The sequence below is a fragment of the Coptis chinensis genome, chromosome 3 (genome assembly GCF_015680905.1).
Source record: "Coptis chinensis isolate HL-2020 chromosome 3, ASM1568090v1, whole genome shotgun sequence".
Classification (NCBI taxonomy): domain Eukaryota; kingdom Viridiplantae; phylum Streptophyta; class Magnoliopsida; order Ranunculales; family Ranunculaceae; genus Coptis; species Coptis chinensis.
Genome location: NC_141458.1, coordinates 6,400,486 through 6,472,574, shown reverse-complemented (window position 1 = coordinate 6,472,574; position 72,089 = coordinate 6,400,486). Strand labels below are relative to the sequence as shown.

The 72,089-nt window shown below is 37.6% G+C and overlaps 1 protein-coding gene and 1 pseudogene across 14 annotated transcripts; both read left to right on the top strand.

The window, feature by feature from the left end:
* The first annotated feature begins 14,155 nt into the window (after window positions 1–14,155).
* Window positions 14,156–40,858, top strand: LOC147507564 (uncharacterized). 14 transcript variants are annotated; one of them, XM_086600272.1, is made up of 15 exons: window positions 14,156–14,342; window positions 14,437–14,599; window positions 15,356–15,407; window positions 15,713–15,854; window positions 16,800–16,861; window positions 17,546–17,638; window positions 17,734–17,840; window positions 17,950–18,103; window positions 19,845–19,913; window positions 24,334–24,520; window positions 24,770–25,054; window positions 26,033–26,099; window positions 26,612–26,690; window positions 27,619–27,759; window positions 40,435–40,858. In XM_086600272.1, the coding sequence occupies exons 3-6, from the start codon at window positions 15,360–15,362 to the stop codon at window positions 17,603–17,605; spliced, it is 312 nt and encodes a 103-aa protein (XP_086456398.1). In that variant the 5' UTR covers window positions 14,156–14,342; window positions 14,437–14,599; window positions 15,356–15,359; the 3' UTR covers window positions 17,606–17,638; window positions 17,734–17,840; window positions 17,950–18,103; window positions 19,845–19,913; window positions 24,334–24,520; window positions 24,770–25,054; window positions 26,033–26,099; window positions 26,612–26,690; window positions 27,619–27,759; window positions 40,435–40,858. The 14 variants fall into 14 exon arrangements, with proteins under 14 accessions (XP_086456398.1, XP_086456397.1, XP_086456396.1 ...); XM_086600271.1 differs by having other exon boundaries at window positions 24,770–25,288; XM_086600270.1 differs by having other exon boundaries at window positions 24,770–25,910.
* Window positions 40,859–49,435: 8,577 nt separating this feature from the next.
* On the top strand, window positions 49,436–50,068 carry LOC147507563 (UMP-CMP kinase 3 pseudogene; annotated as a pseudogene).
* The last annotated feature ends 22,021 nt before the right edge of the window (window positions 50,069–72,089 follow it).

The following is a 72,089-nucleotide window of genomic DNA, read 5'->3' as shown; positions in this document are numbered from 1 at the left end:
ACCAATATTCCTAAGTGTATAGCGTAAACTTTTTATTTTTATTTTTTTGATTTTTTTGATTTTTGAATTTTTAACTAGAAAATAAGTGCATATTATACATATCTATATCCTAACAGATGCCTTAATTACACGTGTTTCTATGCTCCCCCCCAAACAAGAAGCATGCTTTGTCCTCAAAGTATTTTAAATAAAGAGGGTAGGAAAATACTATTGAAACGTGTGAAATTCTGGAACATCTGCAAAACATAGTTAGGGTGTTTTATATTTTAGTTCTAGTTGGACTCATGTGAGTCAGATACCTTAATTACACGTGTTTCTATGCCCCCCCCCCAAACAAGAAGCATGCTTTGTCCTCAAAGTATTTTAAATAAAGAGGGTAGAAAAATACCATTGAAACGCGTGAAATTCTGGAACATCTGCAAAACATAGTTAGGGTGTTTTATATTTTAGTTCTAGTTGGACTCATGTGAGTCGAACCCGCTCTCGTCTTGGTTTATTAGACGGTTGAATATTTGGATCGAGCTCTTTTATCCAAATATTCAATTGTCTGAAAAATTCGGGGCGTTACAAGCAGATGATGGGAAACAAATTGTCGCAAGAACCAAGTCTGAAGCAACTAATAATTATGAAATGTTAGTATCTTTACTAGATGCTTAGGATACATGGGTAATTTATCATATTTTGAGCTTGGTCCTCAAGTGAGAGATTACCTCCCTAGAAATCTATAACAGGCTAACAACTGACTTTCTTTCATTTGTATTACACGAGACACAATGCGAGTAGATGAACGTTGTGGCTTAGCTGGTGCATCTTGTGACTTAATGCCATGAGAAATAGACATGTTTCTTTTACTTCATTCACTCTTTTTCCATTTTGATTTTCTTTGTTAGGGATTGTCTGTGTGGTGCAAACTCCTATATGGATTAATAATGTATTTGAATAATAATAATGAAGAAGAAGAAGAAGGTGTTTATCATCATATGACTGGTGGAGGAGGAGTTGTTGATAGAAACAAATGGCGTAGTCGCTGAAATCTTTTGTGTATCGACTATGTGAAATATGGTCTCATCGGTTATAAGTCTATCTTGGTTTGTAAAGTTTCAACGGAATAAGTGTTTTTGAATACTATTTTGAAATTTAATGGATTATGTTTGTTTAGAAAAAAAATTTATATGTGCAGGTCTAATTCAATGTGGAATGCAGGTTTTGCTTCACGTGTATTCACTATTTGTTTTTTGAAAAAAAAAAGGTATATTTATCACAGTTTTAAGCAAACCGTCATGACTAGCTGTCCTTTATGTGACAGTTCCAAGTTAATTACATTACTATTTTGTCAAAAGCGTCACAAATGATTTGATTTTTTGTGATGGTTTTTAAGTTTTTGTTACTGTTTTATGTAGTGGATACATGCTAGTCTGGAACAAATATTTGTGACGGTTTTGGGAAAAAAATAAATGCCCACTCCGTCACGGTTTTGGAAAAAAAAACCAGTGACAAAAGACTTTTTGTCACTGTTTTTAACAGTGATATAAAACCTTTTTTCTTGTAGTGTGCTTAGAAAAATCTTCAAACTATAAAGACTCGCACCTCCAATTATTTTAGCAAATTTCCACTATCGCACCCCCAAAATTTTCACAACTATAGTAAGAATATAATCAACAAAAAAAAAATAGTATGAAAAATAAACTAATAAAAAACATTCCAATAAACCAACGTTTTTTTTTACTTATCTTTTTGCCCTTACAAAATTATCATTTATTTTGAGTTCAAAACCATTAAAAAGGGACAAATGTGTCGTTGAATGTTTGATGGGTTAATGAGACTAAAACAAATAGCCAAGGCTCAAAGCCCAACCGGTCAGTTTGTATAATTCTAATCACCCATAACAAACCCGTAAGCTCTCCCTCATTTCTTTCACTCTTAAACGTCAGATCTCAACCCAAAAACAAAAAAAACAAAAAACAAAAAACAAATTCATAAAGGATTTGCGGCGCAGCTTGTTGCACGTTTGTCCTAATTATTTGTAAAACTAGTTATCATTATCAATAAAATTTCCACTTTAAAAAAAAACAAAAAAAAACAAAGTTATTTTTTACTTTCAATATTAATCTTTTATAGTTTCTCCACATGATAGTAGGGTTATATAGTCTTATGACATTAAAGGATGTTAACAATTTGTTGAATTGTTGTAGACTTGTAGACTAGATTATGTATATATATAGACATAGTAGTATCAATTAATGGTTTAAGTGCTTAAGTAGTTAACTTCATCCGTCTATATTAAATTCTTAGTAGTTAATGCACTCTAGTTTTGTGAATTAAAATAAATGCATAATTTTGTTGATTTTTATTGTGTAGACCTTATGAAGAAAAAAAATGCATATATATATATATATATATATATATATATATATATATATTTTTTTTTTGGTGTGCACATAATCTCGCACCCCTGGTTTTGAATCCTGGCTCCGTCCCTGTGCGTAGAGGTTCTCCAGCTGCTAAAGAAGACCAAGAACGAGACAAAAACCAGTTAGTGGTGCTGGAAGAAGACAAAGCGTAATAGTAGCCAACATTTTACCCCTTCTTCTTTGTTTTTTACTTTCTTTCTCTGGTCACCTTTCCCTACACTTTCTACTTAATATGATTGTACACATTCATTTACTTGTTTAAATGGTATTATTAGGCAATTAGTGGTAATGCCAGTATGATTTACATTGGATTAAAGGTTTCAGACGGCCGGCGAGCCTAGCTAGGAAATTTGAATATATGATAGATATTCGAATCAGCATGAACTTTTCTTATGTCTTCACAAATACTAATTTTGTTATACAAACGCTATAACCGATTTTACTATAATAATCTAATATTGATAGGTACTTTTAGTCGGTTCCTTTCCAAGTAGTCAAACATGCCCGAATTGTTGGAGCCAAAACGGAGAAGGTTACGTATCATGTCTTCACTAATTACCTTGTGGACTCTTGCCTCAACAAAATCAACTCATTGGCATTTCATCACCTTGACAAAGTCCCAATTAACAAGTGTTCAAAATCCATACATTATACGAAAAAACAAGCCACGCTGAGCATATACCAAACGAGAAGCGTAATTTCTAAACATTAAACAGCATAGACTTTATGCAATTATGCACTTGGTGCCATTTCTACTCCTCAAGGCGCCAGCTTGTTATTTGGCGAGTTAGGGCTACCGCCTAAGGCCACATATTTGGGAAGGCCTCCAGTAAGAGTGGAATTCGAACTAATCAAGTCGAGCTTCACTATGCTTAAGCTCGGCTCGTTTATTAGGCGGGCTTTGAAATGAGTTCATCAAGCTTGGTTCATATATTATATGAACGAGCCTGGGTTGAGCGCAAGTAGCTCGGTTATTTTACACTACGAAATTGCTATTTGAGCTTATCGAGCCGAGCTTCATCAAACACGTTTGTTACACGAGCTATAATATAGGCTCAAGTTTGGCTCATTTAACTAATTGAACGTGCTCGAGCCGAGCTTAAACAAGCTGAGCCCAAGCCACTCGGCTCAAATTCCTCCCTTACCCTCCAAGTCTCTAAATTAGCCTTATAGTTGTCCACTAATTTCTATTTTCGAAGTGTTAATATAATATATATATATATATATATATATATATATGGAAGGGATCCGTTTACCATGGTTTTTTATACCATGGTTTATACCACGCCCTTTTACAAGATGAGTTAAAAGCTAATATTTTGTGGATATGATCAAGAAACTATGGATAGATTTTCCACAAAAATTCGGCTCATTTGGAAACCTCTAACCTATTTAAAAATTGTTGACAACTTTAAATTTTTTTTAACGGCCCAGATTTTTTGATTTTGCAATCATTTTTTGACATTGTTAAACACTATCAAATGAGCTGAAATTTTGTAGAGGTGATCTTCATGGTTTGTTTAACATATCCACAAAATATGCTATATGGGTGAAGTTGCAGGCCATGGTATAAACCATGGTATATTGATCCCTCCTCTCTCTATATATATATATAATATATACATATAATAAGAAACCAAGGATATAAATGTCATTTCCTGGTAACTTCCTTTCACAGTGTCACTCCGTGCACTCTAAAGTTCCCAATTAATTAGGGAAGGCGGTTTATTTATCCTTTTATTTTCTCCATTTAAGGCCACAAATTTGTTTTCGCCTGCCCCACTTTGCCTTGGGCGGCATACACCAAAACTATATAGATGAAGTAGCAAGCAAAACCTTTATTCTTTGTGGAACCTCTTATAAAGGAACAGAGCAGACGAAATGAGTGAAGCCACAATCACAAATATTATTTAGGATTGAGCATTTGAGCCCGAACCTATCTTGCTGATGTTAAGCGAAAAAAAATAAACATCTTGCTGACAGTATAAGGTTGCTAATCAGGATCTTCAAAAACTTCTCCATCATCCGACAACATATCCAATGACCACATATCAAGCTGGTAGCGATAAAAAAAAAAAAAAACATTTCAAGCTGGTAGCGAAGGATACCACCTATGCCACCCAAACGTACTTCTGCAAAACTGAGACCCTTCTTGGGACTTTTTGGTAACAAACTCAAGACTGCAACCAAATTTCACAGTCCTGTTTGCATTGGCACGCAGCAACTGGATTCTAACTTCAACCCTTCTCTCATAAGCTTGTCATTAGTATCTATCTGGGTGCCCATAGGTTTCTCACTCTGCATTTGTTCCACTTTCCAACCAACAGCTGCTACTCTAGGATGGATTATAGCATTAGTGACAAGTATGACAATCCGCTCTCGCTCTTTCTAATACTTTGTGCTCAGACGGCATTCTGCTATAATATTCAACTAAACCTTGAAATATCCCATATTTCTTGAACTTCCACAAGTGATCAAGCATGCGCATCAAACTGTTAAAACTTTCTCTTCTTATTTTTATACAATATGGACCAATTAATAGCGTTGTTACATGATTCTTAGAACAAAAACTACTATAGCTAATGTCTAATCAAATCTGTAGTATGTCCGGAATGGACTTTCTATAGCTGGGACAAACAGTGGCCTAGTAGTTCAATTCTCCAAAGACAGTCTCCTAAGTTCAAGAGAGCACCCTTTTTAGCAGCATCTGCCCCAAAGTTAGCTTCTCGCAATGTGTGAGTGTTCCACCATTATATCATAAGTAGTCAATCCATAAAAATAATGCATCTCAACTTCGTATAAGCTAATACATGGACAAATGGCAAAGTCTCTTTGTTCTCTTCGTTTATATTAAAACCTTACAAAATATGCATTTAGATCCTTTGTTCACTAGATAGTAAGGGTCCATTGAAATTTTTAAGATTTTCGTCGTTAAGGCCTGTAGGTGGTTTCAGTCATTCGGCTGCACCAGTTCTTTTAAAGAGGTGCCACAACCAAATCGATTATTTCACAAGGCATTTTATCAGACAGCTTGGATCAACATCAAATGATCAAAACACAAAACCGGCTATAAAATAGAAGCCCCACTTTTTCTTTGTTCAAAATCAACGAGCAACATGCACAAAATCAAGGTGCTGAACAAGAGTACCTTGCACTTTTTCTGTCTTTTTTTCCCTGGCATTGCCGCGTAGTTTTAGCGAATATGGAGGTCCATATACTTGTCAACTGGGCCTTCAAGTTTAAGGCCCATTATGCGTCCACCCAGTACGGGGTAAGTAGAATAGCCTAGTACTCATCATCATCATAATTCTAATTCTATTCTAAGGAATCGGAATCGGAATCGGAATAAACTTTTATATAGGAATTTATTTCCTAAATAGACTCTGCTTAGGAATTCATTAGCAACTTGTACGTTATACACGTTTTCAATCAGACCATATATATCAAAGACCATTAATACTGAGTAGTTGAGAATGCTCTCAGTGAAACACGTCAGCCCCCTTTTTACTCTAATGGAGACACGTCACCCTCCGCAGAAAAAAAAAAAGCAAATCCATGCCCTTTTCAATTGTTCGTAAAAAAAACCAAAAAATAGAAAGTACAAAAGAAAAACCTCTCTCTTCCTCTTATCTCCATTCTTAAACAAAAAAAAACCTGAAAAGTAAGAGCTCTCCAAAGTAGTAACTCAGGAACCCTACCTTACTGCAAGGATAGAATATGCAAAGTTTTTTTTATATCAATTGATTTATTGATTTTTTTGCTTTGGGATATTCATTTTGCCCATCGAGGGGGAATGTTGGTTGACTACTATTTGAGGAAGAAGATTATGGATGAACCCGATTGATTGTTGCCTTATCGAGGAAGTCCACAATGTCTCATCATACATTCTCGGGATCTTGCGGGTTTTTTTTTTTTTTTTTTCTTATAAACACTTCGTTTTTGTAGCGATCCTATATTTATGTTTGGGATATGGAATATCCGTGATATGGAATATCCTAAGTTCAATAGTTCTATTTTTCTTACAAACACATTTTATTTTTTGCATAAGGAATATCCCAAGTTCAATATTTCTTTACCAACACCCTTTTGAACTTCAATCCACTTGATGTTAAGGGGCGTTGGATTGTTTGGTGTCAAGGAAGACATTGTATTTAAGGATGTCAAAGTTGCTGTTCTCTTCCAGAGAATCCCAAGGTAATACATTCTTTTACTTTCCAGTTTTGTTCGTGTATTCACTTAATTTTGAATTGTGTGTAGAATGGTCTCTGGTTTATTTGTAAGCTGAACATGGATGGGATTTCTGTGGATGAGCTTAATTAAGTGAACTTCATGTTGCAACTTGCCCGTTTCATACACAATGTAAGTTTCTATATTATACATATGCATAGACTACTTTGGTTAAAATCTTACCTGATAAAAATTGAATAAAGACCATATTTTGTTTAATGATTAAACATACATGCCTGGTCTTTTAATGAGAACAAGGCATATTTACTAAGTTAGCGGAAAGCGTATCCCAAACCAAAACTAATCTCAATCAACAATACTCTGACCCTTGCATTCCACATCATCTACTATTTATCACAAACCAAAACTAAACCCCAAGAGTCCACATCAAAGACCATTAATACTGAGTAGTTGAGAATGCTCTCAGTGAAACACGTCAGCCCCCTTTTTATTCTAATAGAGACACGTCACCCTCCGCAGAAAAAAAAAAAAGCAAATCCACGCCCTTTTCAATTGTTCGTAAAAAAACACCAAAAAATAGAAAGCACAAAAGAAAAACCTCTCTCTTCCTCTTATCTCCATTCTTAAACCAAACAAAATTAAACCTGAAAAGTGAGAGCTCTCCAAAGTAGTAACTCAGGAACCCTACCTTATTGCAAGGATAGAATATGCAAAGTTTTTTTTATATCAATTGATTTATTGATTTTTTGGGCTGGGATATTCATTTTGTCCATCAGAGAGAATGTTGGTTGACTACTATTTGAGGAATAAGATTATGGATGAACTGATTGATTATTGCCTTATCGAGGAAGTCCACAATGTCTACGCCATACATTCTCAGGATCTTGCAGGTTTCTTTTTTTTTTCTTATAAACACTTCTGTTTTTGTAGCGATCCTATATTTATGTTTGGGATATGGAATATCCCAAGTTCAATAGTTCTATTTTTTCTTACAAACACATTTTATTTTTTTGCATAAGGAATATCACAAGTTCAATATTTCTTTACCAGTCACCCTTTTGAACTTCAATCCACCGATGTTAAGGGACGTTGGATTGCTGGTGTCAAGGAAGACATTGTATTTAAGGATGTCAAAGTTGTTGTTCTCTTCCAGAGAATCCCAAGGTAATACATTCTTTTACTTTCCAGTTTTGTTCGTGTATTCACTTAATTTTGAATTGTGTGCAGAATGGTCTCTGGTTTATTTGTAAGCTGAACATGGATGGGATTTCCGTGGATGAGGTTAATTAAGTGAACTTCATGTTGTAACTTGCCCGTTTCATACAAAATGTAAGTTTCTATGTTATACATATGCATAGACTACTTTGGTTAAAATCTTACTTGATAAAAATTGAATAAAGACCATATTTTGTTTAATGATTAAACATACATGCCTGGTCTTTTAATGAGAACAAGGCATATTTACTAAGTTAGCAGAAAGCGTATCCCAAACCAAAACTAATCTCAATCAGCAATACTCTGACCTTGCATTCCACATCACCTACTATTTATCACAAACCAAAAACTAAACCCCAGGAGTCCACATCAAAGACCATTAATACTGAGTACTTGAGAATGCTCTTAGTGAAACACGTCAGCGCCCCCTTTTTACTTTAATAGAGACACGTCACCCTCTGCAGGAAAAAAAAGCAAATCCACGCCCTTTTCAATTGTTCGTAAAAAAAAACCAAAAAATAGAAAGCACAAAAGAAAAACCTCTCTCTTCCTTTTATCTCCATTCTTAAACCAAACAAAACCTGAAAAGCGAGAGCTCTCCAAAGTAGTAACTCAGGAACCCTACCTTACTGCAAGGATAGAATATGCAAAGTTTTTTTTTATATCAATTTATTTATTGATTTTTTGGGCTGGGATATTCATTTTGCCCATCAGAGGGAATGTTGGTTGACTACTATGTGAGGAAGAAGATTATGGATGAACTGATTGCTTATTGCCTTATCGAGGAAGTCCACAATGTCTACGCCATACATTCTCAGGATCTTGCAGGTTTCTTTTTTTTTTCTTATAAGCACTTCTGTTTTTGTAGCGATCCTATATTTATGTTTGGGATATGGAATATCCCAAGTTCAATAGTTCTATTTTTTCTTACAACCACATTTTATTTTTTTGCATAAAGAATATCCCAAGTTCAATATTTCTTTACCAGTCACCCTTTGGAACTTCAATCCACCGATGTTAAGGGACGTTGGATTGCTGGTGTCAAGGAAGACATTGTATTTAAAGATGTCAAAGTTGTTGTTCTCTTCCAGAGAATCCCAAGGTAATACATTCTTTTACTTTCCAGTTTTGTTCGTGTATTCACTTAATTTTGAATTGTGTGCAGAATGGTCTCTGGTTTATTTGTAAGCTGAACATGGATGGGATTTCCGTGGATGAGCTTAATTAAGTGAACTTCATGTTGCAACTTGCCCGTTTCATACACAATGTAAGTTTCTATGTTATACATATGCATAGACTACTTTGGTTAAAATCTTACCTGATAAAAATTGAATAAAGACCATATTTTGTTTAATGATTAAACATACACGCTTGGTCTTTTAATGAGAACAAGGCATATTTACTAAGTTAGCGGAAAACGTATCCCAAACCAAAACTAATCTCAATCAGCAATACTTTGACCCTTGCATTCCACATCATCTACTATTTATCACAAACCAAAACTAAACCCCAGGAGTCCACATCAAAGACCATTAATATTGAGTAGTTGAGAATACTCTCAGTGAAACACGTTAGCCCCCTTTTTACTCTAATAGAGACACGTCACCCTCCGCAGAAAAAAATAGCAAATCCACGCCCTTTTCAATTGTTTGTAAAAAAAAACCAAAAAATAGAAAGCACAAAAGAAAAACCTCTCTCTTCCTCTTATCTCCATTCTTAAACCAAAAAAAACTTGAAAAGTGAGAGCTCTCCAAAGTAGTAACTCAGGAACCCTACTTTACTGCAAGGATAGAATATGCAAAGTTTTTTTTTATATCAATTGATTTATTGATTTTTTGGGCTAGGATATTCATTTTGCCCATCAGAGGGAATGTTGGTTGACTACTATTTGAGGAAGAAGATTATGGATGAACTGATTGATTATTGCCTTATCGAGGAAGTCCACAATGTCTACGCCATACATTCTCAGGATCTTGCAGGTTTCTTGTTTTTTTCTTATAACACTTCTGTTTTTGTAGCGATCCTATATTTATGTTTAGGATATGGAATATCCCAAGTTCAATAGTTCTATTTTTTCTTACAAACACATTTTATTTTTTTGCATAAGGAATATCCCAAGTTCAATATTTCTTTACAAGTCACCCTTTTGAACTTCAATCCACCGATGTTAAGGGACGTTGGATTGCTGGTGTCAAGGAAGACATTGTATTTAAGGATGTCAAAGTTGTTGTTCTTTTCCAGAGAATCCCAAGGTAATACATTCTTTTACTTTCCAGTTTTGTTCGTGTATTCACTTAATTTTGAATTGTGTGCAGAATGGTCTCTGGTTTATTTGTAAGCTGAACATGGATGGGATTTCCGTGGATGAGCTTAATTAAGTGAACTTCATGTTGCAACTTGCCCGTTTCATACACAATGTACGTTTCTATGTTATACATATGCATAAACTACTTTGGTTAAAATCTTACCTGATAAAAATTGAATAAAGACCATATTTTATTTAATGATTAAACATACATGCCTGGTCTTTTAATGAGAACAAGGCATATTTACTAAGTTAGCGGAAAGCGTATCCCAAACCAAAACTAATCTCAATCAGCAATACTCTGACCCTTGCATTCCACATCATCTAAGATTTATCACAAACCAAAACTAAACCTCAGGAGTCCACATGAATGACATGATTAGGCCATGGAGTCATGGTTTTTATGTATTTCCTTATGACTCCGCTGATTCATTGAATTTTAATTGGAGTATCTGCAGGTTATTTGTGTTTGTGTTTATGGGCTAATTGGAATGCCATTTTCTTTGTTGGTAGTTTCTGTGCACTCCCTCTATTAAATGTCATGTTGTTTTATGCGCTAAGATGTTTGATAGAAGAGAAACTCATAGGTTGAGCAAATCTCAACAATGAGAAGTGCCAACAAAACCCTTCCTTAAAACTCCAGATTGCTTCTTTCATCAGAAGTAGTATCTATCTGTCATCGTCGTTGGTCTCCGGGGCAATTTAATGGATCTAGATCTATGGATTTCAAAGGTTAAAGAGGGCCCGCATCTAATGGAAGACGAGCTCCGGTTTCTCTGTGATAAATAACTCCAAAACGCCCCCACACTGACCAAACTTATCGATTCACCAAATAACACAAAAATGACAACTAAATCCTTCCTCCTTCCCATCCTTCTTCTTTCCTTGATTTTCTTCCAAGTCTCCATCGGTTCCTTTGGTGTTAGTCGTATGGGAAGGGCAGGTGGTTGGACTCCTATCAAAGACATAAAGACCCGGAAGTTCAAGACATTGGAAAGTTTGATGTAACCGAGCATAACAAAGAGGAGCAAACTTCGGTTCGCGATTAAGTGCAAGTGGTTCAATTTGGGAAAGCCAAGTTGTTGCGGGTTTTAATTATCGACTTTATATTAGCGGATGTGGATGGAAGTGTTACTAATAATTACCAAGCTAATCTCCAATTTATTATCGCATATCTCAGGTTACTATCAATTTGGTTCTTATATCATTATGGTGTTTTCTTCTTTTTAAAGTTATTCAGCTTCTCTGTCACAGCCCGATTTTCTAAACAATTAAAAAAATGCATATTTGAAATATAAATATCTCAAACATCACTCGGTTCAATTGTCTAAAACCCAAAGCATGACGGGTGGATACAACACATGTCAAAACCTAAAACCCACATCATAAAGAATCTTAACAACAAAAATAATCTCCAAAAATAATCTTTATTACTTTATAAAAAGTCTATCTTCCGTCCCAATAAAACATCAAACCACTCTAAGAATAATAGTCTTCAACATCGTATTCTCATTCCATATGAATATGATAATACGTTATTACATACTTTCAAAAAGATCAGACCTAATAAAAACTAACGGACTGCTCCAGGCAAGAATCCAAATCACATGTCGTGGTTCCACCGCATTCCACCTATGTTCCCAAGAACACACCCACGTTGCCAAAACAAAGCAAACATGGGTCAGCAAAAATGGAATTTGCTGGTATGAGTAGACTAACCACATATAAACATGATCATACTTTAATTATCCAAACAATCACGTTATATTTTCCCATAACTTAATCATTCTCAGCTTGGAAGACAGGTAGTTCCGTCATTTTAACCGGCATAATTTCTTCCCAAGCAAGACTTCCATTATATAACTCATTATAATAACTCGTTTTAATGCCTAAGTAATTGAATTAAAACTTACCGATATCCACTTCTGTCTAAGGGTAGGACCGCGTCCCTGTACAAAATATTATTAAGTCCTACCCTCCTGCAAAAGAAAGTTAGAACCTTTATATAACATATGTAGATATCCTATAGGTATTCACATGTAAGCCCAAACAGACTCGCATAAGCAAATTAATTTCTCTTATTAATAAATAATTACTTTTCTTATACACATATTTCACAACCTATGTACCTTAGGTCATTTCCGCCACCTTCAAGGAATACCCAACTCTACATTCCCGTACACTCAAGGAATACAACTAACCCGCAAGGCGAATACTTTAGTTCCTCTCTAGGGCAGTCCAAACAATCTGGTCATTCATGCACATTCAATGAATACCCGGGTCATTCATGACACAGTCAATGAATACCCCTCTATAATACTAACGGCCCTTTATGGCACATTCAATAAATGCCCACCTATCATATGACATCTTCCGTCATAAAACTCATTTCCAAAACTTTAGGCATGGAGAGTTCTAAAAGGGTACGGTAAATTGTTTACGCATTATTGAACTTTATTGCATATATTATTTCAGAGAACGGAAAAGTATCTTGTTTCATGTATTATTAATATATCGATGTCTAAGTGTCATAACGTTGTATATCATAAAAGACGGAAATCTCACATAGTAGTTAATACACATACACACATATATATAAAGGTCTTAGCCTAAAGCCAAGCATGCTAATAGCCCTAGACCTATCCTAATAGTCCAAATCATAATCCGAGTTAAAAGTCAAATTGGGTCAACTGGTCAAAGTCAACCCTGGTCAAAAGTTAACTCTAGTCAAAGTCAACCCTGGTCAAAGTCAAAGTCGACCTTCCAAGGGTCAACATCAGTCAACCAGCCCCAAACTCCTATAACCCAAAAGCCCAAAGTCAAAGGCCCAAAGTCTAATTGGTTTTGACCCAAGCCAATGTGGTCTGACCCAAGAACAAAATAGAACCTGGCCCAACCCAAACTAATAGATTTCGGCCCAAAGAAAACTAATGTCTCAGCCCAACAACTAAACAAACTAAGGCCCAAAACAAAAATTTGATTTCGGCCCAACACAAGCCCAACCGACCAACAGGTCGTCTCCTTTAGCTGGTGAGCAGCTCTCCTCCACCGCCTACCACCACCAGCCACCACTCATCACCTCCTCATTCCAATCCAGCGGTTTCACCCCTCATAAAAAACCAAACAACTTTAACTCACCAAGAAACTCCTATTACAAGTTTCGAAAACACTTCCCCAACTATAGATCTGGATTCTCGACGCCATTGATGCGTCTTCAAGCTCCCAACAGCCGCCCCCTCACTCTACCGCACCCAATCAATCCTCAATAACCCATAACAAACCAACAATCAACACATTTAAAACAACAAGAGTTTAAACCAACCCAAACAAGACAGGCGACTCCATTAACAGTTTCTTCAAAGCTTCGACAGCCGCCTCTCACGACACCAACAATCACCCTCAATTCAAACCAACACTATACTATACTAACAAATTCGATTCCAACATCATCCAACAAATACACAAATTAACAGTTCAAAAGAAACAAAATCTACACAACCACAGTATCACAATATCAAAAGTATTAAGGAGGTGACGGTGTTTGGGGCTCGTGCCTCCATGAACAACCACTAAAGAGTTTCAACAGCAGTCCAAAAATTACGCACAGAACAGAATGAATAGGAAGAATAAACATAAAACTTATATATTTTGATAATAAATCCGTAGATTTGAAATTGATGAAAAAAATCATCGTTATAGTAGTCCGTGAGAGATAAAATCTACTCACCCGTGATACGCTCCTGTTGCCAGCAAAATCTCCAACAAGAAACTTCTCTTCTCCCTTTCCTCTCTGTGAAACTCTATTTTCTGTAAAACTCCCCCCCTTTTTTTTTCTCTGTATAAAAACTCTCGTGTTTTTCTTCCAAAAACTCTACGTGAGAAATCACCTTTTTTATTTGTTTTTAAAACCTCACCGAAAAACAAGGGTTGAAACTTATCTATTTACCTGCTTTTATCCTTATCTGATAGTTATCTATATTTAGTTTAACCTATTATTATTATTATTATAGGGAAAATATAAGAAAAAGATGGGGTGTTATATTCTCTATCCATTTTTCGTTATTATTCAGGTCTTGAGCCAGGGACAAAAATTAAGACACCAATTTTTGGAATAGCACTGTTAAATCTTGCATAATATGCATCAAAAGTTGGGAAAGATGAATTTGAAGTTAGAGTGCCTCTAACTTGTGAGTGGTGACGTTGAACCTCATCCTTCTATATGCGTATGTGACTCCTCCTAATATATTTATTGTTTTTTTTTTCATGATTGCGTTTCTCGAGTTTTTTGTTATGACATTGTGCTTTATTTTTTGGCAGTTATTTTTCAGGTTATTGGAACTAAGAACCACACAAGAAAATTCTGAGACAGTGCAGAGAGTAGCATCACTAATTCCATTATCTCCCATGTCAGAAGCGCTCTCATCAGAGAAAGATAAACTTTTGGACGTAGAGAAATGGTTATGACGCACTAGACACTATGGTGAGATAATAAATTATTGTTAAACTTCTATTTTTTGTGACCTGTGTACTTGATTTTGTTTGAACATTAGGCTGGTTTTTTTTTTTGGGGTGGCTCAAGTTCCAATTCACCGGGGCATACTCATTTAGTTGTTAGGTGTTGGACAATCTACATCATAATGGTTAGTTTATACATACCAATCCTACTGCTACCCAAAGACCATGACTTTGTTAGAAGCTTATAAGTACTTCAGTCGCTTAAGTATTTAATTCATAGCTGATTGGTCATTGGTAGTATGTTAGTTCCTTGTTTTATGGTGCTATTGCTATTTCAGTTTTTGTTGTTTCAAGGAGATATTCATTTTTTTTTTCGTGTAATGATTTTGCAGCACTTCCACAAAGTGCCTTTACAAGTGGTTTTGTAAAATAAGAAGCACAAGACTTGCAAAAAAAAAATCAAATGGAACGTTTCATTCCCCACCCTTTCCAATTTACCACTTAATTCGTTGTATCGGTGTATTGCCTATCCATTTTTTTTTTTTTTTTTTTTTTTTTTTTTTATTTTTTTTTTTTTTTTTTGTGTTCTATCTCTTTTTCTTATTATTGATATGATAATGTTCATATAGGCGTTTATGAAATATTGACATGTTCGTGGATAGCTAATGGGGTTTTGTTTAGGTGTAAGAATCAAATCCTTTTCTTTGTTGAGTATTTTCTGGATTGTGTGGGTTATTGGTTTAATGAAGATTTGACCTTAACTGATGTATTTATCAAATAGGCTCATGTTGATCTTTGAAGGTTCAGAGCATGTCATAGATTTGATTAATCAGGTATTATCCATTTTTATAACCAGTGTTTCTCTTCTGATTGTTTGCATTTCGGTACCAATTTCTTTTGAAAACCTGGATGAATTTGAAATTATTTGAAAATTTAGACAACTCAATTTTTTTTTCCAAAAATGAATCATTTGGCAAAAAAAACCAAATCCACGCCTCTTTTCGGTGTTCACCCGTAGAAATAACCCAAAAAAATAAACCCAGATAATCAAAAGAGCATCCTTCCCTATGTCAAAACCTCACCCAAACAAAAATCTAGCTTGATAAAAACAACCCCTTGAATTGTTATTTTGTTGCAGAGCAATTATGGTGTTATTCATCAACAAAAATCTATTCCCATGTTTCAAACTGCACCGGGAAAATTGGTTGAGGAATTGAAATCTTCTATGATGAAAGCATTGTCTGTTCTTAACGGAAATGATGATCATGTTGCTCATACAGGTGAGTCATTAACTTTGGTGTTTTTAATTTCTTAACTTCGGGTTTTTTTTTTATAGGAATCTTTGAATTTCACCATAACTTGATATAGATGATTATCTACATCAAAAACACAATTAGAATAGTTTTTTAGCTTGGATAGAAATAACATATAAATTTAGAGTTTTGAATATTATATCTATACACCAATGGCAAAGAGCATGTCGCTAGAGGGAAACAAATCGTATTTTTGTATGCTCGAGATTGGGTCCTGTTTTGTTTCACACTCTAGGCCATATATATGCATGTGTTTCATTCTCTAAGGTTACTGTGTCTTTGACCCATGTTACTAAATCGTCTGAGCATGTTTTCTCTGTTATCTTCACTTCGTTTCTTGGTGATTCGTACCCGTTAAGTGTTTGCCTTTCTATTCTTCCTATTGTGTTTGGTTGTTCACTTGCTGTTGTAACTGAAGTGTCATTCAATATTCAAGGTCTTTGGGGTGTTTTGATTAGTAATGTTGGTTTTGTTCTTAAGAACATTTACTCAAAACGTAGTTTACAGAGTTTTAAGGAAGTGAATAGGCTGACTTTCTATGGTTGGATTAGTATAGTTTCATTGTTGAATCTGTTTTTGGTGGCTGTATTTGTCAAAGGGTCTCAATAGGTTGAAGATATCATAGAGCAATCCAAGTTTGCTTCTAGAAATTCGTTGACATTGTGTGGGTGGTTTTGTCTGGGGTGTTTTACTACCTCTACAATCAGTCGTCTATAGGAGCTGCTAATGCTTTTTTTTTTTGTTATTATTAAGATGGTCTCAATGGGTTGAAGGGTATCATAGAGCAATCCAAGCTTGCTTCTAGAAATTCGTTGACATTGTATCTGTGGGTGATTTTGTTTGGAGTGTTTTACCACCTCTGTCGGTCGTCTTTACCGAGAGTTTAATGCTGTTTTTGTTATTAAAATCTAGGTCACCCCCGATCACCATCTCTCTCCAACGTGTCTTCTACTCCCAACAGTCGTGTTTACGAGGTAAGCAATCTTTTCATGCTATGCTTTTCCTTTGTGTGAACATGGCATGAGTAGGCATATATACTTATATGCTTCATAGAGCTCAAGTTAAGACTTTCATATTAATGACATTTTTAAAGCATATATTAGTGTTGATAAACAACATTGGCCTTGAGAGTGCAACCACTGCACAAGGTACACACTTTACTAAATGTTCATATTACTCTTGCCTTACTTATTCATTGTTTTCATTTTAATTTAATTGTTTTTCTTTGTTTCAAAATGATTACTTGGAGCTTAGATGAAACGATTGACAATTTATTAGTTAAATTCAACAAAATGGTTAGAATAACGACTGTTTGGTTGGTTATTAAGAGTTGTTTACCTCATAAATTACTGCAAAAGATAAACTTCTAGAGAAAATCACCATTGATAAAGAGTTGTGTTTGCAACAATGAGGTCAATGTATGCGAATTTCCTTTTTAATCTTTTGGTGTAGTTATTGAGTCCAGTAACCATGAAACTTATAATTTTGTTTGTTCGCAGGCTAAAGATATTGATAGTTGAAACTATTCAAGGATTTTTACAGTTAAAACTTTCCATATTCATCTCAACTTTCCAGTTTTTTCATTTGTTATGTTTCAAGCATTTCTTTGAAGTTAGCAAATTCTGATGTATGTATTTTTCATTCTTATGAATTAGCAGATTGAAGAATATAAATGGGGAAGAAGATATTTATGTTACCGGTTGAGGAGGTTAACTTGACAGCAGTCAAGTATGAGCGTGAAGTACTCAAAGGTTTAATTTAGTCCAATTTTAATTTTTCTTTTTGTTTTTTGTTTTTAAGTTTTGGATTGTAATAAATGTATTGATATAGTACTTTTAATTTGTAGCCCCTCATTTAACTGGTTTTGGATTAAGACTTTTCATTCGATTGGCAGCCCCAGTTATAGGATCTTTGATTATGTCCTACTTGAAAAAGCATAATGGGTTTACTGAGGTTTGGTGTTCTACATACTTAATTTTTGGTTTCCTGATTTCTTGGATTTTATATATTGGTCTGATGTTAAGCATGCAAACTTAAATAAGAAAATGTTTCTTTTTCGCAGTAGTTAGAGAATATCGTGATTCCAGAAACTCCCATGTTTTGACCTGAGTTCCCACCTCAAGGTTAGTAGGTTACTTTTCAACCTCAACGTAATTCCATCCGTAAGAGACGTCTCCATGAAGGATTTATTTATCAGTGCACAAAGAACTACTACGGTATTTCTTAAACCCCAGTTGAATCGAACATGGTATTGTCTTTTATTTCTTATTTTATTCTTCTTTAATCTTCTATGATTCACTTAATTGCTTGATTTCACTAAGTTGATTGAATGATATCTACTTTATAATTTTGATATTGGTTGTTTTGTTCGAATGATTGCTCTTGATGTTGATCGTTTGTTTTAATTGATTTTGAAAAACTCCCCTTTCATTTGAGTTTGAGTTTTGGTTTCATATCAACCTCCTCGATAACACAAAGCATCTCCAAGTGACCGACAACTAGACTATCATTGTTTGTGTTGAATTGATTTGGGGTCTAAGTGTGCTGCGTGACAATGTCTCATTTAAGGAGAAAAAAAAAAATAAAGGTTAAGAAGCGGGAAGTTCATGCATAAGTGTTTTTTTTCCAACTATAATGATATGAGGGATGCTACAGTTCTTCTACATAGTTCAGAGGCATATCTTAGAAGAAGAGATTTTCTTATTCTGAGAAGAAGTAAGATCGACTTTGATTTGTCATTCATAAACTTTATGTTATTCTTTTTGTGATTTCATCTTGGGATTGGATGTCCAAAGTTTATGCATAATACCAACCCACTATCACTAATATCATGACCCGAGTTCCGTGATGCATGTCTTTGCCATTGAAAGATCTGTCTTTCCCTCCATGTATTGCAATACCTAGCTCGATCATTACTTCTGAAAGTGTTGTGCAAGTATCAGGCATTGCTGCTCCTTACCCATCCACTTGGCAGTGTACATCCAGTTCACACTGGCATTGACATCACAATTCATTTTTCGACATAAATATTGCTATTGATCGAAAACTTACAAAGAGGCGGGAAGGAATACCAAGGAAATTGTGTTGCTTAATAAGTTTCACTGTGTGAGGGAATGAGAAAGTGGGAGTTTCTACTGATGTTGACTGTTGAAGGTTTTAGAGTGAGGGTTTTTGAGTTTTGAGTAAAGAGAAACCAAAAGCCCCCTCCCCATCATGTGCAATACCAGATTGAGTCATTGGCCATTTCATGGTTCAGGCTACCAAGTTGTGGGTTATAATATCAGTGGACCACATACACAAAAACCAAATAGACACGCTAAGCAAGCTCCAAGTCTCTAACCGTCAACCGAATAGCTAAATTTGGTGGAACCAACCTCCAACACTTCGGAAATAGTGAAACAAGATGGTTGGGAGGATTGGAGACGCTTCAGTTATAGGAGCCGGAACATATGTCAACAGATCTCAATGCGCAGTCTCCGCGAAACAGCAAAGGTCAAGCCATTATTCGAGCTATTGTAGCTTGGGATGTAGCTGCACTTATGGAGTACAAAGGATTCTCCGCTTTCGTGAAGCTGCAACTTATGTTGCGAGAGGAGTGTGTCCCAAAAGGCAATGTTGGTTTAGTTGTTGTGGTTCAAGCTGCGACAGAGAAGTCACCATGCCTTTCAACACTATGGGCATGGAGGATGGATACTCGGACATCAAAATAAGGCCTTCTTCTTCGTGCATAACTAAAAGAGTGAACAGTCATGAGTACATTCCAATTGTTGGTCATCCTAAAACCGAGGCAACCGGTTGATAAGTGATAGGTAAATCGTAAGTCTTTGTTGTAAAAAGGCATTTTGATACAATTTGTGACCTGCATGGATGCATCATGTAATATGTTATTTAATTCAATAGTCACAAGTTACAACCGTGTTTGACTATTACTACATTAAATGTTTCCCTTTTTTGCAGTTCATGAGAGAACTCTTCTCCTCAAAACTCTTGAGATGCCAACATTAAAACAACCAAGCATCGGCCTAGGTAAAATACATTTGTTTTTTCACAAGGCCCTCAGATGGAAATTTCTAGGAGCCTCACTTTAACAGTCCGGTCGGTCCCAATGCCAGGGTTCACGGCTATACATGAGGTTATTGGCTTATAAAAGACCTCAATTCTTTCAGTTTTAGCCCTATTATGTACTCATAGTGTAACGCCCGTATTTTTAAAATACGTTTTTATCTATTTATTAATTAATTAAATTAATTATTTTCAAAATTCGTCGGATTGGATTCGGGATACGTGGGCCGGTTTTGGGCCCAAGTTCAGGTTGGGCTTGGGTTTGGACCCAAGTATATAAACACATTGTTCGAAAATAGGGTTAAGAGAATAATAAAATATTAAAATGGAAGCAGAGCTTGAAGCTCGTTTGCTCGAAAGTGGAGTCGACGGCTCGGGACTCGGAGGAATTCGTAGGAGCTCATACAGGTGAGTAGCTATTTTGCTATTTCACGGATTTGTAGTTTACATATATCGGGCGATACCGCTTCGGTTTTTTATACCGCTCATTATCCGGTTGTATTGGACTTCGTGCCATTTGTTTTATTAAATTTTGTTAAATTTCGGATTTGTAATTATGTTGAACTGCGATACTCTTAAGTTAAATCCGGAAAGCTCGACAGAGGCGTTAATGGCGGCGCTTTTGAACTTAAATACTATTGTAGTTGTTGTTTTGAACCTGCTGTAGCTCGCTTCACGCCTCAACAGCGCTAATGGCGTCAGGGAAGCCCAGTCTTTGTTTTGAAACCGTACTGTTGATGGCGGCCGGCAGTAAATCACCCATTTTTATTCAAACCTTATTGTTTGTGTTGGGTTGTGGACTGATGAGGGTCGAGTGGGGGCAGTGAAGCCTCGAGGGAGGCTTTAATGGCGCCGAACGCCATTACTGGGATACTGATGGTTTTTGATTTGTGATTTTTTCGTTGCTTAAATTATTTGATATTGTTGTGGGTTGTGTGATAATGTTTGGTGGTAGTGGGGATGGTTGGGGGCTGTCGAGTGGAGGTGGAAGAACCTTTAATGGCAGTCGAAAATTGTAGATCTAGGTTGAGAAGAGTTTTGATTTACTAACATTGGGGGTTTTCGTTTTCATTAAAGTGGTATGGGTTTCTATGAGGAGCAAAACCGCGGGGTTGTATTGGGCGGTCGAGTGGAGGTCGACGGTGGTCGACTTGGTGCTGGTGGTGGAGAAGAGAAGAAGATGAACAGTAACTGATTTCGGGCTTGGTTCTTTGGGCCGAAATTGGTTTGTTTTGTATGTTGGGCCAAAGTTCTATTATTTGGTCTTGGGCCTTAGTTGGTTTTTGGGCCCGATTTTGGTTGTTTTGTTTGGACCCGGTTCTATTTTTGTTTTGACCGGGGCGGTTTCGGTTAAATTTTTAATTTGAACCCATTTGTATTTTGGACCGCTTTAATTAAGTTTTGTTTGGGCCTTTTCTAATTGGTTTTCTTTGAGTCGAACCAAATTAAGTTTTGGACCAATTTGGTTTAGTTCAATGGGCGGTTTATTTGGTTTAGTTTGGACCCAGTTTTTAGGTTAAGTTGTGGGCGATTCAAGTTTTTGGGCCTAAACACTAGTTAGTTATTGGGCGGGATTAAATCCTTTGCTTCGGACCAGTTTAGTTTAAGTTGTTTGGGGCTAAAACTAATTGCTTTTCTTTGGACCAGTTTCAAGTTAGTTTTGGGGCCGGTCCATATAACTTAAAATAGATCTACTTGGGTCTTTAAATATTTGGACTTTCGGGTTCTAAGGTTTGGGTTTGGCCAGTTGGGTCCGAACCATTACCTTGGTCATGAGCCCATGAGCCATGCACATTGACCTTAGCCATGAACCAGGGCTATGACCCTGAACCTGTTGAACATGGAAACGATAGTTTGACTTTGACCATGGCATGTTGACTTCGACCTTGACCATGACATGTTGACTTTGACCTTGACCATGACGTGTTGACTTTGACTTTGACTGTTGACTTTTTCCCGTTTTTCACATATTTAAGAATATGGACAAATATAATAATAAAATATTGTCGAACATCATATAACGTTATTTGTCATTATCGAATTAAGATTTGACGTGAGTAGTGTGTAAAGCTTATATATATTGGGCTTTGATTGTGGACTGTGGATCGTGGATCGCTTTATTTGTCGCATTATATGTTGTAAATTGTATGGACAAATCAAATGCTAAAATGCTGTGGAAGCTTGTATAAATTTGGTGGTCATTATCTAATTAAGATTTGACGTTGATATTGTGACATTATATAATATGTTTGGATATATATATATATAATGCAATATGTTTGGGAGAAATAAATGTATAAACACTCCATTATTATATATGTGAGATGCTACTATGAGGTAGTATATGATTGGTGAATATTTGCCTACGGGATTGTGACTTAGTGCAATAATATATTGGCACGTGAAAGAATAAAAATAGTTATGAGATATATTCGAGACATTTCTAAATATTGTGGCTTAGTGCAATAATGTATTTGACATGCACGTGATATAGTGAAACGTTTATGAGTCATAAATGTATGACACCTGAATAAATTACGTAACGAAAATCCTAGAACCTGACTACCACAACTCATGTGATTGGCCCTTCTGGCGTTTCAGTTAATCTGAATGGCCTTCGGGCGTAAGTAATGTGATTGGCCCTTCTGGCGTTTCAGTTAATCTGAATGGCCTTCGGGCGTAAGTAATGTGATTGGCCCTCCGGCGTTTGATTAATCTGAATGGCCTTCGGCGTAAAGTAATGTGATTGGCCCTTCCGGGCGTTTCGGTTAATCTGAATGGCCTTCGGGCGTAAATAATGTGATTGGCCCTCCGGCGTTTGAAAAAGCCGAATGGCCCTCCCGCATAGCCGAATAGTGGCTTGATTATTCCGTTCGCAATATAGAGCGAGATCGCATAATATTTTATGCGAATAGTGGCGATACTTACATAGATTTGGCTTCCGCGTGTGAGGATTTACCGGTGCGCGCATCCCGCCGTGGTAGTTACGCACGAAAGTGGCTCATTATGTAAGGGAGGCATGTGGATGTACATGTTCGGCGTCAGGTAGCGATTGTAGTAGCCGGAAACTAGGTAAGACATAGATACGACGTGATTTTAGGGACACACAAAGAAAACTTTAAATAATATAATTATGGTAATATGTTGGTTATTTGTTTAGTTAGAACCTAAGGCGCCTCGATGGAGGAACTACATGCCTTATTTATGATGCGTATAGTTTGTGGTGTGGTTAGTGGGAAGTTAAGGCGCCTCAGTGGAGGAACTACCTGCCTAGATTATTGTACTTAAGGATGTTGTATTAGTCGTTAAAAGTTAAGGCGCCTCGGTGGAGGAACTAACTGCCGTATGGATTGTGTATATATATGTATATTATATGTTGTATTTTAGGACTACTCACACCAAAGATTGTTTATAATGTTGACCGATTTGCATGTTTGCTTATCGGCATGTTCATTCAATGAACATAGTTGATAAGTTTTGACAGGTTTAGTGTTGAAGAAGGTTAGTGTCATTGCTTGTGGTTTGCGTTAATACAGCATCTCGGGATATGTTTTGTTTTCCCTCGAGGTGATATAGAGTTTCGGTCGAGACAAAGTTATTTGTATTTTCATTTGTAAATTTTGTAATGAAGAAGACTTTTGTTTAAGTTAAAATTTTTATTGGTTTTAATTATCCATATTTAAACTGTTTATGGGTTTTTGGAAGTTGAGAGTGCGTCACACCTCGGAGATCGAAGAGTCGGGAACAAATAATGTTTTTCCGAATTCTGTCGAAATTCGGGGTGTGACACATAGCCACCTCAATAAACTTTTAGCCTGACCTTATAATCAATTAATTTTTACACTACTAAATTTATTTTCCTCCATATTAACTATTTTCTCTTATGTTTTGATCGATAATTAGTTTAGCCATTAGCTGAATTCACTATGGTACATTCAAGTTTCATCCAATGTAGTTAGAGGTAATGAGACCAAAATATATGTATGGTGATTGTTGTGCCCTTACTGATTGCTTTCTCTACTTTAGGAAGGACTTCTCAAGTCGTGACATTTTGTTGAACTAAATTAGATACATTAGAAAATGAAGAAGTGTGTGACAATTCTTTTCAAGAATAAGTTTTAGAGGTTTCCATATTGCCTTGACATAGAGGTGACCATGCACATATTAGTTAGTTATTGACCAGCCGTGCATATTGTATAAGTTTCATGACTAGACTTGATATCAATGTATGTGTCTTCTTTGCTTTGTGACACAATGTCAAGAAGTACTATCACTATTGAATCAGAAAAGGTTTTCACTTGCATTACCTTAAATCTATATCTGAGCTTTTTAGTTTGGTTTATTTCTGATTTTGTTATTTCTTTAAAAGCGTTGGAAAATCTAGACAACAATGGTAATATCCCTGTCTCAATTACAAGACGTCTGTCACCAAGCAAGTGTACCATTCTAAACTCTAATAAGGTTACCTAACGATCCCAAGTTAGGATGCGCGATGACCTTTGAGGATTTCACTAAGCTAGCTAACAGATCAAGTAGCGGCAACAAGGCCATTGTCAACATTCGCAACTCAGGTAACAATTTATCTTTATAAATATTTTGGTATTTTTCTTTTCAGGTGGTTCTCATTCTTCGACCTTAGTTGGCTTCAATCTCTTCATAAATCAGTCTATAATCGATATCTACTCCTACATATATTACTATTATTTTAGCTATATTAGTTAGTTTTAATTTTATTATAATTATTGTATACATTTGGCAAGTGATTATATCTTATATTTTCATTACTGATTTAAGTGAGCAAGTGATTAACTATTGTATAGGTTTGGTAGGTTCATGTGCACTTGAAGCTTAGACTTGAAGCTTGAGGAAGATACTAAGTGAGCTAAAAAAGAATTGTTGAGGCTTTATAATCGCCTTTGGTTATGAGGTCACATGGCCATTTTACTTTAAAGATGACGATACTCCAAGTTTGCTTCCAGTACCAAACTAAACCAATGTGATTTGTTTTGATCTCCTGGACCAAAAAGAATGGAGTGAAATTGTGCACATTATCTTTACCCTCAAAAGTATGCATAGGCAATAATTTGAATTTTCTGCTCGGTCAAGTAAGTTTTCCATTTTGAAGTATATTATTTGATTGGAATTTATATTGTTAAACTATTGACTTCAATTTTTTTATATGTAAGTGTGGTAATTTCCGCTACTGTTCCTAAGACAACGTGTTTATTTTGTTATACATGTATTAAGAATTATGTAGAGAAATACTTCAACATGCCTGATTTCCAGCAGTCTATTCACTCAAATATAATTAGCACTTATTACAAATGGACGGCTTCGAGGTGTGTCTCTTTGTAATATATTTGAACTTATACAATTTTACTGAACTATATTTTAATTGGGAGTTGACTGAGGTATTTCTATTTTAAATTTGTAGATGTGCTTATTAAGAGCAAACATCTCTTGAATCTTGATCGCCCTTTAATTTTGAATCTATAATATCATTTGATTTTGTAGTTTAATATATGTTAATTTTATTTCACGTTGTAGTTTAATATCCGTTGATTGGTAAGATTATTTCTAGGCATATGCAAGTCAGATGAAGTTGTTTCATATACATTGTGAATGACAGGTTGAAATATTATCCAATCCATTATTTTTTAGTGCAAATGTTGGACTTTCTGTCTTGCAATAGCTTCAATCAAATTGTCCGTTTTTGTTAAAATTTAGCTTTAAATTCAAAGCTCTTCATTAGTGGTGGTGGATTTTGTACTCAGATTCTTATTTCATATTGTACTTCATTGTGTTTTCACAAATGGATTCATAAGCTCAAAATGGTTAGAGAGCTCTTAATCGAGAGTTTGATGGTTCAAATCCATCTAGATCCAATTAACAAAGGATTTGTTGTAGAAAATGTTAGTAGACACAAGACAAATGAAAAAAGGGGGTTTCTCTGCTGTTTTGGTAACTCTTCTGTATTTTTTATTTTATTTCTTTTGGACGATATTTTCCATTTGCCTATTATATAAAGTTAGGGTGATAGAATGACAGTAAAGGTATCATTGATTGCTAATTTTCATCTTTAGGAGCAACAAGAGTAAGAAAAGGTGTGATGCATGAAAGTAGGGTCTGGCAGCGATGACTTTATTCCAGGTTTGTACTCTCTGAGTCTTTGTACTCCTATTCCATTACGTTTAATCTCCAATTATCTAATTTCTCAATTTAGTGATTATTTATCTGTGGAATGATTCTATGTAGTTTGTATGGTTCTGAAACATGTAAGCAAGAGTTGTCAGACACATGAATTAATTGAACCAAATAAGTTTGTTCATTGTTTTCATTGCTAATAGAATTTGATCTAAAATGAATGACTTGGCTTTCTTTGTGGACCAAATACACAAAATCAATTGCTTGCACATACTATTATTCTGCTTATGTTGGTATTTGGTTAAGCATTGCTTCCTAATTGTATTTATTAAAATTGAGGCCATTCAATTTAGTCATTGTTGTTATTTTTCTACAGGTGTGTTTGATAAGTTTACCTACAAGTGTGTCTGATTAGTTTGCATGTTCTCATTAATAATGAAGTTGTTGATACCAGATTCCATAATGGTCATTATCATTGGCTCATAATTGATTTTTTTTTTTTTTTTTTTTTTACAAAGCTGGTTCTTGCTATTACGTGGTCTGGACTCTAGGCTCTCCAAGGATCTCCCTTCAGACCTTTAAAAACTTCGATGCAAGGTAAGTTCCAGTCTTATTCACTTCAATAAGAATATATATAACCATCAATTTTTTATTTAGTACTAATTAAGAGCCTTTGCTTAACATGTTTAACACCTAATTTCATTTTAAATACATGTGTGAGAGAGATCTGTATTTTATAGTTCTCTAATTGATTCATTAGAAACATGAAAGAGAGTGAAGGATTTTGCTATTGAGTTTGACGCATTGTTGTTTCATTGGTAAACTTTATTATTTTAGTTTTTGTTCTCTTACAATTTCCAACATCTGCCAAGCTTAGAAAAACTATCATGTGTTTTACAATAAGAACTGATTAGGATTGGCATAATGATATTATGCAAAATTCAATTATGCTGGCTAGCAAATCAGTTCATTGCATAGCCAAAATCAAGTTGTTCATTGTATATAGGTCTGAACCCATGTTAGGCAGAAATTTTGTTCTTGGCGAAATTGTGAGTGAATTGGCCGGAATTGCAAGTGTCCTTTTACTAATGATCTTATCGTGACATTGTGTACGTGAATTTTGTGTGTGTGTGCTGTACAATGAGGCTGAACTTTTTGATGTAAAAAATTTGATTGTATGATTGGCTTCCTATTTTAAAGAATTTTGATTGTATGATTGTCAATTACTGAAGTGACAACCAAAGTTTGCAGTTAGATACTATAACATATATTAGTTTTTTTCGTTGTTTTTCTTTTCAACTAATATATTTGGTTGCAATCATCCATTGAGTCATGATAGTGTATAAGAATTGAAGAACATGTAGATCTCTGGACTATTTTTTTGGTCAACGTATTCATGATGTTTTCATCCCTAACTAAAGCTTCAATGCCTTTGTTCGTGAAGTTGTGACTGCGACAGATCAATGTTTTTTTCTTTCCCAAGGTTTGAAGTATACAATGGTGCTGATCTTGAGTCGTTTATTAGGGTAACGCAGCAATAGGGAGGGAAGGAAACCAACGACTGCATGTTTTCTGTGAGGAGTTTTACAGAATCCACATCAACCAAAGTACATTGTGATACAGGAGATGTGCGTTCTACAAATTTTATAGAGGATATGGCAAGTAGGTATGTATTGCACCATTTAATTAAAAGTTACTATCACAAAACTTAGGTTTAGTAATTGTGTGTGCAACTACAAATTTGTTTGTCTGTAGCTTTATGTAAGATTTGAGACACACAAAGGGGATCTTTTTATTCACATGAAGATGTATGTTTCACTGATTTTTTCCTTCATGCTTTATGATAAGAGCCCAAAACTGTAGTTTTAACCCCTTAATAATCATACTGTTAGACCAATTATGTGAATAATAAGTAAGAGTTAACACTGATTACGCGTTTTTATGCATTTCAGGCTTCAAAGTCCATTATGTGCGAAAATGTACCACTTTTAGCGAGATACTGAGGAGCAAAAGTTAGCAGAACTTCCGAAAGCCGTATCTTTGGACTCAGACCTCGGAATTGGGCATACCTTATGTCAAAACGACCGCCTCGGAAAGAGCTTTGTAATGGTCCAAGCCTTGACCCAATCAGAGGAGCAAAAGTGGACGAAAAGTCTGTGGAAGTCAACTGCAGCTGAAGAGGCCTTTTGGATCGAAGAATTGGGTTTTGGGCCTGATTCTCTGGCCCAAACCCTGGCTCCAAGCCCATGCACGAATTTTGGATCTGAATGTATAAGAACAAAAGCTTAAGTCTTTGTTAATGGTAGATTAATTAGTAGAGAATTAGGGTTCATAGCTTAGAATAGAAAGTAGCCATTAAAATAGCTTCTAGATCTAGATTTAATTGTTTTTCTTTAATTAGTTTCAAATCCCTTATTAGATTAAACCTTTGAATCTTGTTCTTCATTTGATTAGATCAATAAAGTAGTATTCTTTATCCATTTCGATTTTTGTCAATTCCAATTCTAGATCTAATTTCAATTCATGTCCTTAGTTCAATTTAGTCATTAAATTAGATTTCATTATTGTTTAATTAAATAAATTTCAATGCTTTATATTATGTTTAGTTTTAATATAAATGGAAATGATTGCGGAATGATTCAAGGCTAAACCTCCATTAGAGGGGGTAGTGAAGCCTTGATGAAAGCTTGAGTCCGATTATCGTAGAAATCGCCGTATTTTTCCATTCCACTCTAGAAATGATTAGTTCACCATGAGAATGGGTTTAATTGTTCACATGCTAGTTATAATTGGTAGAAATGCCATGTATAATTAGGGATTAGGAATAACCAATTGTTCTGGGAAGCGATCAATTCGGATTCTGACGATTAAATTCGTTAGTGGATTAAGTTGAGTTATGGTGGAATCAATCCCCCTCTAACTCCTTATCATAGAATCAACGTAGCATTCCCTTAGTTATTTAGATAATCGACTAGTTGCATCTTGTGGGTAGTTGCATCGTAGTATAATTCCCTTCGTAAAACTCTCATAGACTTAAAAACGACTAGTTAGATTAGAAAACATCCATGCTAGAGCACTAGGAGTGGAACGAACTTTATCTACTCCCCTATATCTCAATTGGTTGAGAGTAGAATAATTCTTTGATAAACAAGATAGCATCAGTAATAAGTTTAGTTTACTTACGTTTTGAATTCATCGTTCATTTCGTAGGTAGACTAATCATTTTACGTTATCAAATGGCGCCGCTGCCATCTTAGTTGCACTTTATCATTGTTTTCATAATAGAATTAGTAATTTTTAAGTCCCATTTCACCCACCCACCCTTGTTTGATTCATACTGTGGTTGCCGTTTCAGTTTTGGAAAAATTCCGCGAGAAAACGCACTGAAGCGCCGCCAGCGCTTAAAAAGAGAGCGACCAGCTATCTTCTTCTTGGACTTCGCTTATACACTTTGCGCCCACGCAAAGAAGAGCGCGACCAGCTATCTTCTTGGAGCTCGACTTTGCCTTGGCGCCCGCCGGCAAGATAGAAGCGCCAGCGCCTTCTCTGAAATTCGAGGATTTCCACGGTTTGATTTGAACTTCGAGTTGTCAAGTTTTTCAGTTTTCTATTCTCTTATATACACCGAACACGCCGTAAACAAGACGCTATTCATAAAGCGAAACAAGGGCCTTGTCGGGTATTCCTTTCTTCCACACCTCGCATCTCCTGTTAGAGGTTTATACTAGTATATCAGAATTGTTTGGAGTGTTGCATGTGTAGTTAAGCTCGACTTAGTCTTGCATGAGATTAAGGTCTGGTCGTACAAAAACACCGAACGTAAATACACAACAACATCAACAATCAAGTCTATCTAGTATACCACACACTACACCTCTAGCTACTATTCCACACACACCATACCTGATATAATGGGGGAAGAAAGAGAGACTCCTCTCTCGGACTTCTACAAAGCCTTGAGCGATAGCCCCAAATCTTGCATCGTTCTAGCAAACCCAGTGGGGATTTTGGAATCCCTCCAAATATTTTAATTTGTTACCCGCTTTTTCATGGTTTAGACCATGAAAAACCTTACAATACATCGTAGGGATTGAACAAGTCCTAACAACATTCCACCATCCTACGGTTGGTTGAACAAATTAAATTAAGGGTATTCCCTTTCACCTTAGCCCGATAAAGCGGCGTCTTGGTTAACTGCCAAGCCTAATTACGTGGGACTCGTGGGCTAAACTTGTTCACCGCAAGTTTATGGAACATTTTTACCCACCCCTAAAGGCGGATGAGATGCTTTCTAAGATTCATTTCTTTTCGACAAAATCCTCATGAAACATTTTCAGAGGCTTGGAATCGTTCACCCGATCTGCTTATAGAGTGTCCACATCATAACTTAGCGAAAGACCGCGTTAGTTAGTGCCTTTTTCAAAGGACTTCAACATCACCATAAAGAAGTCCTTGACATAATGAACGGGGGTAGTTTCTTAAACAAAGGAGCCTCGGAGGCTTATAAATTTTTAGAGGACCAAACTAAGCGTAATAATAATTGGGGGGGTAGTGACGATTACTCCCGCTCCGCTAGTTCTTCTTCCACAGTTAAGGCTACCAGTATGTTTGAGGTTAAATCAGATCCTGAGCTTAAAACTCTAATTGAATCCCTCACAAAAAAGGTAGATGCCATTTCTGTACAACAAAAGCCAATCCCGTTATGAATGTAAATTCAAATCCATGTAGTTTACATTGGAGTCCCGAAGCATCCCGAATCCCACGTCCCTATAGCCTATGAACAGGCTTGTTCCATTAATAGTGAACCTAACCCTTGGAGACAAAATCCCAACTTCGTTGGAGAAATAACCAAAACGTCACACCTCGGGTACAATCATCAATATGTTAGGCCAGAGCTTTAACCAAAGCTCCACTCACGACAAGGACGAGTCGGGGTAATTTTAATAATTATAACAACCAAGTGCAACCCGACAAGGTCAAGCACAAGGTCAAGGTAATTATAATAATTATAATGCTAATAGAGGTATCGTTCAAATAAATAATAACTATCAAAATCCACCAATAAATAATTCACGGAAATAGTTCGAATAACACCACCCGTGACTACTACACCCACACAAACCGGATCGTCTTGACACCTTTATACAAGTGAGCCAAAACTTTTCCAAACCATGGCTCAATCCAACCAACAACTTCTACAATCCGTAAATAATTTAACCCAACGGTTGGCTCAAGATAAAGCCCAAACCAAAGGTGTGTTTCCAGGTAGCATAATACCTAATCCTAAAACAACAAACCACGCCTTTGAGGTAACGGATAATACTAGTAATGAATATGAAAATGTAGGTGAGATAAATGCAATCACCACTCTCCGCTTAAAAGTGAGTGGTTGATAACAAAGGTAACTATGCCTATAGTTACCCCACCAAGAGCCCTACACCTGCTATATTACTAGATCTTGAAATAGAAACCTGAAGAACCTACCAATTGTAGAAGTACCGGTTACAACACAACCAAAGAAACAAAAGCTACGGGTACAACATCCGGGAGATACCATTGCTAAATATAGAAGCGAAACCACCATTTCCACAAAAATTAGCCATGTTAACTAAGGATACAAATTATGAGGAGATTAGGGATGTTTTAAGAATCTAACTATAAACCTTCCCTTCCTCGAAGCTATTAAAAAGCTACCACATCATGCTAAGTTTCTTAAGGAATTGTGTACTACTAGGCGTAAGACCAATATACCAAAAGACGCCTTTTTAACAGAACAATTCCCAACCTTATCTGAACATAATGGAATTGTTAAGTACAAGGACCACAATTAGATCCCTTTGTCTGATGCACCTTAGGAGATTCCTATCTGACGGCGTTATTAGACACGGGGGCTAGTGTTAACTTACTCCCATTTTATTTGTATAGACAAATAGGTCTAGACAAAATGCAACCCACTAAAATGACGTTGCAATTAGCTGATCGGTCTATTAAGTATCCTAAGGGTGTAGTCGAAAATGTGTTGGTAAAAGTTCGGGATTTCTACTATCCGGCTGATTTTGTAGTCCTCGATCGATACGTAAGTCGCTAACGACTCTTTTCCCCGATCATTTTAAAGGTCCTTTCTTGGCAACCGCCAATGCGCTCATTAATTGCCGTGATGGTTCAATGTCCATGTCTTTTTGGCCATCTTGCTGTTGAAGTCAATGTTTTTAAAACAAGGACACGATTACCCGATTAGCCTATGGATGGAGAGGTTAGCATGATCGAGAGCTTTGCTCGAGATTATTTCAACAACACGTTCCACGATAGTCATATGCCCAAAATCTTTCCTTTGGAAAGTCGGACTCAATATTTTCATTCCTACACTAGTCGATACACATGTTATTGGCGAGGATGGGATAGATGACTTTCTCAAAGACGTGAGGACTACCATAGTAATGTGGATATGACCAATCTAGATGGGGAATTTGATGAGTTTCTTGAGTAGGTGACAATTCACCCTATAAAGAACTAACTTGCACAACAACCACCTCGATGCCCCTCTTCCACCCTTTCAAAGGAACCCGAGTTTGCACTTTCGATCCTGTTGTTTCTTCGGTGCTCTATAATTTTTTAAATCCTCCTAGCAAACAGATACTTCAGAAGGACAAACTTTGTGACACCTTCATTTTCAGAATTGAGACAGTCCCTACACACACAATGAATGAGTTCAGTGCTAAAACCACAACCTCATTGTGTACAGGCTGTCTTTCTACAACTTATCCATATCCACCATATCCTTCACAACCATTCACTTTTCCACACTTATTTACTAGAACACCCACTCATTCAAAAATGAAAAATAACGTGCATGATAGGTTACACAATAGGGTTATCCGACTTCGTTTGGATTCCACTAGGCTGTGTCGTAGGAAATCTTGGTGTTTCATTGTATTTGGATATGTTTGCTGTGATATTTATTTATGGAATGATCCACAACTATTTCGGTTGTTGATATATGATCAACCTGCATGTTCATACATATGTTTTAGATAAAGTCTTGAGTATCGACTATAAACGACTCAATTTCTGTGTTGGTGCATTTCCTTTCATTCCAATATATTGGTGAGTGCACCATTAAGGTAACCGGCCCTCCCCTCCTATGGAGTGTGTGGTCTGTAAGTACGGATCCTAAGTCCACGGTTCACATAGTTCACGTTTTCCACTCTTGCATGTTTTCTCGGATTTTTGAGTCATGTTTCTCTATGGTGTGAATTATGTCTTTATTGCTTATTGTTTTTCCTTCTAAAACTAAAATAAAAAATAAAAAATCAAATAAACATAGTAATCTAGGAAGTCTCGAATCGACTTTAAAAGACCATTGCTAAAAAACAATTTTTCTAAAATTCTTGTAAAAAATTGTTTGGGGGGGGTGTTAAATGTTTTTCGTACTAAATGCTTTATGTCCCACTAGAGTTGCTTAGGCCGTTTTATTGTATTACGATTCGGATTGACATGATCTATTAATTTAGAGTTCATTCGATTCGCGATAACTTACGTCATGCACGCGCTTCGAGGCGTTTTCCACTATCTCATATGTCATCCGAAGTCGGAATAGAGTGTTTTATGGATCATTGGATAGGAAATTCTCTCCTGATCATTTCCATATCTCATTCGCGAAATATCGGACCGGGTAACGGCGGGAATTTTGATTTGAAATTCAGCGAAAAATCAAAAAAAATCGAAAATTTTGATTTTGGGCTTTAAACTGAACTTCAGCCCACATGGAGATGGAGCTGCGCTTTCAGCTCTTACCTTTTCAGCTACAGTTCATCTTTCTTCATCTTCCACCGCCATTAACAACCTCCAAGCCTAGAAAAGCAAAAAATAAAAAGAAACTAAAAACCCACGCCAAAAGCAAATCCAAACCCCATTTTTGTTTGCAAACACCAATCAAAACAAACTCCACCAATTTAAAACTTCGAAAAACCACCAAAAATCAAACCAATTGGTGCTGCCGCCACCACTCCACCACCTCCACTTGTCTTCAAGTCGGTCAAGTAAAACCACCACTACCACACCCTACAAAACCCCAAACCGTAATCAAACTCTAAATGGCTCAACGCCAGTATTATACCGGAGCAGATTTTCACCGCCCGACCATTTCGGCGCCCGCTTTTATGGTGACGAAATAGCTAGTAGAGACTGGAATAGTCTGCGGTACTTTCGACCGAAGACTTCTACCATGAAGACTTGGTCGACGGTTCTACAACACCCGGAGTTGGAGGGGAGTCGGATTTTGTTTTGGTGAAGAAGAAGAGGAGGGAGTTGACTCTGGCTTTGTTGAGATTCTAGGCATTCCGCCTAGAATCAATCTGAATGCCGTTTCTTACAGATCCCCAGTTGTGAGGTTGAGCCGTTGATGGGTTCTTCGTCATCAATGGGAGCTACAATCCAAACTCCCATTGTATGTGCGCCCGGGCTTCTCGAGGACCAACCAACCGGTAGGCTCTGACCCGATGGATTGGTCAATGTCCTAGGCAAGGACAAGGTCGGTGACATCGGTCGACCTGCCTCCACGTCCTATGGATACTCCGGGAGCGGAAGTACGATTTCTGTATCACGGAGTTTTTCTTTGAACATGATCGAGGTTCGACGGTGGTCGTTGGCACCTCTTCTGTGCTTATCACTAAGATCATGTTGAAGATGAAGGCAACTCCGAACTCGAGGAGGATTTACATTACCCCCGCGGGAACCCGCCAGTATCTATAGGGAGTGTGTCCAACAAGTCCGGAAATTGCCGGAGGATAGGGAACAGTGAGGAGGAGGAGCGAGGGTAGATGAGGATGAGTCGGAGGAGGATGAGGAGGATGCCACGTGCTTTGATCTGGGATGCTTTCCAGAGGTGTTGGTCTGATCTTTGGCGCATGGCTATGCTTCATAGGGGCATCGCGTTCACTCAACACTCTCTGTCTGGAGACCTCTCCGGACTCGACGGCGACTATTCATCGCGAACCGAGCTCCGCACCCGCAGGGAGGATGAGAGATGGGAGCAAAGCGGGGCTGAGATGGAAGCCCAGTGTCGGTTTTAGAGTGGATATGCTAGCACGCCCCCACCTCTTCACGGACGCCTCCGCCTCGACCACCATTACTAGGCATGGCGTCGTCGACGGAGGGCGACTATCTTTGGACCTTCCGGAGCCGGGAGCCACCACTGAAGTCATTGCCCTCCGCCACCGATGGCGAGGTGTTTAGAGAGGATGAGGAGTGATAGTGGTAGTTATTTATGTTTAGTAGTTGTTGTGTTATTTACTTTTGTTGTCTTTATTGTAATGTAACTTTTATTTCAAGAATTTGAATTTTGTAGTAATACTCGAATGAAAAATTTTAATATAAGGGTTTATTTTCATATTGTGTGCTTATTTCATATTGACCACACCTTCCAAACTTGTTTGGGGGTGGTTTGATTATTTCAAGTTTGTATTCTTAATAAAAAACCTAGTGTTAGAATTTCATGCGAAGTAAGGTGAAAAATATGGTAGTTTAGGCATATCTGATTGAGAATCATTGTAGGATGAAATCTAGATTAAATAGGTACATTCAGTCATAAAATCCAAATAAGAATCTTGGGTTTGAATTAGAATCGGGGATATGAGTTGTTTCCGTTTTGAGTTTGGAAATTTTAGGATTTCGAGGAACCTGCCGTAATTAGTTTTGGCAACTTTCCCGATCCATTCTAGCAACTTTAAACCTATATAAACTTGATACAATCTATCCTCACAACTCACACTACACCTAAACTCCATCACTCACCCTTCACACCCGCGATTCCCGCGTTTAGAGCTCCATTTTCACAAAATCGCCTTCGGGCGCCAGCGCTCTAATTGGCCGCTTTCAGCATACCTCAAAATTCTGTCGGAAAAATTTGGTCGAGGCGGCGCCCAGCCCTTCGTTAAAGTTACCAGCTAAGTTCTTGAAATCAAAAATACAAAGCGCGCCCAGCTAAGTTAATGGCGCCAGCGCCGACTTCTCGGACCAGAATTTTCCCGGTTTTAACGTAGTAGTATCCGGATCATTCGCAGCTATTCCAAAGCGTAATTTTGAGATGACATCTCCAATATTGATACCGTAAACAGTCTTTTCGAAGATTTGTTCCAAAGCATTACTTACGGTGCTTGGTTTGCGAGGTGATCACATATGTTGGTTTGGGAACCTCTTATGGTAAGACCGGCTGAACTTTATTCTCCGACTTGCATCTTATTTTTATAATAACTGCATTTTCTTTGAGGACCGGATGGAGAACAAGTGTTCTCCATCAACATTGACGATGAACCAATGGAGATTACCGAGTTCTTGCTAGCCTTTGTTCTTGGACTTGCTATGCCCGGCGAGATACAAGACCCATGGTGCTATTAGATTCGATAATATGCATGTCTACACTTATGAGTCTTTGCACGCGAGGCTTATGGGGCGAGGCATTTTCCGTATTGAGGACCAAAGGGGACTATAACGTTGCCACTTGGTAGCTTTGTCCATGAACATAGGAACTGTTATGTTTTGGATAATGCTAAACATTTTAGGGGAATGGCGTTTTTCTTACGTGAATGGCGCCACTTGCGGTTTTTCATTGCTTTAGCCAATGGGCGCCCGGTTCTATGACCTTCCCGTAACTTTGATGTCTAGTTTAGCACGAGCCTATCTGAATGAGGCATAAGTACCTTCTTATGCCTGTTCTAATTTCAATATTATGCTATGTTTCTTTCTGTTTTTTTGTACCGTTTCACGGATTGGATTAAGGTAGACCGCGGTCGCGACCCACCAAACGTATTATCCGATCTTTCCGTGCAATGACTTGGCATGGGTGGCGGATCTGACCTCACCAGGTTGCACCCTACACCCCATCGGACCAAGTGGCACTTAATAGGTTAGCAACCATAGATGATAAATGGCGTGAAGCACGGCAAATTATCATAGCATGGCGGGGCCTGAAGGAACCTCACTTCTTTATAGAAGTAGAGGATGGCGAAGATGACGAATAACAACGGAGTGGAGGTAAGTTTTAGTTTACATTGAGTGTCCGCTTATGTCCCAAGCAATTTAATTAGGTTAACCCCATAATGGGTGGAACTCTTATAGAGTTGCGTCAGTTTTTATTTCCTATATTAGTACGTTCTAACATTGTTTTGCGGATGTTTCACAATTTCCATGGCTTTCAATGGTATTTTTTCCTACCCTCTTTATTTACAATGCTTTGAGGACAAATCATGCTTCTTGTTTGGGGGCATAGAATCACGTGTAATTAAGACATCTGTTAGGATATAGATATATATAATATGCATTTGTTTTCTAGTTAAAATTTCAAAAATTTAAAAATATAAATAAATAAGTTTATGCTATACACTTAGGAATATTGGTATTGTTTTCTTTCTCCATGCTCTTAACAATCTAGAAGTCTCACATAGTTGTTGCATCGAATAATTGTTAGAAACTTAGGTTAATCGTAGGTAATAATCTTTGCATCTATCTATAAATATATTACATGAGTATCTATGATTGTTAGCGATAAGTTTCTGAAATCTAGGCTAGAGTACTTATTCTACAAATCCTGTGAGAATATAGCCTAAAAAGCTTATATGATGCCGAAACATTTGAGAAATGACACAAGGGAGAAGTAAAATCCGGATAGAAAATCACACGTCCACTTGCTTGATCACTAAACCATATCCTAAGTGAGAATTTAGGCGCCTCTTTTGGATCGATATAGCCAGAAATTCAAACCTATGAATTATTTTCAAGCTAGTAAGCCACTCACGAGCCTGTTCTTTAGCCTTCCATACACCACAATTCCTTTACCACATTACAAAAACAAAAACAAAATAAAAAAAAAAAAAAGAATAAATCAACCTACCCAATTTAGAATAAGTCCGAGAATAGAATGAGTGAAGAAAGAAGAAGAGAAAAAAAACGTGTAAAAAAAAAATTGTTACTTGCTTGAGAAAAATAAAGAAAAAAGAAGTTTCCATCCAAAGAAAAGAAAAATAGAAATAAAATAAAAACTCCAAAAAAAATAGAATAAAAGGAGTCAAAAGCCAAGGAAAAGAAAAAAAAAAAAAAAAAAAAAAAACTTGGGATGGAAACAAAGTGTAGAAGCAAAAGAAAATAACAAGGTTTTCTCTAAGTTACATAATCTGAAGACTCTATTATCTCGGACTTGTCCTTTTGAATATCCATTTCCTTCCTTCTTAAACCATCTCCTAATCCCCCGTAACACCTAATAAAGACCTCTAGCTCGATTAGGAATAGGTTAGTGTGATAGTAAATTGGCGGATATGTTTGATTGACCCGAGCTTCCTTGTTGTCATTGAGATTGTAAGGTAAAGTGTGCCACTGTTGTACCTTTGGAGTAGCTTAAACTTGAGTGCAAAAATCAGAGTGTTGTTTCTTGACTATTATTGTGAGAACCTACTTAAGGGCGCTTATTCCGAGTTCTCGAAAACAAACACGCTAAACATTTGATAGTACTACTCATTGTATATATGTTTATTGTAGATGATTGATTATTATGCATATATTAACTTAGGGTTTTGACTGGTTATTCTTATATAATTGCTAGAGAGATGTATAGATAGTTGAGCATGAATAAGGAAACAATAGTTTTATTTTCTTAGTCGTTGTAGTATAGATGAAGTTTGTGAGTACCTTCATTTGGAAAACTCTCACGCGAGGCTATAACTTCGTCCACTAGGGAATTCCTAGTGGTTTAAGGCCTTGTTTGCATATGGTCAATGCAATCGCACTCAGTGAAAACGAGAGTAGTTAGAACTCCATTTTGGTCACTTATTCTAATTTCTCATATTTTGCTTGAGGACAAGCAAAATCTTTGTTTGGGGGTGGTTTGATAAGAGCCCAAAACTGTAGTTTTAACCCCTTAATAATCATCTTGTTAGACCAATTATGTGAATAATAAGTAAGAGTTAACACCGATTACGCGTTTTTATGCATTTCGGGCTTCAAAGTCCATTATGTGCGAGAAATGTACCACTTTAGCGAGATCTGAGGAGCAAAAGTCAGTGAGAACTTCCGAAAGCCGTATCTTTGGACTCAGGACCTCCGAATTGGGCATACCTTATGTCAAAACGACCGCCTCGGAAAGAGCTTTGTAATGGTCCAAGCCTTGACCCAATCAGAGGAGCAGAAGTGGACGAAAAGTCTGTGGAAGTCAACTGCAGCTGAAGAGGCCTTTTGGATTTGAAAGAATGGGTTTTGGGCTGATTCTCTGGCCCAAACCCTGGCTCCAAGCCCATGCACGAATTTTGGATCTGAATGTATAAGAACAAAAGCTTAAGTCTTTGTTAATGGTAGATTAATTAGTAGAGAATTAGGGTTCATAGCTTAGAATAGAAAGTAGCCATTAAAATAGCTTCTAGATCTAGATTTAATTGTTTTTCTTTAATTAGTTTCAAATCCCTTATTAGATTAAACCTTTGAATCTTGTTCTTCATTTGATTAGATCAATAAAGTAGTATTCTTTATCCATTTCGATTTTTGTCAATTCCAATTCTAGATCTAATTTCAATTCATGTCCTTAGTTCAATTTAGTCATTAAATTAGATTTCATTATTGTTTAATTAAATAAATTTCAATGCTTTATATTATGTTTAGTTTTAATATAAATGGAAATGATTATGAATGATTCAAGGCTAAACCTCCATTAGAGGGGGTAGTGAAGCCTTGATGAAAGCTTGAGTCCGATTATCGTAGAGTCGTCGTATTTTCCATTCCACTCTAGAAATGATTAGTTCACCATGAGAATGGGTTTAATTGTTCACATGCTAGTTATAATTGGTAGAAATGCCATGTATAATTAGGGATTATGAATAACCAATTGTTTCTGCGGCGATTCAATTCGGATTACTTAATTAAAATCGTTAGTGGATTAAGTTGAGTTATGGTGGAATCAATCCCCCTCTAACTCCTTATCATAGAATCAACGTAGCATTCCCTTAGTTATTTAGATAATCGACTAGTTGCATCTTGTGGGTAGTTGCATCGTAGTATAATTCCCTTCGTAAAACTCTCATAGACTTAAAAACGACTAGTTAGATTAGAAAACATCCATGCTAGAGCACTAGGAGTGGAACGAACTTTATCTACTCCCCTATATCTCAATTGGTTGAGAGTAGAATAATTCTTTGATAAACAAGATAGCATCAGTAATAAGTTTAGTTTACTTACGTTTTGAATTCATCGTTCATTTCGTAGGTAGACTAGTCATTTTACGTTTATCACTTTACAACTTCAATTTGATACACCTAATTAGTTAAGAAATCAAGCACTAAGCCATGTTGATGATGCGGCCAAGATTGCAGAAAATCATGCTGAGAAAGTGGAATTGCTTTATATGGAGTTGTGTCGTTTGAAGGCCTTACTTGATTCCAATGTTGAGTTAAAGTCCAATGAGAGCACTGAATTGATGAAAGAGCTAAACACCGAGGTGAAATTCTTGAAAGAAGAACTTGAGAAAGCTACAGAAGCCGAAACAAGGACCACAGAAGCATAAACTTTGATTCAACAAGTAAAACAAGAAGTTGAGAAAGTCAATGCTACTGAAAGAAAGTGTATATTGATGTATGTGTCTAAAGTCTAAACCCGTTCATACGTTTTATAAGTATATAGTGTATATTGATGTATGTGTCTAAAGTCTAAACCCATTCATACGTTTTATAAGTATAGTTTGTAGACATTATCTTTACAAGAGCTTATATGGCATGTACTGTAGTTGATCATGGAGCGTCAACAGTACCATGGAATGTTTTTTTTTTATAACCAGTACCTTAACACAGGTTTAGGTTGTATTATTATATATGAGCTACTTGGGATCTATCAATAATCAAAGACCTCAATCTTCTTCTTAATTCTTAACAATATGAACTTCTATACTTTTATTGAGTTTTAAAATTAGTCGAAAGTATTTTGGATTGTAGACAATAGTATTTAATTAATTTCTCTCAAGGATGCATTTTGGACACACTAATTTGACAAACGATTGGGTTACCAATTGAAGAAGTTGGAAGTGTCTCCCTCCTCCAGAGGGGGTGGTGGTGAGGTTCAATGAGGAGTCCTAGAGTTGGTGCTTAGTAAGGCGCCTGTATACATTGAACATAACCGTACTTGATTGTTGGATACAACATTTAAGTTCTTACTGATCTTAGAGAAATGCGTTTAGGGATACAAATGCTCAATTTCTTTTGATTATTGGCTTTTGACTCAGTAGCTAAGAATGTACATATATTAGATATTCAAGTAGACTTTGGACTATTGAATTGTTAGCTATCAATGTAGTAGGCCCGGCCAACAAAATCCTAATCTCCAATTTACATCTAATTTGGAATCAAAATTTACTTAAGTATTCTTCACTTTCTTTGGTATCAACTATAGATTAACATATTGGGTTGGGATTAGAATATCACTTTCTTGTCTCTTTTCTACTACACAACATTAAACGACTCCTACAAAATTTTGAACTATCAATACTGTTCTTGGAAATTTTATTTTTACACATTGTTTATGCTATGTGCTAGAAACTGGGTGAGACCAAGTCGGTGCTCAAGGATCATGTTTTTTCCATGTATAAGCGATGTCCTACAATTTTTCCTCTTGCGTCTTCAAACTAGAAGTCTAAAACTATCAGTACTTAATACGTACTCTATTGTATATAGACTACTCCCTACTGAAAGGGAGTTTTTAAACCTAGAAGCCAAAACCCTTCAAAAAAAAATTAGAAAAACATAAACCCTTCAAATAAAGTATGCAATGAATCATTAGCTATCAATATACATATATTATTTATTCAAGTGGACTTTATGCTTTTGAGTCATTAGCTATCTATGTAGCAAGTCCGGTCATAGTCCGGGCCAAATGGCTAGTAAAACATAAAACTAGGTTCAAAACCCTGATTCCGGTCTTTATTAGCCTAAAACCCATTGACTATTTGAATTATGTCTAAAGCCCACCCAGTTTGTAAAAGTGCGAAATAAAGGTTTCTTTTTCGGTGAATTTGTGAGAAAAAACCAACAGCGACCTTTATTGTTTTTTCAAAATACCTTACATACACTTTTATAAGAAAGTTGTTACTTAATTTATTTCTTCCTCAATTTAGGTTTTTATTATCCTGTATTGGGAAACAGGGATTGGCAATGGTGATTTCTCATATCGTGATTTTGGACTGAAATTGAGACCGTCTTTTCTCTTTTCTTCTTTGTTCTCATTTTGCTGGACTTTCTGGAACCGTCACCACTAAGGTACATTTATTTACACCTACACTTCTATTATTATGTTATCTAGGGCAAGAAAAAGATGGAAATTGACTGCTGATAATTTAACTTATCGTCATCTCTGTATTTGATCATTTTTTTCATTGAATAATATAACCTGCACTCTTTTGAGATAATAGAATTGTTGTAATTTTTAGTTTCATTTTAATTTTGTGTTGTAGGATGGATTTTACTGTTCTTGGAGTTATATCCTACAAAAATTTGACTCTCGCGAGTCGTATTGGTCCATCTTCTTCAATTATCGATGTCAAAAATGAGATTTCGACGAATTTCCCTTACATACATGCTATCGCCTGTATTGATAGTAAGGGTGATTCCTTTTATGGCTACATTGATGAAGGATATACGGTGATTGCGTTCAGGCAATGCTACTCACATTCTATCAAGCCAGTTCGAATAGTTCTATGCCAAGACGATGCCGATTCTCTGCCGGTTTATCCGTGTAGTCTGAAGATTGGTCTTGGTAGACCCAAGAAGAAAAGAATTGAAAGCACCGGTGTGATTTGTTAGTCTATGATCAGTTTTGATGTTCTCGGCAAACCATATGTTTTTAGTTGTCTTAATTGAGATTTTTAAATTTGGTCTTTTGACATTTATTAATGAGAAATTGATATTCATTGTATACTTTTATGGAATGTTGATACTCATTTGAGATTATTCGCTAGTCGATTTGTTTTATTTTTCATTTGTTATAATGAAATTTATAGTCTGTAAAATTATTCATGTTGCAGGCGTAATTGACAGTGCAACATTCATGTTGCAGTTTGTTGCAGTCGTAATTGAGAGTGCAACATTCATGTTGCAGTTGTAATTGATAGTGCAACATTCATGTTGCAGTCGTAATTGAGAGTGCAACATTCTTGTTGCAGTTGTAATTGATAGTGCAACATTCATGTTGTACTCTGTTGTAGTTGTAATTGAGATTAAAACATTCATGTTGCAGTTGTAATTAAGAGTGCAACATTCATGTTGCAGTCTGTTGTAGTCGTAATTGAGAGTGCAACATTCATGTTGCAGTTGTAATTAAGAGTGAAACATTCATATTGCATCAGATGCGTAATGCATCGCGACTTTAATGAACCCATCTCTTTTAAAGGAGACTTCTCCATTTTACAGGTGCCATGCTATGTACTGCAACTACATAGTTTGGTGCTTCCTTTTAAACTTGGTGTTTTTGTCTTTGGAATCATGTACTCATAATGTAGACAAAGCTAACCCCATTTATTAGAAACTTGGAATTTAGGAAGCAACTGGCTGATGAGGTATTCAACGTCTACTGATACAAATTGCAGGGATTGTAGGTCATCCTATATAGGGTCTGAACTTTACTACACATTCACTATGATGCCCACCAGCACAACAAAACATTGCAACCACGTACTATTGGACAAGGATACCATTCATAACAACAATCACAATTCACAAGAATGAACCTAAGCACAAAATGGGATTTATGAAGTACCAAATTCTCAAGAAATGACGAAACAGAAGCCTCAGTACCACAACCTTTCATCTCTAAGAACTGAATGAACCCTAAACATTGGCCCAAACTGAATTCCAAAAAATTTAGGCATAAAAAAGTAACCAAACTTTACAATTATGTTAACATTTTCTTAACTGCCATCATTCCAATTCAAGATCCACAACCATCATCAATTATAACTGGTTACAGAAATTTATGCCAATAACACCAGATTGGCATTGTAATCAAACCATCTCAGATTTGAACTAGGTAAAACGAATGAAGAAATCAACCAAAATAGAGAATACCAGAAACCCTAATTTCATTCACAAAAGATCTAACTCTGATTCATAGGTTCCAAATCAACTATATATTACATCGACACCACTAACATTGAAACATTCTAATACTAAATACTAAAGACAGAAACATTGAAACAAACCCTAAACAAACATCTTCAAGAACTAGTAAATTTGGTAACCGCCTTGGTGCCTTTAGAAACGACATGCTTAGCCAATTCAATAAGAAGAACAAGACGAACAGTAGTCTAAATCTCTCGAGAAGTGATGGTGGGCTTCTTGTTGTACCTTGCATGCCTTGAAGATTCATGAGCCAGCTTCTCAAAGATATCATTAATGAAACTGATGAGGTATCAAACTGATAGCACTAATAAGGAATTTTGTATGCCTTCAAAACTGACCAAACATCAATATTTGCTTTTATTGTGGTCTTAACATTCACCCTATTTTCAATAAAGACACTAAAAAGATTTGCAAACGATGTATCCATCATTTTTTCCTTATGCACTTCCGTTATATCAGCTCTAATCAAATCCATAATATCAATCATTGACTTTAAAACCGGACCTATAATTCAACTACTTTCGCTTTTCACCAAATTTTCTTTACCTTTCTCCTATATTTTTTCTTTGCCTTTCGTTTTGGGTTTTTGCTTTCGTTGAGGTAGTTGCATCTTTAGTTTGTTTCGGAAGGCTCAATTTAGATTTAGCGGCCTTCCCTTGCTGCGTAACCTGAAAGAAAACTAATGAATTAGTAGTTTGTTTCAACCAATTACGACTGCAACATGAATGTTTCAATGTGTTTTTTTATTACAACATGGATGTTTCAGTGGAAAACATGCCTCAAAACTCAAACAAACATCACCAATTTAAACCTCAAACAACACTCATGTTGCATTCGACCCAAAATACTCATGTTAAAGTGGGATTTGACACTTAACATCCATGTTGCATTGGGATTTGACAATTGCAACATCCATATTGCGGTGGTAAGTGGCGGTGCAAATGAAAATCTAAGTATATTCGATGCAACACTCATGTTGCAGTGAATACATTCAACACACTTTAACCAATTTTTCATAAAATGAAAATCCTAATATATCAAAATTGTGAAACTATCAATGAAATTTGGTATCTAACCTTTTTGCCATCTTGTTCTTTTTTTTTTGTAGTAGATCTTGTGTTTGCTTGCACATTATCGTTTGAATCTTTTCTTTTTTCTTCATTAGGGTTCTTCATTTCGAAATTTGAGTTTAATTTGGGGAACTAAGGTTTTGAAATTTGGGTTTAATTTGGAGAACTAGTTTCGAAATTTGGGTTTAATTTAGGGAATTAGGGTTTCGAAATTTGCGTATGTTGTTGACTGCAACATGAATGTTGCATATTTGTTTAGTTTTGCTTTCTGTTTAAGGGATAATTGTGTAATATTGCCAACAAATGGACCGGATGGGCTTTTGATATAATTAGAAAAAGTTGTGTCTTTTTTCCGTAATTAAATTGGAACACTAGGCTTCAAGCCCATTATCTGCATATAAAAACCATGTAATGAGGCTCAACCCCTTGGTTCTAACTCAGTTGAGTATAAACTCCCTCCCATCGGCCCATATCATATAACCTCCCTATTATTTAGGTTTCGTTAAATAATCTCCCTGTTTTCCAAAAAAGAGATAAAATCTGGTCTGTTTTTATTTACCATTTTATCTTATTTCATTTTTTACTCTTTCGGGATTGAAATTTTCCCGACTATATGTAAATGTACTTTTACATAGTCATATATATATATATATATATATATATATATATATATATATATATATATATATATATATATATATATATATAGTCATTGGAGTTATAAAAACTTAAATTTACATAGTAACTTTTGGGTTTGAAAATTTCTCTCACAGAATATATGTAAATTTAAATTTAAATAGGTTAAGAAGACTGTGTAATTTTATATTGTCATATGTAAATTTAAATTTACATATGTAAAACTACTATGCATGTAAATTTAAATTTTCCTATGAAAAAAAAATTCATATGAAAATTTGAATTTAAATAGGTTAAGAAGACTGTGTAATTTTATACTGTTATATGTAAATACAAATTTACATAGGATGATGTCAGCCCGGTTTGTCCTTAAGCCGAAATTATAAGTAAAGATTGATGACGTCAACCCGATTTTCACAGGGGTATTTTGGTCTGTTTTGGCTTTGATGTTATGTTTTAAATAATAGGGAGGTTTTATGCATTTGTTAAACTCCCGGTTTTTGTGTAACGATTTTTTGGTGAGGGAGATTAAACCCAAAATCTGATATAAAAACCAAACAACGGGTTTAATCTCCCTGGTACTTAAATGGTTGCACAAAACACCCCCTAGGCGAATAAATGCATAAAACCTCCCTATTATTTAAAACATAACATCAAAGCCAAAACAGACCAAAATACCTCTGTGAACACTAAATTTCTATTTCAAATTTAAAGAAAACCGGGCTGACGTCATCAATCTTTACTTATAATTTCGGCTTAAGGACAAACCGAGCTGACGTCATCCTATGTAAATTTGTATTTACATATGACAATATAAAATTACACATCTTCTTAACCTATTTAAATTTAAATTTTTATATGAAATTTTTTTCATAGGAAAATTTAAATTTATATTCTCGTCAGTGTCGTCGAGAAAATTTTTCAATCTCAAAAAGTTACTATGTAAATTTAAGTTTTCATAGCTCCAATGACTATATAAATATAGTTTTACATATATATGATTATGTAAAAATACATTTACATATATTCTGTCAGGTGTTGGGAAATTTTCAATCCCAAAATTTACTATGTAAATTTAAGTTTTTATAGCTCTAATGACTATACAAATATAGTTTTACATATATATATGACTATGTAAAAATACATTTACATATAGCCTGGAGATTTTCAATCCCAAAAGGGTAAAAAGGGAAATAAGATAAAATGTGAAATAAAAACAGACCAGATTTTATTTTATTTTTGGAAAACAGAGAAGTTATTTAACGAGACCTAAATAATAGGGAGGTTATGTGATATAGGTGGATGGGAGTGAGTTTATACTCAACCGAGTTAAAACCAAGGGCTGAGCCTCATTTCTTGCTTTATCAAATACTAGTATTGTACTATTTTTTCTTTTACTTTAGTCGAATTCAATCCATTCCTGGTCTGGTAATGCCTTTGTGCTTTCTAGTATCAATTATCTTATGGCAAATAGCCACTGAATAAGGTATTTGAAGGCTATGTTGACTGCCTGATTTCTGCATGTGGTGATTGCTCGGTGAATCTTACACATATTTTTATAATGGTAAAATCATTGATTTTTATGGAAGTTGATGTGGCACTAATTTGCTTACAAGATTACTGATTCATGTTGTCCTAATTGGGTTGGTTCGGTACAGGCTGCATATTGTGTTTGAAATATATTCCATATATGTTTGATGTCTCTTTGCAATATGAATGATCTTTGAAATTGTAGCCTGCCACCGGGTCTATCCCTCCTTTCCAATACAGAGGATCACATGCAATCATAGACGGATGACAACTTTGATGTAGGTAATACCCTGCTTCAGAGGGCAGATAGTTTTAAGGAGCTGAGTCATAACAATTCATCAACTTGAGCTATATGCCGTGAAATATAAACAATGATAAGCACAACATTCTTCTTCAACTTCTCAACCAAAAGATTATCAGTGCTTTTGTAGTTTGAAAACCAGAAAGATATTTAGAAAGTTTGCTAGTTGGGATAGCGTCTTGGTAAAGATATAACCACATTGACATGGTCTTCAGTAGGACAACTTTCCAGCTGCAAATGTTTAAGGCCAGTAGGCCACCACATGCCGTAGGAACTAGGAATATAGGCTGATAAATCTGAATCCATACACAGCAACTGGGTGCAAATCTCATAAGTATAAGGTCCCAATACAAACCCAGATTGCTTTTTGAATATTTATGATCTAGAGGAGATTGAATGAACAATACTGTGCTTTCGTAAAGGAACCACCTAGGCTTAGTGTGGACACATTTTGCAACACCATCAGAATACTGGTCGCATTTGTCAGGAGTATACACTGCCCAAAAGTTTGTAAAACGTGCATTGATCGAAGAGGAAAGGGTCTCCGAACTAATGCTTTGGTATGAACACTGTTGCATTCGATTTGGGGAATAAATATTGATTTCACTGGAATCAAAAACTTCAAAAAGCATCAAGGTCTTAAAGGTCCAGAGCTGAAATAATTGAGGCTCTAAGATGATTCAAGAAACAACCATAGGGGATCAAGTCTTCAATAGCGGGGCGGCTTGAAAAAAAAATTTCAGCTACGTTGTCATTGCGAAGTTCGACAAGATCTAGCTTCAAAGTTTTGAGCATAGGCAATGGAAAACATTAGTCAAACTTAACATATGATTGTTAGCTCTAATTTTACCATTATTTTCAAAACGGAGATTGAACCTTTGTATGTCAGAACCATCATGATTACCATCTTTAGAAGTTACTGGCTTAATAAGCTTCTTTGCAAAACTAAATTGATCTAAATCGAAATTGGTGAGAGAAAAGCATACGTCTCTAATGTGTTGAAAGGATGCTGGTCTTGACAGCATCATCTATCCAGGGGAAGGAAGGATATTAAGTGGTTACAAATTGGTTCCGGCAGGTAGCTAATCCAGTCCATCCTCCTATTTGATGAGCAACACTTCTTCCTGAGCAAAATGAGGTGCAAAAATTTGATGAAGGGCGCCCACAATTCAATCCATATATCTCACACATTTTACTGAATAAGGAGAAACTAGTTGTTGCAAAACAGTTGCAGATAATATGGTGCTGCTTAATAGAGTGTCAGAATAGTTCACAACCACAACGGTTCAATCAGATATTAATGAAATAACCGCAGTCTAAAGTCCTAAACTGTGCATGTAGTCTGAGTCATGGCGCTCCGGAGATATATTTTTCTACTTTGGGTCATGCTCATCTGTTTGTCTACCAGGACTACTGGTAAACATATTTTAATAAGAAGTGCTGATAAGCAATGGAATTCCTCTGTCCCTAGGTAACCAAGTTCAAATAGGATTCATTGTTTTCGACTTCTATTACGACTTGAGTATGTTTGCTTTTGGAATATAAGATATCCTTGGATTTTGGATTTGAGTACTAGTTTCTATATATACATATATTGGATCTCAGAAATCTCTTTTTTCTGTAAAATTTTGAAGTTGTTGGTTCTCATCATAAAGCTATTGTTTAACCATGGAAAAAGGCAAGCATGTTGCTTCTACTGACGACAAGGAGATGAATGTAGGCGTGTCAACTATGAACAAGGTCAGTGCTATCTTTGTTTTGGGTCCTCCTGGCAGTGGAAAGAGCACCCAAAGTCGACTCATCGCTGAACAATTTGGATTATTTCATATCAGTGCAGGGGACATTCTAAGAGCAGAAGTTGAATCGGGATCCGAAGATAGTATCATGATTAAAGCCAAGATAGCTAATGGAGAGCTTGTACCTTCAGATTTTATGATTAGGCTTTTGCTACGCGATATCCAGAAAAGTGGAAAGAATAAATTTGTGATTGATGGTTTCCCTCGTAGCATGGACAATCTCAATGCACTAAGTTCAACTTCTATTGAAACAGAGTTTGTACTACACTTGGTGTGTTCAAAGGAGGTTGCGATAGAACGTCTTTCTAATAGGAACGAAGGAAGAGATGATGATAACATTAAGACCATTGTTAAGAGATTTGAGTGTTTTGAATCTGTTTTTCCAGTTCTTGAGTGTTATGACTCCAAGGGTAAACTATACAAGATTGACGCTGAAAAATCTAAAGAAGGGGTCATGCAGGATATAAAATCTGCTTTTACCATGCACCCGAGATTGTGTTCTTAGAGTTCCAGCACCATTAGTACCTAGGGAGATGATATGCGTTATATGAAGTCAGAAGTCTAGAGTATAAATTTTGTTAGAATATGTTAGTATTAGAATATGTCCAATATGGAAAGTCCCATGTTTCTTTAAGTGTGGACATCCATATCTAGTAGTTTCTATTATCATGTTTTAGTTAAGTATATAAGTATGTAACTCTGGGTAGAGAACAATTTCTCTCAGACTCTATATTCCAACCCTAATTAATCTCTAGTCTTCTGAGTTCTTATTCTTGGTTTCTCTAATATATCAATGTCGCAACTCTCCCAAAGATCACCACTAACATAGAATTCAACAAATTTCAATTTTGGTTGATTGTGTCTAATATTTTGCTTGATTACATTGAATATTATTCAAGAGTGTGAAGGTGCAAGTGTATAACTAACAATGACAAAAAGAATGAGTTAAAAGTCAGATCATGAGTGCGTCTTTGTGCATTGTGCTAACCATTAACTAATTTAAAATCCTAAACCCGCCACTGCTAATGATACAAACCAAAGTAAATGCACTTTGTTCTTCTCTTGGTAATCCATGTCCTGGCATTGTTTTTTCAATGCCTCAGATTTTTAACTCGATATTGACACACTGCTACCTTTTACAAGGTCTTTTCTGAAACTATTGTTGTAAATGTGTGTTTTAGTTTTCCTTTACATACAAAGGAGGAAGAAGAGTGGGATTGGGTTTTGGAGAGACCGAAGTTCGGCGGATGAGCGAAATTGCCTACATATCATCTCTTGATTACGGGGGAGAAAAGAATCAGGTCTCACGTAGTTCATGTAGGTGGTATTTATAGGCATAAGGGGGTGTTGATCCATGAGACACGTGTACTGACATGTACATATGTAGGGTGGAGATTATGAATGTGTGTTAGGTTGGTTTTGGTAAGAATGCGGTGATCATTGGGAGTGGGTGCAGTAGTTCATATTTCACAGTGATTGGAAGTACAGGTAAGGCTCTGGTGATGATTACATCAGGATTAGGGATAATGTCTTTATTCGAAACGTTCTACGTTAGGTCGTTCATTCGTTTTGAAGCATTCTTGAGTGGGCTGAAGTGTACCACCTACATGAAGCGAAATACCGCTTTCGCAAAGTCGATCTTGGAGGTCGATGTCATGAGTTTGTTCTGATCTCTACTTATGCTTAACGTGTGCTTAATATTCCTTAATGAGAATATTACTCCTTACCTGACCCCTCCGAGAAGATTGTCTTTGTACATTGAAGCGATTCTTTGAGAAAATGGCGATATGTGTTACGCATGAGTGGAAGAGCGGCTGGTGTAAACGGAATGATTGGCACGCCGTAAGGTTTGAGTCGTGTTGTATGACGATTTGGCGGGAAACGAAAGTTGGCACGTGGTTGGCACGTGACAGAATCATAACAGTTGGTAAAGAAACGTGTCGCCGTATTTTCCGGAATCGTGAAAAGACAGGTCCTTGAGACACGTGTGCGGGCTAGGGCGTAGGCTGTAATCATAACTCCTTGGTAACTGAACGGGCGGTTGCACAAAATCAAATTTGGGACAATTGAAAAGTTATTTCCTGTTTTCTTCTCCAGCAAAACCGCAAGGGTTTATCAGGTGAGTGTTTATGCTGCCGCTACCTTTCCATTTTCAGTTTTCAGTCTTCTTGTTCAAGTCTTTGAAGTGCTTAGTAGGTAGGTTAGTGTTAGGTTTTATTGTTTAAGCTTGGTTATTTGGTAAGAAGAAAACATAAAAATGTTTGACTCTGATGATGCTCGATCTGAAAAGGTCCGGGAGGTCTCTTTAAGTTGTGGTGAGTATGAGGAAGATAAAGAGGAGTCGGTGAGTCTTGGCAGTCAGTCTGAGCATGGTGAGGAAGTTAGGGAAGACGAGGGTAGTGTGCGATCTGGTTTTGTTGGTGTTGTGGCTAGCACGTCAGGTCGTGGTGAAGGGTCGTCTTCAAGTGGGTTGCCCCTTAGGACGATGGATCGTCTTGCGAAGAATCGCATTCCCGAGGCGAGGCTTTACGGGATAAATATACCAGACCGTTCTCGAAGCTGGTTTGTGACTTTTTAGCTCATTGTTGGAAATCCCTTTGTCAGTTTGTTGGTAACATCTGGCGGCTATTCAAGGTGTTCGACCTGCTAAATGTAGCGGTGAATACCATATAGGGGCATCTGATATTACTGAGCACTTCGTTGTAAGGCGATCTGGTAATGTCAACTTTAGCTTGCAAACTATGACAACACATTCTGGTGTGATTGATAGTATAAGCAACGAGGCTTGGAAAAAGAGGTCGTTGCTGCTAGTTGGCAACTACTGTGCTAGCGGATGTAGGTTGCAAACTAGGATTTGCAATATCTCCGGTGGATAGGAGTGTCTTGCTCATGTCGTTTTAATGGATGAGTTAATGTTATTCTAACTGACCTATGTTTTTGTTCTGTTTGCAGATTTCCCTATAAAAACACGAACTGATCAGCGTGAGATAGAGAGGTTCGCACGGTTGACTCGAGCGCAGAAGCAAGCGAAGCTGCCTGAAGTAGCTCATTTCTTTGTAGAAAAGGGGGTCCAACGATCCGGAGAAAAAAGAAGGTTCGGAAGGATCGGCCTCGAGGTCAAGCTAGGAGAGGAGTGATGGAGAAATGCACAAGTGACTTGGTAAGAGGATAGGAACCAAGGTCGTGGTAGTTCCCCTCTCGGAGAGGTTGGTGCCTGCTCGGGGTGGGTCGAGTTGGTGACACGAAAGGGGTTGATTAACGCGCCTGTAGAGCTGGAGACGGTGGTCTTCAACCCTCGTGTGCGGAGCAGCTCGGCGAAGAGGAAAGCCGACGCATCGGAGCAAGACGCTGCAAAGGTTGCCAAAGCTGCGAGGCACGTTCTTTGGGAGAGCTCCAGCACGGGGGGCGATTCTGGTGGTGGTCGAGTTGGCAGTACAGCCACTCGCAGGACTCGATCGAGACCGGAACAAGTTCTGGACCTGGCAACTAACTTTTGGAGCTAGGCCGAGCTCGTACCCTGTGTTGCGAGTGCCTAGTCCACTGGCGAAGGCGAAGGCGAAGGGTCCCTGTAAGGCTAGTGGGAAGTCAACTATGACTGCTGATGACTTGGAGTCACAGCTAGTGTACTTGGATGACAATGGGGTCGCGGGACCGTAAAAAGGCAAACTGATTGCATTGTATCTTCAGGTCGAGTAAGGTATCGGCTTGTTTGCTTGAACATATAGCTCTGGATGGCAACCGTAAGGAGCTGGATGACAAGGGGCTGGCTGATAACCTGAAGCGGATGGAAGTCACGCAATGTCTGGTATGTGGAGTTGTCCCGCTTTGATTTATTTGTTAAAACATGAAACTTCTGCCGGCTAACCGATTGTTAGTATATATGTGTCGCGATTGCAGCTTGTGAGTGGATTTCAAAAGCTGAAGGAGATTGCCCGATTATTTGAGACGATAGGGGAAACCGTGGTGAAGTTGGATGGATGAAATTTGAAGAATGTTGTTGATGCCACTAAGATGGAACGCGAGGATCTTGAAGAACTGAAGAAAATGCATCAAGCTCTTAGTTTGGCGAAGATGTTGAAGGATACTGAGGCGGAAGATCTGAAGCTAAAACTACAGGGTGCTGAAGAGAACGTTATTGTAGCGACTGTGGAAATTGGTAAGTTGAATGACTACGCTCTGCATTGCAAGGGAGTTGCTCAGGACGCTACGAAAGCTTATGACGATCTGGATGTTGAGTTTGTTGAGTTGGAGGCCGATTATAAAGCTTTGAAAGAGGAGCATGAACGCGGGGCTCCTCGTACCTCAGTGGTACAGGTACAGGGAGATGCAAGTGGTGCTCTTACTTCTTCAGTCGTTGCTCCAAAGGTCACTGAACCTCGAACTGATGCTGGCAGTCAGATGTATTTGTGAACTTAGATGCGGATGGAGTGTCAATTGTGATGGAAGGGAGCGACGTTGAAGTTGAGGACTCGTTGACGGCTTCAAATTTGGCTATTTTACCTAGAGCTGGCGAGCTGTGAGATTGTTTTGTTGATTTGAATGATTGTAAGCTGTGATACAATAGAGCTGGTTTCCCGGGGTAACTTGGGCAGTACGATTTTCTTGTTTCTGTTTGTTAACGTACTGAATGACATGGTATCCCGTATTAGTTTGGGGTGCCAGTATGATGATGAATGGTGGCTAGTCGAGATGGATTTCCTGAGTAGACTCAGCAGCTCGGCTAAGATGTGAACTATGATCTGGGCTTGTACGACCAGTTCATCTTTTGCTTATATATTACGTTTGTTGCTTGCTTCTCTGCTTTGTTTACCTCTTGCATGGTTGAATGTATGAGTGGCGATGTTGCTATATCTGTGTAGTTGCGTAGACGATTGCTTGCAAAAGTAGGTGAGTTTTGGATGAGCATCCTGTCCTTAATTGATCATTTAGCGTTGTAGGTCGCATGTAGTGAGAATTAGTGACTCGTGAGGGACTGCGGAGATAGTAGGACGTATGCCGTGTCCTTCATTCTGGAGAGCGGAAGTATTTCCGCACGTGTGTGACACGTGTAAGAAAATGAGCGGTTAGAGAAGTGCAATGATGGCTGCCAGGTTGCCTCACGTTTGGCATCTCGATATAATTATGATGTACCTAGGGAATATACGTTATTTCATAATAAGCAGAACTGTTCCTAGAATACCAAAGGCATTTGCTTGTCTTCCTACTTTAGCTCCTCTTTTCCAAACCGTTGTGCGCCATCTTCTTCACTGCTTACTCAGGTATGTGTGTTTCCATTTTTGGTTATACCTTTTGAAAAAAAGCCTGCGGCTTGTTTACTAACTCGCGTAGGGTCATTCTGCTCGTAGATTTCACTATGGTCAGGTGCCGCAAATACACTAGGGGAGAGAGGAGTTTAAGGGAGACCTCCCCTCTGATAATGGAAGAAATGGAGTTCCATCATCATGTGCATGGTGACCGTGGTCAAAGAAAAGTTGTTGCTTAAGAGGCAAAAGGCAACAAGCGACCCAGGAGGTCAGGTCGCTCGACTGGTGGCGTTGTATTCAGGTCTCCTCGGCAGGCGAATGAGACCGATCAGTCTGTAGAGGAACACAGCGACCTGGGTCAAGGCCACCACGTCGCTAGTGAGAGTTCGCCCTAGCGTCTCGGGGATGTGGGGAGCAAATTCTACTATATGGGGAAGACGGGGAAGAAGCGTGCCGTGAAACGTTCTGACTGCAGCTTCCACTCGGCACCCATAGCGACTAGTCTTCTGAAAGAGATCGTGTTGGATGGTGACAAGGCTGAGGTTAAAGACGAAGATATGGAGACGCTGTTGGGAACCATGGACATGGCCACTTGTTTGGTGAGCTTTTCATTTGTTATGTTTTTCTTTCTGTTTCCTAAGTGCATCTAACCTTGGTCTTGTACTTGTAGTTTCTATGGAGGCAGGTACAACAAACCACTTGTTTGGTGAGCTTTTCATTTGTTATGTTTTTTTTCGTCCTGATGTTAACTCTCTTGAAGTCGAGTGGAATGTATCAAACTGAAGCTGCATGGGGAGTTGACAAGAAAAAGCCGGGATGTATGATGACCAAAAAAGATCGCGATGCTCTGACGATGAGAATGTTGTGTTTTTTGTTCGTGATGGTGATCTGCAGGGGAAGCTAGCTGAAGTTACGGAGTATGCCAAACAATGTCAGGGGGTTGCACGCAAGGCGCAAGATGCGTACACCATGACCTGTATCCAATACGCTGAACTGCAGGAGAAATATTTCCAGTTGAAAAAGGCGTGTGATGGTGGGAATGAAGGTACGGGTATGCGCGTGGTGCTGAGAGCTGCAAGGCACACTCCCTCGACCAGTGCTGCCCCAAAGGACAAACATGTTGTGGCTGCTCCTTGATGGTGATTTCTACTCTTGTCTTTTGTAACTGTTGAAAATTTGTGATCTCTTTGTCTGTTCTCCTCTCCATGTGAGAGTTAAACAATAGAGCTATGTTTTCAGGCTTGCCTGAGCAGTTCACCTTTTTTGATACAGAGAACTGGTTTCCATGAAAGTGGCAATTCGATAATTTGCTACAATTGTACGAAAAACCGATTTGGATTTTTGGGTAGACCCAGCAGATTGGTGGATTCGTGAACTGGTTTCTTGGCATTAGTTGGGCAGTTCTATTGATGGATGTATATGGAATGCATGTTTCTGTTTGATTGCTTGTAGCTATTATTCTATTTATTATGCTAATGATGTGAAGTGGCTAAGGAGCCTAAGACTTAGCTTGAGGAAACGTTTTGCTTGTAAGTATCATTTTGTTTTGTTGGCGGACCACAAATAACGATAGTGTAGGCAGGTTAGCAACTCTTTGATATGTGAGTTGTCCACATGCAGTAACTATATGGCGTAAGACTCGCTGAGAACGTTCTCGTTGATCTGACCCTAAAGTTAAGGGTGTTCAACAGAGAGAATTGGAGAGACGCTGGAGCCTATTAGCTCAAGAGAGCGTGCGGCTCGTGGTGAGTGTGTTAGCTTAAGAAAGCGTATTGCTCACTGAGAGCGTTCTCGATGAGTCGATCCTAGAAGTATAGGTTCTCAACTATTGAGACTCGGAGAGACTATGGAGCCTGTAAGCTTGAGAAAGTGTGCTGCCCACGGAGAGCGTGTTAGCTTAAGAAAGCGTACTGCTCACTGAGAGCGTTCTCGATGAGTTGATCCTAGAAGTATAGGTCCTCAACTATTGAGACTCGGAGAGGCTATGGAGCTTGTAAGCTTGAGAAAGTATGTTGCTTACGGAGAGCGTGTTAGCTTAGGAAAGCGTACTGCTTACTGAGAGCATTCTCGATGAGTCGATCCTAGAAGTATAGATCCTCAACTATCGAGACTCGGAGAGGCTATGGAGCATGTAAGCTTGAGAAAGCGTGTTGCTCACGGAGAGCGTGTTAGCTTAGGAAAGCATACTGCTCATTGAGAGCGTTGGGACTTCGGAAAGTGTTGATAGTGTGCGTATACTGGTGGCGTTTGTGGTGCGAATTACATGACTTTGGTGATGAAAGTAAACGAAGTAGATTGTAATAACAAACATAAGTAAATGAAAACATGGATTATACAATAATGTAGTTTTATTGATAAAACTTCTTTAACAAATAAGTGTTCCAAGGGCGTGGCAATAATTTCCCCTCTTGGGTTTTGATCCAGTACGCTCCATTGCCTACAACGCGTTCCATTATGTATGGGCCTTCCCATGTTGGTGCTAGTTTGAATTCATCTTGAGTCTTTTTCAGAACTAGATCACCAAGTTGAAAAGATCGAGGATGCACTCGCTTGTTGTAGGACTTCTTCAGAACTTGCTGATAAGATGCGACTCTGATGGCGGCTAGGTCACGCCGTTCTTCTAACAAGTCGACCTCTCGTGCCAGGACAGAGTCATTGTACCCCGACTCAACGAGTTTTGATCGATGTCGTAGTGACTGTCAGTTCGGTGGGGATAACGGCATCTGTGCCATAACACAAGGAGAATGGAGATTCGCCTGTGTTGGAGCGAGTTGTGGTGCGATGAGCCCACAGAATGTTCTCTAACTGATTTGGCCATTGGCTCTTGTTCTTTTCAATCTTTTTCTTCAAATTTTCTAAGATTGATTTGTTGCTGGCTTCTGCTTGACCATTGCTCTGGGCGTACTGGGGGGTGGAAAATGCATGAACGATCTTCCACTTGGCGAAATTCTCTTTGACTATTTTGCCCTTGAACTGGGAGCCATTGTCCATCACCAGTGTGTGTGGCAAACCAAATCTGGTGATGATGTGAGTTCAAATGAAGTTTCTGACATGTGACTCTTTGACATGTGCTAATGGAACTGCTTCGACCCACTTAGTGAAATAGTCGGTTGCCGCTATGACGAAGCGAAAACCGGTGCTTTTCTGTGGGATGAACGGTCCCATGATGTCCATGCCCCACATGTGAAATGGCCATGGGCTCACGATGTTGATCAACTCGCGAGCTGGTTGGATGATGTTGTGGCCAAATGTTTGGCATTTTATACACTTGAGGACGTATGCTTTGGCATCGATTTACATGTGAGGCCAAAAGTATCCTTGGGAAATCGCTTTGTGGACCAAAGAGCGACCTCCAGCATGGTTTCCACACTCTCCTTCATGAATCTCAGCAAAAATCAATTGACCTTGTTCTGGACTAATGCATCTCAAGTGAGGTCCACCAGCAGATTTCCTGAATAACTTGTTATGGACTAAGCAGTAACGACATGCCTGATATGGGATTTGCCTGGCCTTGGTACGCTCGCCTGGGAGCGTGCCATGTTGGATGTATTCTATGATGGGTTGCATCCATTTTTGACTCAGCTGATTGTCAGAGAGTGGGCACAGATCCCTGATTGCTAGGGCGTGCTCCACTTGGTAGGCAGGTCGGTTAACTACCTCAATGAGTAATTGTCTAGGGGCGCAGTTCGGTGTTTGAGTGGCTAAGTAAGCTAAAATGTCTGCGTGACGGTTCTCGTTACGCAAAAAATGGTGTATGATGGCTTTCTTAAAAGAAGGTAGTAAATGATAAACGACTTGGAGATACTTAGAAAGGTTACCTTCGTGGGTAGTGTACTCTTTTGCAATCTGGCAAACAACCAGTTGCGAGTCACTAAAGACTTGAAGTTCCTTTACACCGAGCTGTAGCACCATTCGAAATCCCATGATTAATGTCTCGTACTCCGCTTCGTTGTTGGAGGTCGCAAAGTCGATGCGAACTGATTTCTCTACCATAGCTCCATCTGGGGACACTAAGACGACTCCGATTCCACTCCTCAGGGTTGCTAGAACCATCAACAAAGAGAGACCAGACTGACTTGACAGTTTCTTTTGTTGATGCGATCTCTGTTTCTGGTTCCCAATTTGGGTCATCGATAGGGAAATCTGCTAGGAAATCTGCCACGACCTGACCTTTCTGCGAAGTTTGAGGGACTAACTCCATGTGGTGTTCGCCTCGAGTTCTTCGGCCCACACTGTCATGCGAGTTATTTTGTTTTTCTTGTGAAGGATTTTCTTCAAGGGAAGGTCGGTGAGTACTTTGATTGGATGTGCTTGAAAGTAGGGCCTGAACTTTCTTGCCGAGTATAACAATGCGAGTACTGCTCTTTCAATGTAAGAATAATTCTTTTCAGCTGGAGTGAGCATCTTAGTTGTAAAGTAGATCGGTTTTTCTGAATTGTTTTCCTCTTTGAAGAGAATCGAGTGATGGCGAAGTCTGATATTGCTAGATACAGCCCCAATGTTTCACCATCTATTGGTTTCGCCATGACGGGGGGTGTAGTCAGGTATTCCTTGAGGGTGGAGAACGCTTGGTGGCACTGATCGTTCCATGAGAACTGCTCACCTTTTTTGAGAAGTTGTAGGAACGGTCGACATTTGTCTGATTCCCTGGATATGAATCGGTTTAGTGTTGCAACCATTCCTGACAGCTTCTGTATTTGCTTCTTCGTCTGCGGATCGGGCATATCCAAGAACGCTCTGATTTGGTCTAGATTAGCTTCGATCCCTCGTTGTGATACTTGGTACCCAAGGAACTTTCCGGAGGACGCTCCAAAGAGGCACTTCTCTGGATTAAGCTTCATTCGAGTTCGGCATAATCTTGAGAACGCTCGCTCAAGGTGAGTGAGGAGGTCTTACGCCTTCTTACTTTTGACGACCATGTCATCGATATAGACTTCCATGGTGTCCCCCAACATGTCCTGGAACATGTCAGTAACGAGACGTTGATAAGTTGCGCCAGCGTTCTTAAAATTTGAGCGAGAACGGCAACGATGGAATTCCTTGCTCTGTGATGAATGATGTTTTCTCTTGATCTTCTTCAGTGAGTGGGATTTGGTTGTATCCACTGTACGCGTCCATGAAGAAGAGGAGCTCATGGCCACAGGTCTGGTCCACAAGTCGGTAGATGCGAGGTAAGGGGAAACTATCTTTTGGCGTTTCTTGATTGACATTTGTGAAGTCGACGCAGAGGCGAACTGTGCCGTTCTTCGATCTTTGGAACTACGACGATGTTGGCGATCCAGTCTGAATACTCTACTTTTTTTATGAATCCGACTTGCTTGAGTTTGTCGACCTCATCATTGATGGCTTTCTGAAATCGCAGGGATAATCGGCGAGGTCGTTGGCGAACTGGTCTAGCATTGGGGTTTATATTTAATCTATGACACGTAACATTAGGATCTATTCCGGGCACATCGACATACGACCAAGCGAAAACATCTTTATTCATGAACAAAAAGTTTACAAGCTGGGCCTTAAGTGTGGGGTCAAGGTTAGCCCCGACATAGACGAATTTGGGGTCGTCTTCTGTTCCTAAGTTCACTCGCTCTTTTTCTACAGGTGGAGGTGCTGCTTCTGATGATGATGTGTCCTCGAGTAGATTGATCTCTGGAGCTGCTTTGTCGATCTGAGGGGGACTTGAGTTGGCAACAGGAGTTAGAGCGACCTCTGTGGCGACGACAACAGGGGCTGAGGTGGCCTCTGTGGTCATAACAACAGGGGTTAGAGTGAACTCTGGAATCGGTGTTGGTTGTGCGACACGTGATGGTGCGACCTCTCGGGGTCCGGACAGGTGGCGCAACAACAACTAAAGCGACCTCTGGGATCTTGACTGGTGGAGCAACAATGGGTTGATTAACTTCTGGGATCTGAATTGACAAATAAACCTTCTTGTTGGAGCCCCCAGCATGTTGTTTTGGTACTTTGGCTCTGACTTCAGCAACCAAGTCTTTGGCCATGGTATAGCTGGTGGGCTCGTTCCTTGTGTTGAGAGGTAGATTTGAGGTTTTATCCGCTGAGAGGATTTGGTTACAATGATAAGCCTCGAGCTGATTGCTTCGAAGCTCCATCATGCCCCTGGGGCCTGGGAAGCGGAGAACCTGATGCAATGTCGATGGTACAGCTTGCATTTGATGAATCCACCGTCATCCTAGTATGGCATTGTAAGATGACTTGATATCCAGGACGTTGAAACGCGTATTGAAGCTGACTTTATCCTCTCATGATCCTACAGAAATTGGAAGTATGATATCACCAATTGGGTCGGCTCTGGAGTCATTGAACCCATAAAGAGGAGCAATCAGATCTATAAAGACTGACTTAGGTAAGTTCATCTCTTGGATGGTATGGTAAAATAAAATGTCGCACGAACTACCAGGGTCTATGAGGACACGCTTAACTGTCCAGTCGCTGATCTTGACATGGACGACAAGTGCATCGTTGTGAGGGAGGCAGACCTTGTTGAGGTCGGACTCTGTTAAAGTGATATCCCCTGAGTTGCAACCTGAACTTCGCGGGGCGTGTGCTGCTTGTGAAAAAAAATGATAAACTTCTTGAAGGGCACCGACGCGCCTTCGTTTCTCTCTGGAAGATGTCATGGAATCATCTGGGAAAGTGATCATATGAATGGTTCTGGCATTGTCGCGATTTGACGAATGTTGATGTCGCTCATGGCGAGAACGGTCTCTAGGACGTCTTCTGCGGGAGTGAGCTTGAGCATTGTGGCGGTCCTGGCGAGGTGGAGATTAGCTGTGCACTCGGGAGCCATAAGCTTATGGCGCAAATCGCTGTCGGCAATGTTGGTGTACTTTTGATATGTCCAGCTTCAATGAGGTCCTGGAGGTAGTGCTTTAGCCCCCAGCATGCGTCAGTCTCGTGACATTTGGCTCTGTGAAATGCACAGTACGGTTTGTCAGGTCGTTCTACCGGTTGCCACACATCAAGTCGGAAATATGAAGCTCGCTTGATCTTTTCCAATATGTAACTGGGAGAGCGTGTCAGGATAGCGAACTCTCTGTTATTGTCCAATCGGTTGCCCGATTTTGGTGCTTGCGACCTGGATCGCTTTTTGGCACGTGGGGTGTCATCAGAGATCGCGGCGACCTCTTGGTCCTCTGGGAGGCCTTGGCGTTTCAGACATTCTTGTAACTTAATGTATTTGTCTACCCGAGCGTACAGCACGGATAGCATTTCCGGACGCTCTTTCATCAGTGATCTAGAGAGATCTGTTTTACGCACTCTACAAGCGTTGGAGAATGCCAATGTGGTGAAAGTCTCAATGAGGCCGCTCTCCATGCATAAGAGTTCAGCTTTAAACCGACCCAGGAATTGGCGAATTGTCACACCCTGAATTTCGACAAAATTCGGAAAAACAATATTTGTTCCCGACTCTTCGATCTCCGAGGTGTGACTCACTCTCAACTTCCAAAAACCCATGAACAGTTTAAATATGCGGATAATTAAAAACCAATAAGAATTTAACATTTAAACAAAAGTCCTTTTCATTACAAAACTTCACAAATAAGATTAGGTTACAACTCTCCTTTCAATAACACTTTAATTAAATTTACAAATGAAAATACAAAAACATTGTCTAGACTGAAAATCTATATCACCTCAAGGGAAAACAAAACATATCCTGAAATGCAACGCTAACGCAAACCACAAGCAGCAACCAACCTTCTTCAACACTAAACTTGTCAAGACTTATCAACTATGTTCATTTAATGAACACACCCGATAAGCAAACATGCAAATCGGGTCAGCATTAAAAAAATGTTGGTGTGAGTAGCTCTAAAATACAACATATACTTATACATATACATACACAATCCACAAGGCAGTTAGTTCCTCCACCGAGGCCTTTAACTCCCAACAACTAATACGACATTCTTAACTACAATAAGTAAGGCAGGCAGTTCCTCCACTGAGGCGCCTTAACTTCCCACTAACCACACAACAAACCCTACACATAATAAAAAGGCATTTAGTTCCTCCACGAGGCGCCTTAGGTTCTAACTAAACTAATAACCAGCCAAACATATTCTATACTTACCGCATTTCATGCTCAATTACAGAGTGGGTCGTCTCTGCACAAGTAATTAGAACCATATACAATCATAAATTTAAAGATATATCATTAACCAATATATTGCCATAATTATATTATTTAAGGCTTTCTTTGTGTGTCCCTAAAATCACGTCGTATCTATGTCTTACCTAGTTTCCCTGGCTACCACAATCGCTTCCCAACGCCGAACATGTACATCCACATGCCTCCCCTTACATAATGAACCACTCCGTGCATAACTACCCTGAACGGGATGCCGCATACCAGATAACCCTCACATGGAAGCCATTATGTAAGTACTGCCACTATTCGGCATAAAATATCGCACGCCTCGTTCTAATTTTGCGAACGAAATAATTAAGCCACCATTCGGCTACGCCAGAAAGGCCATTCAGCTTTATTGAAACGCCAGAAGGGCCAATCACATTACTTACGCCAAAATGGCCATTCAGATTCAATGAAACGCCCGAAGGGCCAATCATATCACATACGCCCATCACAAAGGCAAATCACATGAGTTGTGGTAGTTAGGTTATAGGATTTTCGTTACGTAATTTATTCAGGTGTCATACATTTATATCTCATAATAATTGTATTGAAGCTCAACATTTCTCGTTATAATACAATCCACATTATCACGTGCCAATACTATTCATTGCACGATATCCAAGTATCCCGATATCAAATCTCAAATATATTTTTATTTCACGTGCCAATCATATATTGCACTACCCCATATGGAATATTTCCAGCCTTCGTAAATACTACAATTCATTTAAGTAGCAACTCATAATAGCCATCACTCATATAATGTATTCATTCAATATATTTATGTGAACTCAATTCACCATCAAAGGTACACATTATTTCCATTTGTGCACAATATAAATAGTATATAAATAACCAAAATATATGTCCATTCTACCCATGTCAGAATGAAACGACTTAAAAAAAAAGAATAACTCAAGTCCAAATATCACGCATAATTATTCGAGTCCAAATCACAAGTCAAATCAAACTGATCAACCGTCAAAAGCCCAATACTAAAGTTTATGAATCTAAGTCCATATATAATTTAATCCTCATAAAAACGTATATATCTAAGTCTTATAAGAATTTCCCTTTTGTTATGTGTCAATATTATATGCTTTACGTACTACTCACGTCAAAACTTAATTAGATAATGACAAACAAAGTTATACAATTTTCGACAACATTTTATTATTACAATTGTCCATAAAAAATCAAATATGTGAAAATCTGGAAAAAAAAAAGTCAACATTCCACAATCAACGGTCAACAGTCAAAGTCAAACTGCCATTTCCATGTTCAACAAGTTCAGGGTTATAGCCATGGTACATGGCTAAGGTCAATGTGCATGGCTCATGGGCTCATGACTAAGGAAACGGTTCGGACCCAACTAGCCGAGCCCAAACCCCAAACCTTAGAACCCAAAAGTCTAAATGTTGAAAGACCCATTTGGATCTCTATTAAGTCCTATGGACTGGCCCCAAACAATATTAGAAACTGGCCCAAAAATTTAAACTAAACTGGCCCAAACAAAACAAATAGAACTGGCCCAAAATTTTACTTGGTTCGGCCCAAAGAAATAAAGGAAAATTGGCCCAAACACAAAAATGAAAATGGCCCAAAACAACTAAACTAGAATCCGGCCCAACCAAACAACCCAAGCCCAAGAGAAACCACCAGGTCGTCTTCTTTCAAATTCCACTCCACCATCACCCACTAGCCATACAAGGCCCCACTACTCCCAAACTAATGGAAATAGTTCAGTTTTGAACCCCAAAACAAACCCAACCTTCCAATACCAACAACACCCGATTTCCCCTTCTCACCAGCGCCAGCAGCTCCAATTTCGGCCACCACCGCTTCTCTCTGCAGCCACCACTCTAAACCCAACCAAAAATACCCCAAAACAAAACCCCTACAACTTAGGTTAACACCAAAAACTCGATTCATAACTCTAACAATCCTTCATCAAACTGGATTGATATCTCGACCCTCCAGTAACGCCTGTTCCAAGCTTCCACCACACTCCCCAGCACCCAATAACCAACCCTTACTCCAACCACAATTCAATCCGCCTCCAACCAACAAAACAATCAACAAAAATAAAAACAATTTTGGAGTTTGCGCCGCCATTAACAACCTCAGTTCCAACAGTTCAATAAATATAATCCCAACACAAAACCAGTATAACAGTTTCAACGATATACAATACAAATGCTAGTTTGGGGCTCGCGCCGCCATTGACGGCCTCCAAGCTTCAACAGTTATATATTTTGACAATAAATTCGTAAATTTTAAATAGACAAAAATCATAGTTTTTGTAGTCAATAAAAGATAAAATCTACTCACCTGTATTAAAACTCAACTCGACGAAACCCTCATCGTCCGAATTGTCGCGCTCCAACACTCCAGCAATCCCGCTTTTATCTCTTCCTCCATTTTTATTTTATTTTATTATCTCAGAACCCTATTCTCCAGAACAATACGAATATATACTTGGGTTTGAAACTCAAGCCCAACACAGACTCGGGCCCAGAAATCAGGCCCACGTATCCCAAATCCAATCCAGCGAATTTTAAATAAATAAATAAATTAATAACTAAATATGTATTTTAAATATGGGCGTTATAACTATACACATCTCAAAAGAATCTCGTCCCGAGATTCGGAAGTAAAGTAATCTATACGAACAAATAACATTGGTTATTAACTTAGAACCTACACAAGAATGTACCGAGATTAAACTTAAGCAAGATAACGTTGGTATTAATTATTTTTAAATAATTCCAAAATATATGTCCTCATGCCATTACAAAATCTATTATAGTTTAACTGTCTATATTAAAACAAATTATTACTGTCACTTAAACGCAAGATAAATATATCATTTCTTTTTAGCATGTAGTTTCTTGACACGTAGCAAACTCTACGAAAATTAATATTCTACTTAACTAATCAATAATATGGAGTAAGTTCATCCCTGCATAAAACATTAGGGAGTCTTTCCTTATCATGCACCAAAGAAAAATTAGTGCCCTAATACACTTAAAACAAAAATCACTCGTGTCATTGAAACCACAAAAATCTCGAACATTTTAATTAAGCGTACTCCCGTATAATATGAATAAATTCGCGTTCACTACTCTAAACACCAATGTATCATCATCAATAACGCATTAAAACACTCTTATCCCACTTTACATCAATTTCTTCTCATGAACATATCAAAATTTATTCTCTTTTACTAGTAAACTATTTTTTTTTCTTACTAAATAAACAAATCAAGTTCTCTTATTATCATGGATGACAATCTAAGCAACGGACATACTACGTATTTCATAAGAAAAATTGAAACAACAAAATGCATATAATTTATAGTTTATTTCATGACTGCTCACTATGATAAACCATGGATCTAAAAGTGTAAGAAAGCTTCGACACACCAACACATTTTAATCACACCATAATAAAATTAATTCGTTGACAAAAGTTATAGAGAACGGATGAATTGCACTAATTATTATGCATGTGAAATCTATTGAAATGCCACATGCCACAGGATAATACCCACCTCAAACAATAAACTTTATATTTACTGTAGTCATGCTATCAGAAATATTAAATTTTAAAACAACCCTTGAATCCTAATTCATGCTTGCAACTGGATCAAATATAACACGTATTCAAAAATAATTTTTCATATTCATCTATCAAAATCATATAGACTGAAACAAAACAATTAAGAATAAATACTCGACGCTCATTGCTATTATTATTAGTACCAATTATTTTAAACGGTGAAAATATTCAAAAATTAATCTCCATATACAATGACAATTAAAATAAGACTTGCTACCATATAACACGAATTTTTAAAATTCTTTAGGATAATATAAACCCACTTCTAATATATCAGCAACAACAATTTATATCGGCATAAACAAAGTTCAATATATTAATTAAGAACAATTAATCCAATTATGGTTTACGACTACCAATTATCACGACTAGTTTAATTAATCATTAATAATGTAGCATTAAGAAAACAACCTACACATGCATGTCTTATTGGTGAAACCATATTATCATCATATATACACGGTAATAGTTCATCTATATACAATAATATAAGAAAATGTGTATACGCAAATATACACATCTCAAAAGGAATACACGTATATTTTATTTATTATTCGATCTATTTCTAACTAATAACCTCTAACAGATTAATCTCTTATACTTTAAAATATTATTCCCCCATTAAAGTGTACGAGTGAGGTGAGATAGTTCCTCCAACACCGAGGCAATTAGTTTCTTACTTAGTACATCACAAAGTCATCAGTTAATACAGCTCATTCAATATAGATTAAAATATCTCTTATTTCTTGAATAATAACATAACACTCAAATACAAAGTTCACAGACAGGTTGTCATACTTAATCCATACTCCACGTCAAAATGATCACCAACAACAAAACAATATTATAGCAGCACACATCATTTTGATCAAATCCGTTAATAATTAACATACGACAATTGTAACTACTCCTCATATGGTAAGGAAAATAAAAATCATTTCATATCCACTCCACAAGTAACTAATATAAATATATACATTACACATACAATCAAATCAAGAAAAATATTGACTTTCTTTATTTCTATATCTCTTTCATTTTCTTTGTAAAAATAAAACAACTAGCGAAAATAGTTTTGAAAATAAAACTTCTTAAACACTACCCATAAACCACAATCCGAGAATCACTTAGACTCACATAAGTCTAAGCTAACCAAATGCTCTGATGCCAAACTGTCACATCTTGAATTTTGACAGAATTTGGAAAAACAATATTTGTTCCCGACTCTTCGATTTCCGAGGTGTGACGCACTCTCAACTTCCAAAAACCCATGAACAGTTTAAATATGCGGATAATTAAAAACCAATAAGAATTTAACATTTAAACAAAAGTCCTTTTCATTACAAAACTTCACAAATAAGATTAGGTTACAACTCTCATTTCAATAACTATTTAATTAAATTTACAAATGAAAATACAAAAATATTGTCTAGACTGAAAATCTATATCACCTCAAGGGAAAACAAAACATATCCTGAAATGCAACGCTAACGCAAACCACAAGCAGCAACCAACCATCTTCACACTAAACCTGTCAAGACTTATCAACTATGTTCATTTAATGAACATATCCGATAAGCAAACATGCAAATCGGGTCAGCATTAAAAAAATGTTGGTGTGAGTAGCTCTAAAATACAACATATACTTATGCATATACATACACAATCCACAAGGCAGTTAGTTCCTCCACCGAGGCGCCTTAACTCCCAACAACTAATATGACATTCTTAACTACAATAAGTAAGGCAGGCAGTTCCTCCACTGAGGCGCCTTAACTTCCCACTAACCACACAACAAACCCTACGCATAATAAAAAGACATTTAGTTCCTCCACGAGGCGCCTTAGGTTCTAACTAAACTAATAACCAGCCAAGCATATTCTATACTTACCGCATTTCATGCTCAATTATAGAGTGGGTCGTCTCTGCACAAGTAATTAGTTTGACCCACCTTCTGCAAAACCATATACAATCATAAATTTAAAGATATATCATTAACCAATATATTACCATAATTATATTATTTAAAGCTTTCTTTGTGTGTCCCTAAAATCACGTCATATCTATGTCTTACCTAGTTTCCCTGGCTACCACAATCGCTTCCCAACGCCGAACATGTACATCCACATGCCTCCCCTTACATAATGAACCACTCCGTGTGTAACTACCCTGAACGGGATGCCGCAGACCAGGTAACCCTCACACGGAAGCCATTATGTAAGTACTGCTACTATTCGGCATAAAATATCGCACGCCTAGTTCTAATTTTGCGAACGGAATAATCAAGCCACCATTCAGCTACGCCAGAAAGGCCATTCAGCTTTATTGAAACGCCAGAAGGGCCAATCACATTACTTACGCCAAAATGGCCATTCAGATTCACTGAAATGCCCGAAGGGCCAATCATATCACATACGCCCATCACAAAGGCAAATCACATGAGTTGTGGTAGTTAGGTTCTAGGATTTTTGTTACGTAATTTATTCAGGTGTCATACCTTTATATCTCATAATAATTCTTATTCCATCCCATACCAATATACTTAATTGTACTGAAGCTCAACGTTTCTCGTTATAATACAATCCACATTATCATGTGCCAATACTATTCATTGCACGATATCCAAGTATCTCGATATCAAATCTCAAATATATTTTTATTTCACGTGCCAATCATATATTGCACTACCCCATATGGAATATTTCCAGCCTTCGTAAATACTATAATTCATTTAAGTAGCAACTTATAATAGCCATCAATTATGTAATGTATTCATTCAATATATTTATGTGAACTCAATTCACCATCAAAGGCACACATTATTTCCATTTGTGCACAATATAAATAGTATATAAATAACCAAAATATATGTCCATTCTACCCATGTCAGAATGAAACGACTTTAAAAAAAGAATAACTCAAGTCCAAATATCACGCATAATTATTCGAGTCCAAATCACAAATCAAATCAAACTGATCAACCGTCAAAAGCCCAATACTAAAGTCTATGAATCTAAGTCCGTATATAATTTAATCCTCATAAAAACGTATATATCTAAGTCTTATAAGAATTTCCCTTTTGTTACGTGTCAATATTATATGTTTTACGTACTACTCACGTCAAAACTTAATTAGATAATGACAAACAAAGTTATACAATTTTCGACAACATTTTATTATTACAATTGTCCATAAAAAATCAAACATGTGAAAATTTGAAAAATAGTCAACAGTCAAAGTCAAACTGTCATTCCCATGTTCAACAGGTTCAGGGTCATAGCCATGGTTCATGGCTAAGGTCAATATGCATGGCTCATGGGCTCATGACTAAGGAAACGGTTCGGACCCAACTAGCCGAGCCCAAACCCGAAACCTTAGAACCCAAAAGTCTAAATGTTGAAAGACCCATTTGGATTTCTATTAAGTCCTTTGGACTGGCCCTAAACAATATTAGAAACTGGCCCAAAAATTTAAACTAAACTGGCCCAAACAAAACAAATAGAACTGACCCAAAACTTTACTTGGTTCAGCCCAAAGAAATAAAAGAAAATTGGCCCAAACAAAAAAAATGAAAATGGCCCAAAACAACTAAATTAGAATCCGGCCCAACCAAACAACCCAAGCCCAAGAGAAACCACCAGGTCGTCTTCTTCAAAGAATCTTTACCTCCACCACCACATTTCACGCTCACACTACCGCCCTCCAAACTCCAAACTAATGGAAATAGTTCAGTTTTGAACCCCAAGACAAACCCAACCTTCCAATACCAACAACACCCGATTTCCCCCTCTCACCAAGCCCGGCTCCCAATTTCGCCACCACCGCTCCTCTCTGCAGCCACCTCCAAACCCAACCGAAAATACCCCAAAACACAACCCCTACAACTTAGGTTAACACCAAAAACTCGATTCATAACTCTAACAATCCTTCATCAAACTGGATCGATATCTCGACCCTCCAGTAACGCCTGTTCCAAGCTTCCACCACACTCCCCAGTACCCAATAACCAACCCTTACTCCAACCACAATTCAATCCGCCTCCAACCAACAAAACAATCAACAAAAATAAAAACAATTTTGGAGTTTGCGCCGCCATTAACGACCTCAATTCCAACAGTTCAATAAATATAATCCCAACACAAAACCAGTACAACAGTTTTAACGATATACATTACAAATGCTAGTTTGGGGCTCGCGCCGCCATTGACGGCCTCCAAGCTTCAACAGTTATATATTTTGACAATAAATTCATAAATTTTAAATAGACAAAAATCATAGTTTTTGTAGTCAGTAAAAGATAAAATCTACTCACCTGTATTAAAACTCAACTCGACGAAACCCTCATCGTCCAAATCGTTGTGCTCCAACGCTCTAGCAATCCCGCTTCTATCTTTGTCTCCATTTTTATTTTATTTTATTATCTCAGAACCCTATTCTCCATAACAATACGAATATATACTTGGGTTTGAAACCCAAGCCCAACACAGACTCAGGCCCAGAAATCAGGCCCACGTATCCCAAATCCAATCCAGTGAATTTTAAATAAATAAATTAATTAATAAATTAATAACTAAATACGTATTTTAAATACGGGCGTTACACGAATGGTCTCATCCTCGTCAAATGATAGCTGGAAGAGTGAGTCAAGATCTGCTTTTTTACGTCTATTGTGGACGTACTGACTAGCAAATAGATTTGTGAGTTGCTCGAAGGTCTTTATCGAGTCTGACTCGAGTGAAAAGAACCAATCGAGTGCTCCATCCTTGAGGCTGGCAAGAAATAATCGACAATGGAGATGATCGAACTCAGGAGTGTAGGAACCGCTATTTCATAATAAATATTCTACAAACCGTGAAACACCCACGCGCAGTGGAATAAGGGGTGTTACGGTTTTGGATAGAAAGTTCATACCTTTTAGAATCGGTTTATATCTATTCTCTGAGAATCCAAGCTATGAATCCGAATAAACAATCAACCCCTTGATCTTCTGTTGTATTCCTTTAGAATAGATTGGATGTTGTGTGGACAACGATCTATCAATCCCTTTCTTTCTCACAAAGCTAGATCCAATTTTTAGATCTATCTTTCCTTGCCTCTTTTTCTAATCTAATGAATAATGAATTTCGGCCAGAGATAGAGTATTCTATTTATAGGCTACAACAGGGACCATGAGGAGAAATTAGGGTTGGGCCTCCTGATGGGCTTGGGCTTGGGCTTCCCATGTTCGCCCAGAACACATGGCCCCCCAAGTCCGTCAATAAATGACTTATTCCACTAAAGGCCATTGTTGCACTACCGCCCTAATCCCAAATTACGTATCAGCGTTTATGGGCTCCATATTATATGCTCGTTGATCTCCCCGTGTTTAAGATATCGAATGTCCGTTGATTAAGTCAAGTTACTGACAACTACATTAATCAACTTCTTATGTCCTTGAGTAGTACCACTCAACCTCATTGTCATGTTGGAATAAATCCACCTGCAGGGTTTACATGACAATCTTTTTG

Coding starts and splice junctions, on each gene's coding strand:
- LOC147507564 (XM_086600269.1), top strand. CDS start 15,360: ATGTTGATCTTTGAAGGTTCAGAGCATGTCATAGATTTGATTAATCAG. Junction 15,855..16,799: donor TGATCATGTTGCTCATACAG/GTGAGTCATTAA, acceptor ATTAAAATCTAG/GTCACCCCCGATCACCATCT. Junction 16,862..17,545: donor CCAACAGTCGTGTTTACGAG/GTAAGCAATCTT, acceptor ATGAATTAGCAG/ATTGAAGAATATAAATGGGG.